The sequence below is a fragment of the Blennius ocellaris genome, assembly GCF_963422515.1.
Source record: "Blennius ocellaris genome assembly, chromosome: 17".
Taxonomy (NCBI): domain Eukaryota; kingdom Metazoa; phylum Chordata; class Actinopteri; order Blenniiformes; family Blenniidae; genus Blennius; species Blennius ocellaris.
The window spans coordinates 17,831,808-17,903,896 of NC_137666.1; the positions used below are offsets into that span (position 1 = coordinate 17,831,808).

At 43.0% G+C, this 72,089-nt stretch overlaps 2 protein-coding genes across 5 annotated transcripts; one reads left to right on the forward strand and one right to left on the reverse strand.

Annotated features, from left to right (window-relative positions):
* Window positions 1–2,802: 2,802 nt before the first annotated feature.
* Window positions 2,803–5,623, forward strand: tmem179ab (transmembrane protein 179a-B; the record flags this gene model as incomplete). The annotated part of the gene is made up of 4 exons (XM_080513531.1): window positions 2,803–3,104; window positions 3,478–3,615; window positions 3,700–3,778; window positions 5,450–5,623. The coding sequence occupies 4 exons, from the start codon at window positions 2,803–2,805 to the stop codon at window positions 5,621–5,623; spliced, it is 693 nt and encodes a 230-aa protein (XP_080369657.1).
* Window positions 5,624–6,483: 860 nt separating this feature from the next.
* Window positions 6,484–28,814, reverse strand: cUnh14orf180 (chromosome Un C14orf180 homolog). 4 transcript variants are annotated; one of them, XM_080512518.1, is made up of 9 exons: window positions 28,470–28,814; window positions 27,705–27,735; window positions 22,667–22,753; window positions 20,518–20,638; window positions 17,394–17,424; window positions 17,168–17,276; window positions 14,211–14,374; window positions 14,003–14,135; window positions 6,484–8,381 (listed from the first exon to the last, which is right to left on the reverse strand). In XM_080512518.1, the coding sequence occupies exons 1-9, from the start codon at window positions 28,620–28,622 to the stop codon at window positions 8,176–8,178; spliced, it is 1,035 nt and encodes a 344-aa protein (XP_080368644.1). In that variant the 5' UTR covers window positions 28,623–28,814; the 3' UTR covers window positions 6,484–8,175. The 4 variants fall into 4 exon arrangements, with proteins under 4 accessions (XP_080368644.1, XP_080368643.1, XP_080368645.1 ...); XM_080512517.1 differs by having other exon boundaries at window positions 22,589–22,753; XM_080512519.1 differs by having other exon boundaries at window positions 22,589–22,753; window positions 27,705–27,908; window positions 28,470–28,586.
* Between the last annotated feature and the right edge of the window lie 43,275 nt (window positions 28,815–72,089).

The window sequence follows — 72,089 nt, forward strand, 5'->3', positions numbered from 1 at the left end:
TTATTCGGCACTTTAGATTCTTTACTGGTTGCCTCCACCTTGAGAATGAAAAAAAATAAATAAATAGATGTTTGCTTTGCTGCCATTGAAGCTCATGAAAAATGGATGACCTCCCAGTGCTTTCCCCTGCCCATCGCGGCCCATATTTGCACAGAGCCCAGGGATTGCATTTGGGCGAGCATCCTCTGCCCCCCCCTCGGTCTTGTTGGAGGAGGCAAGGGGGGTGAATAACTTAACACATATTTCAGTTTGACACACTTCTGCTCGGGGTCTCCCCTGGGCGGCCAGTTCACGAGCCCACACATGCTGTATTATTTAAAAGTGAGGTTTGTAGTTGTGCGCCTGCAGCCTCCTCCCTCTTTGCGTGAGCGAGCGCGTCTTATCAAAGCCTTAGTTTCTCCAGGACCTTCCAGTTGCAGCGGCACCTGCGATGCCAGATGACGTCTCACGTTCAGCCAAACAGGACATAAGCCAGTTAGTGCTGTTAATGTTCGCTGAATATTTCAGTAGACATGCGCTGGTAGAAAATGTTACTTCGGAGCGGCGCGATGGCGCAGCAGTGGAGGAAATAAAGGGCAAAGTGATTCATCAGAGGCAGAGTTGCTCTCCCTTATTTATCATGTTCACAGGAGAAAAAGATGTGCTGTTAAAAATGTAGGAAATGAACATCAAACAGGGGAAACAATGCCTAATGATCCTAACAGCAACCTGCCTCAGACACACACACACACACACACACACACACACACACACACACACACACACACACACACACACACACACACACACACACACACACACACACACACACACACACACACACACACACACACACAGTGATACAATCATGGAAATGTGTGTGTGTGCCGCAGCGCTGTAAAATGACACATAAATCATGAGCCAGGGACACGATGCAGAATACTGCAGTTTGCATGATGGATACAAATAGCCATCTCAAGTCAAGAACATCTCGGAGAAAAAGTGCAGGATTATTAATATTTCCCGAGGCGGCGTGAAGCCTCAGTGATGACGCTTCATCGCCCGGGTTGCACATTTTCAACGCTTATTATAAAAAGCCCCAGTGCTTGTGTGATTATATGCAACAATGTGCTTGAACAGAGTTTCCTGTCAAGGCCTGTGATCACGTGATGAGAATATTGGGTGAAGGTTGAATGAAGAGAGGGGTGCAGGTGCGTGCCTGTCCGCCGGGGGGCGCTGTGAGCAGCAGACAGGAGGTGCAGGGAGTCAGGGACACCTTGGCCGGCTCAGCAGATGGACTCAGTGGAGCGTGTCAGATGCCTATGACGGCTACCTGCCCTTCCTTAAGGACTGTCACCATGTATAAACAAACCATTACTCTAATCTGTGAGCGCACCGTGTGTGTGTGTGAGTGTGTGTGTGTGTGTGTGTGTGTGTGTGGGTGTGTGGGTGTGTGTGTGTTTATACACTAAATAAATCATGAATCAAGTCCCAAATGTTGTTTTAAACGCTCATCACCGATTTCTTTCTTTCTCTCTTTCTTTCTTTAGATATAGATGGATAGATAGATAGATAGATAGATAGATAGATAGATAGATAGATAGATAGATAGATAGATAGATAGTTAGATAGATAGATAGATAGATAGTTAGATAGATAGATAGATAGATAGATAGATAGATAGATAGATAGATAGTTAGATAGATAGATAGATAGATAGATAGATAGATAGTTAGATAGATAGATAGATAGATAGATAGATAGATAGATAGATAGATAGATAGATAGATAGATAGATAGATAGATAGATAGATAGATAGATAGATAGATAGATAGATAGATAGATAGATAGATAGATAGATAGATGCTACACCAACCTAGAAATATAAACACACAAAGGACATTCATCCATACGAATTTAAAGGCACCAATTTAAAGTAATGAATCCACACATTTAAGGTGAAATTGCTTCCTCTTCCAACATGAAAACATTTTGTATAACACGTTCAAAATTAGTTTTTTAGGATAACAATTATTTTCTTCCTCGAGCGTTTCAGAAATAAAAGGACAATGCAGAAAGAACTAAAAAAAAACAGCTGCTGCTTGTTCTGTTCATGTTGGATTTCTCTTTATAGCTGGAAATAATGTGCTTTGAGAAGAATAAAACAAATGAAACAGGCCTAAAATCTGTGAATGTAAGTATTGCAATGAAAATTACAATAATTTCAGTACTTCACTGTGTCCAAATATGACACCTCCAGTAAAATTAGAATGTTGCTGCTTAAAGATTGTACAGGGGGAAGGAGTCTGAGTCTGATTATGTATAAGTTCTCCTTTGAGACTGGTTCTGCAGGTTTTTTTTCCTGTTAAAGGGAAGTTTTCCTTTTCGCTACTTGTTCATGCGGAATTGTTTAGTCTTTCTCTGTAAAAGTGCCTTGAAATGACTGTTGCATTGAAGCTATGGAAATAAAGCTGAATTGAATTGAATTGAATTGAATTGATAGAGAAGTGCGTTGCAAAGCCAGATAGCTTCTGGGTGAAGACTTAAAACGTCCTAATTGGCTGTTAAATATCGAATCTGTTGCAGAAGGGAGCTCCAGCGGGGAGGAACATGTCCAGGGCTCAGAAGGATTTAAGATGGAGATAGTCTCCTGGCCCCGAAGGCCTCAGCATCGCTCACTAACTTGCAGCGCAGCGCGTCGTCGGATGTTGCGCCTCCGCGCCGCTCGGCCTCCACTGCGCACGCGCACTGTCTCCAGGACGCCGCCAGCAGAGCAGAGCGGAGCAGGGCGAGAAGGAATTTTTAAAAAATAAAAATAAAAAATGGCCCTCGACAATTTGATTTTCGCCCAGTGCATCCTGTATTTCTTAGCCTTCGTGTTCGGCTTCATCGCCGTGGTGCCGCTGTCCGAGAACACGGAGGACTTCGGTGGGAAATGCCTCCTGTTCACGCGCGGCATGTGGCAGAACGAGAACATCACGGTGTCGAAGCAGCGCTTCATCGTGGAGGAGTGGGGACCCGAGTCCTCCTGCAGCTTCATCACCTTCGTGGGCATCGCGTCCCTCATCCTGTCCGCAGTGCAGGCGTGGAGGCTGCTCTTCTTCCTCTGCAAAGGACACGACGAGTGAGTGGCATATAATAACGCACGCGCCTACCGGCGGTTTTAATGTAAATGTCTCTTTTTTCTGTGCGTCTCTCCCACACCCCTGATGATGATGATGATGATGATGTACAATCTGGACCATAGCCTGCATGCATCATGTGATATGAACCTCTATTCACTGTCATCCTCCATGATGAAGATAGGAGGAAACACATCAGTCATTTCTCACATCTGCATGGTGATGGAGGTTTTTTACTGTACAGGTCTGCAAGCTGAAGGGAAGACAAGTTCAGAAATGAACGTTGAGCGTAGGCGTCCTGTGCGCTCGGTTTGGCCGTCTCTCAGAGGTCACTGGTTCAATCCTCCCATCTCTCTGTCTGACCCCCCCCTGCAGCTCCATCTTTAACGCCTTCCTCAACCTGCTGATCAGCTCGCTGGTGGTGTTCACAGTCTTCCTCTCCAGCACCATCGTCAGCGTGGGCTTCAACCTGTGGTGCGACGCCGTCACCGAGGGAGGGACGATGCCGAGCAGGTAAAGACAAGAGCACGGAAAGTGAAGATTCACTCCGAGCTGTGGGGCGAGTCCCCCTAAGTTCACTCCTGTTTTTCTGTGCAGCTGCGAGGACCTGCAGGACACCGACCTGGAGCTCGGCGTGAACAACTCTGCCTTCTACGATCAGTTCGCTATAGCCCAGGTAACAACAGTCCCGTTGAGTCTGTGTTATCATGTGCAGGCTTATGCAAAGCAATACACTGTCTTTCTCTGTCTATTTCAGTTCCTCTCCAGGTAGTCCACGACGGAAGGCGTTGATAGTCAGGTCTTCCATCTATCTTCCAGTTTCTTATCGAGTTGTGGGATGATTTAGAGAATTTAGAATCACCAATTAACCTCAAAGGGTTTTGGACTGGTGCAATTAACGCCTCTACCTTTCTTCCCGTTTCTTCCAAAGTAACCAGACTAAATTAATAAACAGCCAAATCATCAGATCATGTGTGATTTGTTAATGCTCAAGTTAACAGATTGCTTGTGTGAGTTTCGCCAGTCATGAAATAAGAATAAGTACTGAATTAAGTATTTTGTGTGATTTAGAGCTTCTTTACATCACAATAATCTATTTAAAATAGTTTTGCTTCCGTACTTGTATGTGGCCCCTGAATTGAAATGCCTGACAGCCCTGCTGTAGATGATCTGTCGCAAAGTTGAAAATCTGTGGAACAACAAGTGGTTGAGGGCCGGCTGAGGAAATGTCTCTCACTGGAATGAATAATCAACACTAATATCTTTAGTGGAATTCGCATTGTGGGTTGTACTGTAATATATTAGCATATTCCCGTCGGTAATTTGCTGGAAAACATTTGCTGATATTTCATATTCCTGAAGGAAAACCTGCTAAATTGATTGTGTGTCATGTTGCGATTCTGTCACACTAAATCCTCAATATGCCACAGAGTACAATCCATCCCAACATTAATTTTCCAGCTGCGAGAAACGATGACATTGACTGCAATGTATCTGTTCAGTTCAGGTGATCAGGATTAGGATCATTTCTAGAATATGAACCTACCTATTATATTTCAGCTACCCGTGGCCAAATTCTGTATTAATTGAAAGATGTAAATAATATAAAAATCTACTATGATCTGTAAACTGAGGCAGAATGTTCTTTTAATTACAGTTTGTTTGGTTTTTTTTTATTTCAGGTTTGTCACGTGTTGTAAAAGGATACTTCATTAAATCTGTTTTTGATTATATTAATACTTTGTTGCACTAAAACAAAGATAGAAATTTAGAGTCCCAGTTATTTATAGAGTAAAATGCTATTATTTACTGGTGTGGCCCACTATGGTGTGTTGCTTTATGTCAGAGCTGGTTTGGGAAAATAATGTTTTAAGGCACGTAGATGATACGATTGTTGTTATTTGATTAACAATGAATGCAGCCAGTGTTGAAAAATGTGTTTTTAAGGTGCGTCGTCCATGTTTACGTCCGTAAACAGCGTGCCTTTGCGTCGTCTTCTGCGCATGCGCTACTGGGAATAAAATCGTCGTGTCCGATCACGTTCACAAAATATACCGTGAATGATCACAGAAAAAAAAATTGGAATTGAGCATCAAGACCTGCAGTGTGAACTTGAGCCTTAGTGTCACCAATGTGGGAGGAAACCTGCATGAAACGCTGCTATGAACCACATATTCTCTGCCTTCAGTTGTTAGCGTCTGTTGGATCTCCTCTCGGTGTGCCAGTCGTCACTATCGGAGCGAGTCAGTGAATGAGCGTGACCTGTTAGACTTTTTTGCCGTCAGTAAAGTATGTGACCGCGACCATTTCCGAGTCTTGACTTCTCAATGTTTCTGCCGAATTCCAGTTCGGCCTGTGGGCTGCCTGGCTCACCTGGCTGGGGATCGCCGTGATGGCCTTCCTGAAGGTCTACCACAACTACAGACAAGAGGACCTGCTGGACACCCTGATCCACGAGAAGGACCTGCTGCTGGGCCGCTCCTCGCGCCGGGACTCCGACATCAAGACTGGCCTGATCTAGAAACCGGGAGATGCAGCGAAGCACACTCGTTCACACTTGACCGTACGGCCCTCCCGCCTGCCATGAAAATCTCCAGTGTTTGTGTCGACAATCGCAATCAATTGGCTTTATCTCCTATTGACGATGGATTGAATGAAATGGACTAATTCACCTTTGTTCTTCAGAGATAATTGATTTCCCCTCAAATCAACCACAACTCCAGCCAAACTGTGATCGTATTGAAACTATTCAATCGAGATGTTTGAGTCTAAACTATATTCAGTGACACAGTATTAATAGTTTGATTTGAACAATGGACCATGTTGTGTTGGTGAAACTCTTGCATGGATCTAATGCATGACAAATCCATAGGGTGATATTTAGATGTAAAGGGATGCTTTTTTTTTTTTTTTAACACCAATAAATGTATTCCTGAGGTAGGCTTTTTTTTTTTTTTATCCAGGCAGAATGCGCACTGCCTTCCAGTGAAGTGGCAATCCTCTGCATGCTGCAGCAAAGTAGACTGACGTGTGCTTTCGCAGTGTAATTCACACATTTAACAACAAGCTACAAAAAGGTGTTTCACAACTGATCAATCGCAGCTGCGAGCGTTCGTGTGTTTGGCGGCCGGTCCAAAAATGCTTTTAGCAATCTGTGAGATTAAATCGCCCGATTCTCTCTCGTGCCATAATAGTATCTCAGGCTTCCTCGACACACTGTATAGGCTACAAACCAATATACTGCATTACTGTGAATAGAGACAACGTACCTGCATGCGTCGCTCCCCCCCCCCCCCCCCCCCCGCACTCAAGAGTTTACAAGAAGGAAGCAGATCGTGGGATTGACTTTGATAGGCAAGGACAGTTTTATTTTTGAACAAGTTGAAATCATAAAAAAAAAAAGTATAGAAACAAAGAAAGAAAAAGAACAAAAAAAAAAAAGAAACACTCTTCCAATAAAGGCACTTCTTTCAAAGTGACCGTACATGTTTGGACAGCCGTGAAATGCAGCTTTAAGCTGGATGTGCACAATGAGTTGACCAGGTATTGTTTTATTGCTGATGACAGTTTAGTTTTGACATACAGAGTCGTTTCTTGCTTCGACTTTCCGTGTGTCGACGTCCACCGGAAAACCTGACGCGTCTCATTTTCTGAGTTCCCTGAAACCTGTTATATAAAGAACTATGTTTGGATGGAAACTATGTGATGTGTGTTATTGCTCACGGTGAGAGGTATGTGGATCTGTGCCCTTTGACCCCTGTCGTCCGCTGGCTCTCAAAGTGTGGAGCGTGTTTTTTGTTTTTTTTTGGTAAAAACAATGATAATAATCTAAAAAAACGAAACTTCAGGAAGTCGAACATTGACCTAAAAAGAGACAGAACGTGCAGCGTGAGAGCAAAATCCACACTTTGAAAACCACGGCTACGTCTCTTGTGTGTGACTTTTAATTGCTTTGTTTCATAAAGGGACTTATACAATAACTGCTTCTGCTCTACTTCTGTTTTTGGCCTCAAAAATAGCAATAAAGTTCTTTTTTTTTTTTTTCTTCTTTTATCTTCCACACTCTCCTTCAAAGACTGAATTTGACATCACAATTAAAACCTGACTGCTGTTTTAAATAGAAATGCTACAGGTAACAAAAGACGTTTTTTTCTTTTTTAGAAAAATTAGAATAAAGAAAAGTTGAATGCTGATGCAGATATACAATATAGAGCGATAAATAGCTTTGAGGGTTGTTGTTTTTTTTGGTTTTTTTTGGTAGATTCAAGCGGGTACAAAGAGGAACAGCGTTCATTCAGTTTGAGTATTACTCTCTTCGGTGATGGATAATATTGTGCTACGGAGTTCCTCCTCGGCGGAACAGGGAATTAGATGCGACTCATCCACGCAGACCAGCTGAGAAAAATGACCACGTGTTCTTCGCCTCCACCTCATTCGTTCCCGGTACTTGTGAAGTGATGCAGCCCTGTGTTCACATCCTCGCCCATCAGTAATGAACAGTCACATCTCTCAAATGTGCAACGTGCCGATCAAAGCCTTTTTAACGAAACATCTCTACATTCATTTATGTGCAATTACAAGGCTAAATACTGTGATAGTCCTTAGTATATTGATCCATATATACACATTCAGTTGTGTTTAGTATCTGATATACACAAATCATGTTCGGTAACAAAATAAAAAAAAAAGAAATAAAAGAAACTTGAGCATTCCATGGAAACATCCACTCACAGACATGAACCGAAGAGTCTGTGGCGATTATGTCAGCGTTATATGTGGGCATCAACAACGCAGATGTGCAAAGTATCAGTACAATTTAAACGTGGTGGCATGCCCGCCACACTGAGTACGTACGTATATACATACAGACATGGAAGCTACATATTTCTGGGATTACACTTTTTCCCGTTCTCGACAGTGGCGCGACACCACACAGCGTACAGAGCCGTGCTGAAGGGCTGAGGTTTTTTTTTTTGGGGGGGGGGTCTTCAGGGTAAAAGAAGAAAGGGGAGGTAGGGGTTTTGAAAGTATGAATAAAAGAGGCTCCGTGTCTCCCCCTGTGGTCAGTCACAGTCACTGCATGGTCAGCCATATCCAGCAGCCCCACAGAAGCTGTTTGACGTGCAGCAGGTAGACAGCCAGAGCGGCCTCCAGTTCCTCGCACACCCGCTGCGGGCGCCGGCGGTCCGTGCAGTACATGGCCACGCCCAGGAATGACATGAGCAGGAAGAGGCAGGTGAAGAGGGCGAGGTGAGGACGGGACGGCGTCGTGTCGTAGGCTGCGAGATAAAGAAAACACTTTTTCCTGATTTTGATTTGTAAATGCTGCGTATTTGAATGAACAAATCTTTTCCAAGAAGGTCGTGGTTCAAATACTGGCCGGGGCCCTGCTGTGTGGAGTTTGCATGTTCTTTCTGCACGTGCAGGGGTTTTCTACCTCCTACAGTCCAGAAACATGCATGTGAGGTTAGTGATCCGAGAAGTGGATGTGAGTGTGTGTGTTTTTCATGGGAAGAACCCTGGACAGGATAAAACAGTATAGAAGATCAATGGATGGATGGAATCTCTCTCCTTCTTATTTTTCTACTGACTGTGGCCTCCTTTTGGCCTGTTACATATATACTATATATACAGTCTAGTTCAGTTGAGAAATCGTCACCCAGTCTTTGATTGTTTTTGTGGGAAACACTGTTAAAAATGGCGTGACAGTTAAAAAGTCATACATCTCTCAAAGCGTCTCTGCAATTAGATCCAACTTAATTTTTATGTTTTTTGCTGCGTAACAGTGCAGTGCTGCAGACACTCCATCATGCATATCAAAGCAGTGATTCCATCAGACGGACTTACCATCTATAAAGTCACAGTAAGGAATATCTGAAGCCGACAGAAAGAGGCCAGTCAGTCAATAGGAGGCAACCTCTGTGATGCTCAGCAGCTACAAAGCAGCCGCGAAGCAGCTGCTGTGGCCTCACACTCCACTATCTCTCTGGAACACACTCCCCGCCTCATTTGCATGCATAATTAATTACAAAGAGTAAATCACCTGCCCGTGTTTGGCCATCTCTTAGCATTACATTATTTTTTAAATAGAGCACAATCCCCAAAGGAAAATAGTTTACGATGCAATTCCTGCTTGTTTTTGGATTTCGTCATAAACAGCTGTTACAAATGAGCTCAGTTGTGGGGAGGAACAACCTCATTAAACATAATGTTAATAAACAATTGAAATGACCTCATTATTTCTAGATAACGATTTCAATCGTTCATGTTTCTGCAAATGCAGAGTTGACGTGGACTGACTCAGCAACAGTTTGCATAAACTTGGATATTTAAGAGGGAAACAAGCCAATATAAACACAACAGATCGAGATCTGCACATCTCTTGACGTCACGCCCACAAAGAAGAAGGATTCCCCCGACTTCGTCGGCTGGAGATTCAAAATTCAAATAACTTTGTTATGCGACAACAGTGGTGGGGCAGAGTCGGAGAAACCTTAGAAGTAGTAGCCCAACGATCGATTTTTGCAAAGTAGTGTTTTACATTTCACTAGGACTTTAATCTCACACTTCTTTTTCGAATTGAGTCTTTCTGGGTGAAGTGGCATCACTGTCCAACTTACTCAGCTAGACGGAGACAAATATTTTATTATATACAATTTATTCTTTTCTTGACATAATCTTGTTCATTCAGAAAAATAGAGCTAATCTTTTTTTTTTTTTTCCAAGTGCAGTCCAACATTTGACCTAGTAATAGCTGTGTGACTACTAATATAATAATTATAATAATAATACAAATCATAAAAATGCTATTTTCTTCAAAACAATGTACAAAATAAAAAAAAATACATAACATGATTCAGAGGGATTCAACTGATAAAATTATATGACTTGCAACTCTGAAAAACATCTGGGCATGAATGGGTTAAGTAAAGTTCAATTCAATTGAACTTTATTCATGCAGCACCCCATACAACACAGTAATTTCTCTGCGCTTTCAACAGAGAGAAACTCAACAAATTGACTCCACTGGAGGAAACAACAGGTTTTGTTTTTTTGTTTGTTTTTATTGCTCTGTCCCGTTTGCCTCATGGCAGCAGGTGACAAGTAAGACATTGAAACCACAATACATACACACTGACTGGAACAACTCAATGGTGTCAATTGAATTCCAACATGGCGGCTATTGCATTGTTTTCTTGGTCTCTTCTTCCGTCTCTCTCGTCTTCTTCTTCTTCTCTCTGTTGCCATTGGTCTTGAAGAGCCGCCTCCAGAAGCTTCTTTTCTTGGCACGGATTTCTTCCTCGAAGCCGTTCGTGTCCTTGTCTCGCCGGGTCTTCTCAGACTGGAGGGTCTCCTTCTCAGCCTGGAGGGTCTCCTTCTCAGACTGGAGGGTCTCCTTCTCAGCCTGGAGGGTCTCCTTCTCAGCCTGGAGGGTCTCCTTCTCAGACTGGAGGGTCTCTTTCTCAGACTGGAGCGCCTCCTTCTCACACTGGAGCGTCTCCTTCTCAGACTGGAGCGTCTCCTTCTCAGCCTGGAGGGTCTCCTTCTCAGACTGGAGGGTCTCCTTCTCAGACTGGAGGGTCTCCTTCTCAGACTGGAGCGTCTCCTTCTCAGACTGGAGCATCTCCTTCTCAGCAAACAGGCTCTTGTTCTCAGACTTTCGCGTCTCCTTCTCAGCCCGGAGCGTCTCCTTCTCACTCTGGAGCGTCTCCTTTTCTGACTGGAGCGTCTCCTTCCCAGACTGGAGCATCTCCTTCTCAACAAACAAGATCTTGTTCAGAGACTGGAGCATCTCCTTCTCAACAAACAGGCTCTTGTTCAGAGACTGGAGCGTCTCCTTTTCTGACTGGAGCGTCTCCTTCTCATTCTGGAGCGTCTCCTTCTCAGACTTGAGCATCTCCTTCTCAGACTGGAGCGTCTCCTTCTCAGACTGGAGTGTCTCCTTCTCAACAAACAGGCTCTTGTTCTCATTCTGGAGTGTCTCCTTCTCAGACTGGAGCGTCTCCTTCTCAGCCTGCAGCCTCTTTCTCTCGTTCACCTCCTGCTGGAGCTTCTCCTCCAGAGCTCTGAACTTCACCGTCATGTCCTCTTCTTCCTGGAGGTCTTCCATTATTATGTCACCAAACGGTCCATCAGACCTCACAAGGAGACTCTCATTTTTCTTCTGAAGTTCCGCAATGTTCTGCATTAAGCCGACGAGCCGCGTCTTCAGCTCCGCCTCTTCTTGTTTGCGGTCCCTCTCGGTTGTTTGAGGTGCCGGGCAACCTGAGGAGGCTTCTGACAGTCCAGCCATGCTCCGGAGAAACTCCTGGTGTGAGCGGTCTTTCATCATTTGCGTCTCCTCCTCTTTCCTCTTGTCTTCCTCCAGGCCAGCTTTCTGGTGGACAATCTCCTGGTCACGTTGTTTGAATGTGTTCACCAGACGGCGATTCTCCATGACCATTTGTTGCATGCTTGGCTGAGCAGCACGGCATATACCCTGGGGTAATCCCCCTTTTGCTCTGGTGCGGCGCTGTTGAGGCATGTCTCAAATCTGTTTGTTTTTTAAAAAAAACCAAAGAACAACCTAAATGTAGTTGCGACTGTGTCAGCGGGTGCTGAGTTCTCTCAGTTGTACACTTGAGATATTTGTGCTTTAAATGGGCACAAACAGAATCAAGCTGATGTGACGTGTTCACTGGATGTGAAGCTGCAGTAGAAGCTGTCCGACGTGTTCACTGGATATGAAGCTCTAGTAGATGCTGTCTCTCTCGGTGTGAGTGAGTGACAGAGTCTGTGCTGCTATTTATCTGTTTTCACATCAAAGGCACAAGATGTGACTTCATAACACCTTTCATTCATCTTGGGATCTAAGCCATAAGATCTAAGCCAAATCAAGCCACGCCCATGATGTGACTTCATAATACCTTTCATTCATCTTGGGATCAAAGCCATAAGATCTAAGCCAAATCCAGCCACGCCCATTAACCACACACTCAACCAAGCCACGCCCCCAATCACATCAAAGCCTACTTAAGCCACGCCCCCCCCCCCCCCCCCCCAAAATTTTTTTTTCCAAGAAACAGTGCTGGCCTCTTTTTCAGCCTCTTTGCATACATAATTGTGTGAATGCTGGATGAATTAATACAATTACACTCAAACAAATCCACTGAGAAGTCGTATCCGAAATATGTTTGAATAATTTGACCATTTTGAGTTTCTCTTTGTCAAATGGAAGAGTGACATAAGAGACGCATCGCTGACTAACTATCTATCAATCTGTAATAAAAAACACTGTTTTAAGTCAGACATATTCAGTCGCTCATCTTCTGAACTGCTTTGGGTTCTGTACACCACCGTTACCTCGGTACGCCTTATTCTTCATCCTCAGTGAACCTCTTCATCCTGGAACCCTTACTGGAGGCCCAAAGCTCCAAACTTTCCCAATTGAACTGAGTATATGTCGATAGCTTCTTGGACTTTATAACCAATCATGGTGTGGAAATAAATGTACCCCTGTGTAACTGTAACAACTATCCTCAACACTGGTATGATGTTTGTAGCAACCTTAAAGTCCTAGTGAAATGAAAATTCGACCTCCAAAACACTCTGGCTGTCGCTTCTAGGGACATTTTTTATGCTAACTGGCCCAAGGGTAAAATGTTAAAACACGGCAATCTGAGAGAAAATAGCCGATAAACGGCGCTATTTCCTCTGCTGGGCGGAGCTTCTGACAATAATAGAGTGACGTCACGAGTTGTGCACACGCCCAAGTTGTGTTTACATTATGGAGGATCAGAGTTTTGACCACGAAGAGGCTGAATTTAACGATATTTCATCATCATCGTCATTTCAAATCCAGTGATTGATGAAGAAGACACAGAAGGGTCGTTCTGCCATCAGTGACCCCGTCTGGAACATGTTTGAGGAAGCAGAAGACGCTTCGTCCTCCATTTGTCCTCGTCTCCTTAGCCTCAGCAGCCGCCAGTTTTCACCTTTGAGGCATCCTGACTTTTGGCAGAACGACCGGCTTCCTGGATCGAAGCACTTTTCTGACTGTGGAATCACCGAAGATGAGTCCAGGTATTACTTGATCGTCTACTAGCCGCCCGAGCTAGCGCTCCTGTTAGCCACGCGAGCTAGTGGCTACTGCTAGCCGCGCAAGCTAGTGGCTCCCGCGAGCTAGCGGCTATGACAGTTTTGTTTCAAGTTTTACAAGATTTTCTCTGCAGTGTGCATGAGTTGTTGTTTTTTTATTTGTTGTTTATACAAGTACAGGTACTACAAAGTCCAAATATATGAATTTGAGGGTGAGCTGTAAAACGAAACACCAGAGGGCAACATTTTGTTTTCATTTGAGAAGAAAACCTGGAATCTAATTTTTCAGTGTTGGAGATGCAAAATTATTCCATTTTAAATTTATTTTCATGTAAATAACAATATCCAGACTTCAAAATTAATCAGTTCAGCCTTATTTAGTAAAGGCTCATCTGCTTCATTTAGACTTTATAATACATCTATTTAAGGTCTTTTAACCAGTTTGCTGGTAAAGTAGCAGAAAGCAGCCACATTTCATCTTTACATGCAGTCAAAATGTCTTTGCGGAAGAGAGGAGGGCATTTTATCAACACATCCGTCAGAACAAATAGCCCCCCGGATAAACCAGAGGGTCAAACCAAACCGCCATTTGATCCATCACGATGTCTTTCACATTGATTTAACGCCCAGCTAAACCACAATTCATTTTCAGTGTTTTTCAGAGCTGTTTTAATAATTTCTTGTCACTCATAAGCTGCTCATAAATTGTAAAATGTGGGCATGTTATGTGATTAAAACTTTGATTTTAATGAATTGATTTTATGATTGATTACATATACAACATCTTTATCCATCTAACGTGGCTACTGGCACGTCTTCTTACCATGTACTGTGGTCTCTGGCTCCCTGAATCGAACCCTCCGCTCGCCTTTCCGTCTGTTTATGGGCTCTGTGTCGGACCCGTAGTTGGGACTTGGCCTCTTGAGGATGGAGGTGGGAACTTTGCCGTTGGTCACCTACGTCAGACACAAATCAGAGTGAGCACTCCCATCCTGTCCAGCTGGAGGCAAACAGCAGATCTGTGGCTCTACCTTCGGCCTCAGCGTGTCCTCCTGTTGGTGGTGGCCGTCCTTCCTGTGGCGTACCTCCGAGTGCTTCTCCCGGTGGGAATGAGGACGACAGTTGACGGTGTCTCTGAGGGACTCTGCAGCAGCGAAGCGTTTGGACAGTGCAGACACACACTGACCCAGAGAGTCTGACGAGAGAGACGAGAACATGAGGACGCGTCCAGAGCCGTTTCTCTTTGTTTCAATCCATGCAGGGTAAAGGCCAGGTGAGCCCACCCACCCATCTAGTTTGCTTATCTTCGACATATATCTGGAATAGGCGCGTTCTGGAACAGGACCTTGGTTGCAAACGTCTTGAGTGCTGCAAAACTTTACCGCCATTTACCACAGTGTGAGTTTTATTTAATATTCCTCAATATGAAAACCAAGCAGAAACATCCTCAAGGTGAAATCAAAGTGAAACATTGATTTCTTCACACTACTTCCAGGTTTTATTTTCTTTCTGTAATACAGTGAGAGTTTGCATCTTAACACAATGATCAATATCACTTAGAACCAAAGATAATTTAGGTGTAATCTGATTACACAGGGCTGTCCCACAATGCTCCTGAAGGTCTGCCCCTCCAGAGCAGCAGGATGAAGTGACCCATCTTCTTTTTTCCCCCCAGAGTCTTTGCCCTCAATATGGATTCTAAATCATTCTATTGATACTCATGAAATGTAACTTCCAGCTGATCCCAACGCAGCGCTATAGACGAGGACTGCTCCTCGGAGGTAAACACACACCGCAGCCTGCACACATTGTTTGCTGTGTCAGAAGTTGCCCTTTTGCCTACTGAATGTTTCCCCTGTCAACAGAGCCTGAGGGCCGGCTCTGCCACATGACTAACAAATGAAGGGTTCAGACTTTGGTATTTACAGCTCATGAGGCTGTAGAGGGAAAATACAGTGTGAGTGTGTCTTATGAATACAAATATATAGAGAATTAGAGTAAAAACTATTTAGAATTTAAGAGTTAATTGAAGTGATGTGTTGCCTACAGGCAATGACGTTATCAAGCTGACCATTTATGAATAACATGTCTAGTGTTATCATACGAAAAATGTCACATTGAATAGTAAATACAGAGACGGGAGTGCTTAGTAAACACTAACTAGAAAACAAACAACCAAAACTGAGATGGAAACTCAAAAGGTAAAGAACAGTGACGCACTAAAAGGTGGTATTAGTTAACTTCTCGACAGTGCTTACTCCAGAAAAGTTATACATCATTAAGTTCCACTTAAAAGATCGAGAAACATAAATAGTTACCAATATAGAGACATTCTCAACCAAAACCAGAGCAAAACAAACCAACCTCAAAAACCCAACAAAAACAAGAATACCCTGGAGCCTTGTATAAAATCAAAATAGATGCAACTGGATTTCTCTATTGCTTATAGACATAAATGCTGAAAACTGCTTTCTTCAATTTTCTTTTCAGAACAGCGATGCACAACTGTTTTCTTCACTGCACATTTAATATCACGACCAATCAAAACACATTCATCAACAAAGCCTCAGTTTATTTGATCTACAGCTATTATTCTTGAACTCACTTAACTAAATATGACCACATACTTTCACTTTAATTTATTGCCATACAACTACAGGTGAACTTCTCGACACGCAGTGATCAATCAGCAGAGGAAAGGTGGCAGAGCCTTTTCAAAGTGGAAGATATTTGGCGGCATAGCAGCTTTAAACACTGAAGAATTGCCTTTGTTGAAACATCTTTGGCAGACTTGATTCCTCTGTGTACACTGAAAAATTAAGGATTGCATAAGAAGTATGCACAGACTGTTCAACCCAAACAATGGCACCGGTCCATTTTTCAGTGTTTCCAGAAACACATTTCAGATCAGGCCTGGGCAGCAAGTAGTGAGGAAACAGAGACTGATTTATTAGGAGAAGATAAATTTACAAAATTAATGAATTTTTCTGATCTTCCTGATTTTTCTGGATCTGTTTATTGCCATTATTTCACATCAGTGCATTGTTACTTTCTCTAGTTTTATCTTTTTCTGTATTTCTTTATATTTCTGTACTATTTTGTTTTTAAAAAATCATTCAGCTTAAACAAGTTTCACTCAAATATCAACATGAAGATAAAGGTATCTCCTATCTTCTATCTAAGGCATCTTACAGGGTTCTGAGGAGCTACTTTTTCAGTTTCCAGTCAGTAAAGATGGATTAATGTACACCACAAGCAAAATATAAGGACACAATAACAATAGAAGTAATCTGTTGAATTGCATATATGTATTTTCATGTGAATTATCATTTCTCTTATGTCCTGGTGTGTTTGAGGCCATCTGAGCCGAGCAGGGAACTTTATATTAGTTGTAAAGTTATTTCTTTCTGTGGTCTGTGCTTCTGTATCAGTGGTACAGCTTGTGTTCAGCATCATTGCCTCTGGAAGCTGACTCAACAGCAAAGCTGATTTTCACGTTAGAGCAGCTCCAGCAAAATAAACCAAACAAATAAAATAAAATAAAAATGCAGAGTTCACAATTGGGCAGAGAGCAACTAAGTGCAAGCGAAGCACACGCAGTGTGCAACAAAACGCCGGCCTCAAACTGTCACAGAGAGACTTTCCTCCTTTTATTGCTCCGCGTGACGCCGTCGCTGTGTCCAACACGACTGCCAGTGTTTACTAATTTAACATTTTCATGGGCTGACATGGCTGTGCAGGCGAACTGAAGTGCTTTGAAGCACACCCTTGCGGTGCAGAGGCGGGGTAACTTCTCCTGAGATCAGCATCACGAGGCCTCCGCCCTCCGCCCTCACGCTTCATGTGAACAGCAGTGGATGACAGACTGCAGAGAGGCAGCCGACACTGGCCTTTGTTTTCCTCCCGCTAATGAGCCGCACGCACTCAGCCTCCATTTCACGTCGTTGCATCAGAGCGACTGAGTGGGGTTTTCCAGGTGATTGTTTACCTGAGTATTCAGTCTTGCCAATCTCCGCGTAGACTGTTGCCATGAGCTCCAGGCTTCTGGCTGTGATTGGATGGTCGTTACCGAAGGCCCTCTGGTGAATCTTTGTTGCCTGAAAAATGTCAGTCATGTGATTTAATTTGCAGCCTTGTCATATCGTGAGTCGTAACGTTGTACATGCTTCTAAAGTCTGCATAGGGAATCCCAGCAGAGATGGGAACATACATACCTTACCACTGTATTCTAGGGCAAGATGAGGTCTGGGGAGGAAGAGAGAGAGAGAGATAAGGATGAAGCTGCTATGCTAAAATAGACAGTACATTTGAAATGTGAATGAACAAGAAGGAAGGAACACAAATATGGGTGCAATCATTGCCTACATCATGATCAACAGACTTTCCATTGTTCAATTTGTAGAAACCAAAGCGAGAAAGGTTTCCCACAAAGGATTTATAAATAACCCGTGATACCGTGGTGTTGCTTCTCAGAGTCTCGAGATCTTGTGATGTGCATATTTGATCAGGCAGAAGTTTTCATGTCCTTCCTGACTCAACCAGAGCAGTGGAAATTTAAGAGCATTGCTCAAGGAGCCACAGTTGTGACACGTCAGCTGCAGGATTTAAATCTGCTTTCATAACTGCTAGATTTGTGTTTCTCAGCTGGTCTGGCAACCAAAAATTAAGAACCATGTTTCAAATGTACAAATTCATAGGATAAATTCTGATTCTGATGCAGGAAACAAATAGAAAAAAAAAGGTTGTCAATAATTGACAAAATGACCATATAAAAGAAAATATTACGTTAGTAGCATTTTAATTAAAACTCTGCACTTCGCTGCACAAAACATTTTCATCCTACAATCCATATCTGATATTCTGAATAGCGTTTACTCAATTAGCACATATAAACAAACTTTGGGGCCTTTTTTTTTTAATGTGAAATGGTCACCAACTCTCATTACAGGAGAGTATTATGTAAACTGCAACCTGCTACTGTTAAGCAGTGTGATCAGATGCAATACATTGATTTACATCTTAACTTTCACACAAAAAAGTTTTACCCGGGAAATGGACCACGACCCACTTTTGGGTCTCGACCAACCAGTTGAGAATCTCGACGACTGCAGTAAAGATACTGTCGTAAAAAACAATGACTTGCTAGGATATAATAAACCGCAGAAAATAAACCTCTGTTTCAGAAAAGTTTTGCATTTAACTGTTTTTAAAAATGCCTGCAAACACGGAAATGGCATAAACACTGAAAATAAGGTTGTTTTCATATTGGACCATGAGTCGTTAGCTTTTGTAATAATACGGTATAAACATTAACAATGGGAGTACATGGACGTTCATATACAAATGACACTCTGGAGGCAAAGATTGTCTTTATTGTTCATCTATTCGCACATGTGCAGAAGAATTATTTACAACTGCCATGTTGTTAATGAGCAAAAGCAGCATTTTATGCATCTACATTTTAAAGAAAGTTGCATTTTCTACCATTCCCATGGCGACGGAGGCGGGGCATGTGCAAAACGATCTGCTTTGGGGGCCGTTTTAGAATATTTCCAGCGGCTTCAAGCACCTTTGTCATGTAAACGGACACCCGAAACACAACAGCATTTTTTGTGTTTTCACTTGAAAACATTGTAACGTCAACTTGATCGCATTTATTTTGTAAAGACGAGCCATCCAGAAGGTGTCCATCCTCCCCATCCCTCCCAGCAAATCCACTGGAGTTACAAAGACGATAACAAAGCTTAATCCTCAATATGAGGTGAAAGTATTTCATTGTTTGGACAATTGCAGCGGCACAAGTCTAAACATTTGCTGCGATTGGACAGCCGGACGTCGGGCGCCTCTTGGTGGAAGTGGAAACCTTCTATTTCTGCCAGCCCCGCCGGCCCCTTGTGAATCCTCCGGGGCCAGTTCCAGAGGGCACGGTGCTTCCAGCTTGGCTTACTGTCTCGTGCCACCCGGCCGCTCTCGTATTTAGCGCTAAGCAGGGCGAATGTGTTTCGTTCGAGACCCGCCAGCTGTTTCTGTCATATCTTCCGTGAAAAGCCCGGCAAGGACATTCATCCCCTTCACACCCTCACGTGTGCATATAGATGTAGAGCAAGTCCTGTTTAGTGTGACAGATGTCAACTTCGCTCGTCCAAAGCCACACTTCCTTTCAATTAGTAATGGCCAGGTGTCAGTTTGCTCTGCTTGAGAAGGTCCTTCGCAGAGGACATTTGATCGGCACAGAAAAGCCCAAAAGACTTCCCACGACATTGCTGAAAGATTTAGGAAGCGTTCTGACTTCCTGCCCTGAGAGACTGCGGCTCTGCGGCTGAACTATTTCGAAGACAAATGTTCAGATTCTCTTCCTTTTCTTCAGCCTTTGTAGTCTTTGCAGGCTCCATTCCTGCGGTCTGTATAGGAAAAGCTCAAAGATCAGAATCAGATTCCTGCTCGTACTTATTTAGCCAGGAACCCAAGCCTCCGGGTGCAGACATGCGCAATCAGCACTGGCTCATTTAAGTTTAACTACTGTATGCAACAGGCATCCATGAAGCAGCCCTTCATTGCACACCTTCCACCCTCCGTCACCCTCCCTGGCAATCAGGTTAAATGGCCTAATCCCAACAATGACAACAGAGGCACGGTGAATGGTTGCATGCTGTGGCCTAACAAAGTACCCCTGCAACAGGAGACAGCAGATCCAGTTAAGGCGTTCTTCCTGTGATACTCAGATAGAGTGTGGTGTCTCTTTTCTCCGCTTCTAAGGGGAAATTCAACTCGGGCTAAAAAGCCTTGCAGTTTGGGTTTATATGGTGCAGGAACATTTCCACTGCAGGACTGTGAGTGTGTGTGCCTGTAGGAGGACAGGAGGCTCGGCCAAATACACATATTTCATAGAGAGTGTTTATGGAAACGTCTGAAAACAGAGCGAAATGTTCGCACAGGCAGAGATAAAAGTTAATATTTTCTTTAAATGGGAATCAAAATGGCAAAACATCAATTTAACTGTCAGCAAAACATTCATTCTACGAAGGGTTTGACTTGATACACAGGTGAATCTGCTGCTGCTTTAATAAGCTGCTAAAAGAAACAAATTTCAGATTTGCTGTTTACTCTGTTTCATCTCAACCAGCATCAATTTATGGTCATGTGAGAGTCACAATGCAACAGAAACATACATTTACATGCCTACGGTATGGTGTGGGCGATAAAGCAAGCTGGCGAAGTGGATTTATTTAACCATAAATCCTCTGATGATGGTCCCACTGAGCCTTTAAACTGGCAGAACATGAAACAGCCCATTAATTACTGCACAGTGGAAGCTTCACGGGACACAGTTTTACCTACTGTTTGCTCATGATGCAGAGCTGAGCCAGCCGCTCGAGGTGCTGTGCCTGGGAGGCCTGCTCCGAGAGCTCCTCTGGGGTCGTCCATCCCACCGAGCCCAGCGTGGCCTCCTCTTGGGGCCCTGTCACGCACACACAGGGCATATGGGATCACAGTCAGTGATGCTCTCCGCCCTATTCGCTGTCCCCCCCTCTGTCCGTCTCGTCTGGTGTTTGAGAAGAAAAACGAAGCAGAGTCTCTGACTCTCCACCTGTCTGCCACTGCTGCCGAGTCTCCGCCTGAACGCTACAGAGTAGCCGAGTGAGGACGGGAGGACGAGAGAGCAGAGATAAGGGCAGGAGAGGGCGGATAAGGGAGTCAAACAACACGCTCGCCACACCCACCGGAGCACTGAGACTGTAACAAAACCACAAACAGTACGCACTGTGCAAGCGCACTGTACGCGCACGCGCGCACACACACACACACGCGCGCGTGCACACACACACACACACACACACACACACACACACACACACACACACACACGCACACACACACTGTGTACTCTTCAGATGAGAAAGCCTTTGGCTCATGATGCAAAGCAAATGCAAATACGCACAACTGCAAAAAAGTAAAGACTCGTGTTTGCAGGACAAATCCCACAAAATGACAATTATGTCATCTGCCCGGGGAGGAAAGAGACGGGAAAGAAGGAAAGCATGTGAGCTTGTAGCTCCAGTGGCAGCAGCTCGAGCAGCCCCCCCTCCCGGAGGAGACCGCCGTTCAATCTGAGCGAGTGCTGAGTCGGGGGGCCCGGCCGTTCACCGGTAACACTCCTAATGAGAACTGGTGGCCATTTGTCTTGGACCGTGTCCGTTCCCCGATTCCCTCCACGGAGCGCGGGCCCCACCGCAGTGCTGCCTCAGCAGCAGACGGAGAGGAAGCGGCAGACGTCTGGAGCGGCGGGTGATGGATGGGAGGCCGTGCCGCATGAGGCTCCAAGCAGGTACGTAGTAAACAAAGATGGAGTCCAGCAGAATGAGGAGTCAGCTCATATTAGCCCAACGACTGAAAGGAGCCGAGTCCTGGACAGGCAGTTTTGTCGCCAACAAGCTTTTTTCTTTTAGCAGAAAAAAAGCCAAAGTGTGAGTGTGACATCCTTTATTGCTTTGTATACTGAGCCAAACTGCAATTCACAATCCAATAAAGCATCCGATGGTGAAAAAGCAGCTAAAAGAGTATTTGAGTAACCATAGTGGTATACTGTATGCACAGAAATTCAGAATGTGGTTCATGTGATTTATTTTTAATAACTTAATTTCAATTGGGATCAGTTATTGTTAAATTTTTCCACAGATCTGTTTTTTTGTATTAATATTTTTCATCTACTTTTAAAGCCTTTTCTGTTTTAATATTGAACTGATGTATTTTTTTTTTCTTCCTCCATTGTTATGAAACGTTGTTGAATGAATATGTATTTCACTGGACTAAATACTTACATGTCTTGACTGGAACATGTTTAATTGATCTGTTGAGCCAAAGTCTACTATAAAGTGGAAAAAATACCCCAAATATAAGTACAACTACGGTACATTTTCTGTATTTTACTCAGCTGAAATTAATTTTATGAGTAGCAACGGATGAGGAAAATATTTTTACTGCATTCAACTGCATTATCAAACACAGTTTCAACTGAACACTTAAACTTACTTCTGTTCAAAACATGCTTCCAACACAAAATATATAAAATGACATATTTAGGATGGGACAGCAAGATGGTGAAAGCTTTTTTTTTCAAAATCTCAAAATTCCTTTATCAATATAAAGCTATTCAATGGACGCCCTACGAAGGGTTAATTTGAATTGTGGGGAAACTTGTAAATTGTGCTTCGCAATGAAAAAAAAAGGTAACGTGAGACTTTGTAATCTCTCGCTTTTACTGAAAATTATACATTTCATGCCGACTAATAACTTTAACATTATTAAAAACATCCATGCTGAGTTTTGACAGACATTCAACACTAAAAATCACTGGACTTAAAGACACCACACTCCCTTATAAAGAAGACAAAACCACAAGCAGACTCACAGTCGGAGTACCAGATGTTCATTCGCCCTTTTGTCCCCCGGAGGTACAGACAGGCAATGTGATGTGAGCAGAACTTGCCTGTGCTCCCCTGAAGAGCCGTGAGCTCGATCAACGCCACCTCGTAGAACATCTTCTCAGCCTGGATGAACTGGAGGGCCTTCCCATCTGTTTATATATCGGTGAAGGATCAGGCTCAGTTGTCAGGGGGATTAGTCAGTTGCTGTGTTGCTCACGTTTTACTTGCATGCCATCTGAGTACGCAAACAGAAAGTGGAGCAACTCTCTCTCGTATGGATTGTGAAATCGTTATAGTGTGTGTGTGTCACTGTTTTTCTAGTATGCGTGTGCTTCAGATACTTTGCTTCACGGCAGATTGATCAGATTACACGTCATATCTCTCTCAAATCATATTCCTGCTCCAATGTCTGGTTCTTTCTGTGTTTTCTCCTTCTGATTATTCCAAGCGCCACTATGTTTTGTTTCCATGAAAAGGGCCTCTATTTAGAACGCCCTATAAATAGCCTCCTTTGTGAAAGCCTTCTGATCACTTTAGTGTTGGGCCCACTGTAAACTGACACCACTGATCCTTGTCAGGTGCATTTAAAGACCAATGAGATGGAGGATGCTTAAAATAAACACAGCTGGGCCTGTTTCGATGTCCTACTTAACTGAGATTCCATCCTGGGTATTTCATCTCAGCTCTGACAATTAACATTTAATATAAGTAACACACAGTATCTGGAACATTTATGTTGGTGATAAAAAGTTTTGTGACCTGGGGAATTCAACTTTATACGTGAGTCTTAACAAAAGGAACGTCAATTAACAGAAATATAAACTTGATCAACATGTATTAGCCTGATTATCACTGCAGTCCACAGAGGAGAGTTAGAACCAACTACTCCTGGATTTTAAGGCCTGTTTACAAAAGAATCATGTTTGCACTGCAACGCTTACAGAGAAATTACCAAAATGCTGAAAACAATGTCATTTTCATGTTGGGCCCCTAGTGGGTGCTGTTGTTTGTTTTGTAATCAAACTACACACACGTGCATGTATAGAAAAATACACCATAGCCATTAACAATGGGGGTACATGGACATTCATATGGACAGACGATGAAGTTGGATTGACTCACAACTCTAAACTACCAAGTCTCAGGAGAATATCCACTGGGAGTCACGACACTCTGGAGGAAAACACTTCTCTTATTGTCCATCTACTCACACATGTGAAGAAGAACTATTTACTACGGCGTGTGCATACCACAATAGCAGCGTTTCCCCCGTTTCCACTGAAATGGAGGATTTTTTGAATTTTCACTTGTGAAAATGTTTTTGAGTAAACTGGGAACTCAGGACCTGATTCACTATAAGTTTACAAACTGATTTACTATCCAGGATTACAAAATAGTTCGTACTATTTGTTTCATTGTATTAATATGGAATATCAGGCACATCTACAACATTGATTCACGAACATTGACTCGAACACAAAGACTTGGGACTCGACTTTGACTTGCAAAACAAGGACTTGGTCCCACCTCTGCTTCATTGTACATAATGAACTGTCCGTGAAAGATTCTTTGGTGCTTCGTGGTACAAGCCTGATTGTGTCTGTCTCACTGCATGCTACTCTTGTGGCCCTGGCACATGAATCATACCAAGGTGTTGTGGGTATAAAGCAACGCCTGAGAGTATTACTGGTGGCCAAAGATGGATGATGCAAGACGATGAAGTTGTTCTGAACAGCCACAATATAAAAATACAAATAGTTCTTTAGAAATGCTACTTTTTCACCCTGTTTACAAGTGTCATTTGAGGGTTTTGTCACTTATTGTTTCAAGCGAAATTGCAATTTGCAATGACACCACACACATACGCAGCAGAGAACAATCCGCTATAAACATAAATAATGGGAGAATACAGACATTCACTGGGAAAAATAACGATCAACTAAAGTCCCAGGAGAATATAGGCTTGGAGGGATGACACTCTGGAGGCAACCATTGTTGTTATTGTCCATCTACTCGAAGAACTATTTACTATGGCCACGGTGCAATCGATATGGAGCGTGAGCTTGAGGTTTTTCAGAAAGTTAAGATGATGTTATCAAAACTGACTGTCCTTGTCTTTAAGACTGTAACTTTAGAATGTGCTTACAGAATGTACAATTCTGAAAGTAGCAACAGAATAAACGAGATTGCCTCTACATTTTTATTATATTCTTTTGAAGCAGTCTTGTTCAGTGGGCCTGGATGTATTGTTCCTGCCTCGGCTCCTGGGAGCCACCGGCCCGACCGCTGGGAATAACAGTATGAGCCATCTGTGAAGCAGCGATCACTAAAGGTCACAGAACTACTTCTACCTGCTATTTTTAGTCAGCCTGGACCACAACAATGCCACAAGAACCCCATGCAACCCCCTCCTGGGAACGGCTGCGCACGCACACACACACACACACCCACACACACACACACACACACACGCACGCACGCACGCACGCGCACACACACAGCTGGTAATCGGGACTTCAATGAAAAAGTCGACAACATCTCGCACTGACTCCCTGAACGATCCATCTGCTCTCACGTGCCTCATGACTGCAGAACGCACTGAGATGACCTCCAGAAGGTGTAAACAAAAATCTCTGGCTGGAAGGAAACTGGGCTCCACTGCAGAAGCATCCAAATATAAACCATGCGATACCACTACGTCACTGTAATCAGGTTTTTTTTTCTTTCTTTCTTCACATTACAGGGAAACGTGAAGACAATGCAGAACTTCCTTTATACTCCACATTAAAGTCTGCATGTGTGGGTTGTTATTCTTTCCAAGAAACGCATATCAGCGAGCACTCAGAAGCCAGAAGAGCTTTTGGCTATGAGTAAAGGTCACTCAGATACTGCCAGCTCTGATAACGATACATCAGCCCTTAAGTGGCCATTGCGCTGCCAATATCACTATCAACTTCACTTAATACAACATATCCGCGTGGACTACTTTGTATACTTTGCTTTGAATGGGCAAATGTCGCTCTGCCGGTTCAAGGCACACTAGGTTAGACTACGAGCCGACCAGTGCAGGGATCCTGCCAATTCTTCTCAAAGTGTGTGTGAAACTCTCGAGTTCCCACATCCTGCTCCCAGCATGGCTGACCTCTCGCCTCGGTCCCTGGAGGAGAGCTGCTAATGCACCGCAACACCGCCGCTTCAGCTCCATGATGCAAATGGGAAATATTGTTTGCATAGTTTAAGAGTCTTGGAAGAGGAAATGGAGCGTTTCTCTCAGCGTTTAAGTTGCTCTGATCTAATGCCGACCTGCTTAAGCCTCTTTAGAGGAGGGTTGTGGCTTTCCATCTTCCAAACTCAAGGTTGCCTAAAAATAAGTCAACATGTCTTTGTGCAGGAACCCAGAATTGATCTCAGTGGAGAAGTCACTGTTTGTGTGTGACTGGGTGAATGTGACAGTGTAAAACACGGTAGAGAAAAATACATGTGGAGGATTTCTGACAGTGGAACTGGAAGTTTGTGGTCTGAACCTCCCACAACTGTATTGTATTTGGTGCTTTAGAATTAAAATTGAACTGAACTGAGTCTCTTTATTCTGTATTTCACCAATCTGTTTGAACTTGGCACTAACCCAAAATACAAAAAATGTGATAAAAGTGTGGATTGGTGACAATTTTCACCTTGAATCACCTTGAATCAGTTCTCAGTAAGTTGCACTGACTTTATGTGAAATTGAGTTTTTCCTGTCAAGTGTACAGTTGAACGCATTTGCACGATATTTGCTAGAGCAGGGGCGTCAAACTCATTTCAGTTCAGGGGCCACGTACTTACACCTTGCACAACTGTGCAAGTGACGTGCATTGACGTGCTCCCTCCCTGCTCTTGCCTCTCCCTCCCCACGTTTTCAGAAAAACGTGGCTCCTGTGGCCTCCCCCAAAAAATGTATGGACTAAAAACACACAGGGTGGGTTGTGACCGTCGCTTTAGCTTTCATGGCAGCAGCACCGATATCTCAGCTCTGGTCTCAGTGTTGCATTTTGTCTGATATTTTTTTAACCATACAGTGTTTTTTTTTTTAAAGAGGCCTGCAATAATTTGGTAGAAAGGAGTTCATAAAGAAGTGCAGAATCTGCTGGATGAGGACAGCAACCTGGAAAAAGCCCAGCCAGACAAAATGAAAGCTCATGCTGTTTTTTGCTTTTTTTACACACTTTATAATTGGCAGAAACTAGGCAGAGAAGGATCTGGGATCACTGAAGACTATTATGGAAAATAGTGGAATATCTTTTAACTTGAACAGTAAAAGTAAGCCAATGTAACTCTACAGCAGCTCAAAAACCACAATTTGACATGACGCGACCGCGTTACTATTAATGAGCTTATGTAACAGGGTCGGCCATGTCAAACGATTTGGCCCCGTTATGGTCGGGAGCCCTCTTAAGTAGATAAGTTTTCATGCTGAGGACAGCAGACGGCCGTGGCTATTGATGAAGTGAAGCTCAGCAAATCGACCTATTTTGGAAAAAGGACAGTGAGAGGCAGATCTTTGCTGAGGTGGATAACCTGAGCTGGCAAGTTAAGTGTTGGAGTGTCTCAGTGGCGGGGCAGAGGAGCCGTGGAGGTAATATATCTCGAAACGCAACACCTCTCCATTATCTCTATGTCCTATAGAGCCGTAGTTTATTGGAGCAGTGAAGTGGCGATGCACTGGTGAGTCGCTGCAGATACAGGTTAATTAGTGCTCTTCCGCTCTGTTGTGCAGAGATAAGAGCCTACAAATCCTCTTAAGAGACAGACACACAGCCTGGGCTGCACACGGAACATGTGGCACTCGGGGGACAAACGTGTTATTATGAACTCGGCCAAAAGACATCTTCTCATCCCCTTCAGTTTACACTGCTTTCTATAAACGAGCCCCATCCTCCTTTGTGCTGGAATTCGCTAAGCCTGCCTCCTCTCGCAATCCCTCACACAATTCCGCTCACACAGCTAAACGCTAGCTTCAGAGTTAGTGAAAAGAAAAAGCTTCCACGAAAAAGGGAACACTGTCTCAAGTGAGATCTAAGGTGGCCTTTTATTTATCCTGATTTTGTAGGTGAAGGATACAATTCTTTTCAGTGATGAAGAGTTCTGCAATCTGTGGAGCAGAGAGAAAACAAACCAAGGGACATGGTTAGGCATTAAATAATACATTACCAGCATCATCCCCCGGTGTGTTTAGGCATGATGTCACGAGCTGTCAAAACAAGCAATGCTGCTCTCCTCCCAGCTCATCGGTCTGGTCAGCGTCATGCCGTACGCTCCAAACTTCTGGAGTAACAGCAGTGTGTTGACATCAGGGACATTCCTTTAGGTACTACAACAGACCTTCAAAATTATCTGGCTTTGTCGATGGGGCTATGTAATCCCGGCGACCACACTGCCAAAACATAAAGCCCTCGGAAATCGCCAGGCGCAGCTTGCACACAATAGAGCCGTCATACGCTGGATACTACTCTGTGAGTAACACTGTTACTGTATATTAGTGCGGCATCCGGAACCTCACTCAGCAGCGTGCGCACCGTCGCTCCCACAGAGTCAACACAGCTCCACATGATGGACTGGGCTGTTAGATTTGACATTGGTGTTGAAGCTATCAAGGTTGAACATGTCCTGTGGGTTGATTTATGACACTCCAAAAGAGCGTGTGAAGTCAATGTGTCTGCATTGGTGTGCAAATACATCAGACTGCAGATTTTATGGATGTATGTGCTGAATTTGTGTGTGAAATAAAAAGAAATGGAGCAACAAAGTATGTGTGACAATGTGCGTTGATGAGTGTGTGTGTTTGTTTGTTTGTGTGTGTGTGAGCCCAATCCCCATGTGGCTCACCTGGTGTAAGCAGTTGGGCAGAGAGGTGAAGCTCTGCACATGGGTCAGTCCCAGCAGGCAGCTGAGGAAGCAGTGGAGGGCGGCCTGGTACTCCCCCTGCTGCTGGAGCTGCCGTCCCAGCTCAAACAGGCCCTCCCTCCCTCCGTTCAGCATCCCCAGTCCCAGCCCGAGCCCATCAGAGCCCCACCGGCCGAGGACGATCCTTCCCCCCGTCACCACTCCTCTGAAGCACCACAGGTAGAGAGAAGCAGCCACAGTGTGAAAGACTCTGCTCACGTGAACGCGGCCAGGAGAGCCGAGCTGCAGAGCCTCCTCTCAGCCTCGTCTGTGCTCATCGAGTCAAGGACAGGTGGTAAGGAGCAGGCTGAGGGAGCGCCGGCGGCTCACACAGAACAGATCCATTCCCCTCCCTCCTCCTGGGCTGCGCCAAGAAAGGAGGACAGAGGAAGTCAGCGTGTGTTTCCTCTGTGAGTGGCAGAGCCGCGGACCAATCCCTGCTCCGATCACATACAGTAGCTGTGCCGGAGCGTGCTCGGCACACTGGCTCTCCCTCCAATCCCCAAGCAGGGAATTTGCAAAGATGCATGTTGTGACGATGGGAGGCAAATACAGTGGCACATGCTCTGTCAAGTTTACCCAAACAAGCCAAACAAGAGTCACAATTCATCTTGCAATTGAACCTTTCGTCTCTGCGACTGTTCATCACAGTGCAGTGCATAATGTTGATTTATACATCGGCCCTGAAGTGCAAACCACAACAACAAATCGCTAAACACAACAATAAATCAGTAAACACAACAGCAAATTAAAAAACACAACTGCAAATCAAAAAACACATTAACAAATTGGAAAACAAAACTGCAAGTTAAGAAAAACATATCGAAAAAACAACAGCAAATCACAAAACTCAACAACAAACTGAAAAAAACGACATTAACTTTAACGGAAGAGGTAGATACCTGTCAGCAGCAAGAGATATCGCTGATTGGACGACTGCTTGGCGCTGTGTATCGCTGATTAGACGAGAGCGAACTACACCTTTTGAACCTGAAGTTATTCTGCCTGTGGCTGCTTTGGATCAGTGCACCGCACGTCGCCCCGGCTAGCTGTGTGGCTAACTCTGTCTGTCTGGCTGGCTGTGTGTGTTGATGCTCTGTGGTTTACCGCGGCTAGCTCAATGTAGCATTACATGCTACCTGTACATGTCTCACTGTGTAAGCTCATGGTTGTAATAAAGAAATTCAAGTTTGAAAGGATTTCAAATTTCATATAATGAGAACCTTCCACAATATTGAAGCTGCAGGAACAAGCTGGTTGATCTGCTTCACCCACTCCAAGTGGTTAGCATGGTGGCTAGCGCTAGCTGACGGCAGAATAACTTCCAGCTCAAAAGCCATACTGCTCTCGTCCAATCAGCGATATCTCTTGCTGCCGACAGGTACCTACCTCTTCCGTTACAGTTAATGTCGTTGCCTTTTTCAATTTGTTAATGTGTTTTTTTGATTTGCAGTTGTGTTTTTTAATTTGTTGTTGTGTTTAGTGATTTGTTGTCGTGGTTTGCACTTCAGGGCCACCGTAGATTTATAGTCTCTGACAAAATCCTTTGGAATCTGACTGCTCACTTGTGCTCAATGGATGAGGAGTACACAAGAAGTTTAAATGCAGAGTAAGCATACTTCACTTTGCCACATTCATTGTACACAAGCTTTTCAAAGTCTTGTACAGGCCGATGGACATCGTGCGATTTTCGGCTGTCCCAGACAAAAAATAAAAATGATTAGAGAATCGTGGCGTAATCTTAGGTCTTGCCTCTAAATCAGTTGTTGTACGTTTCATCGTGAGAGCAGTTTGAGGACGGCTGTTGTTGCGACAACCTGCAATAAAACTCAGACAGTGTCAGCACACTGAGAAAAATAAATCTGAGAAATAAATTTAACTTGCTTAAATCGGTAAAATCAACAACAACAACAAAAAAGTAAGTTTACACTAAATTACACTAATATATCTAATACTGAAGTCAAAAATAGCGAACATGAATAGTATATGTAATGTAAGCACATCTTTTTAAATTCATCAACAAAACAACAAACAATCACATCATCTTTACTGTGTTTCATTTGGTATTTCAAAACACAGAATACTACAAAACCCATAAGCCATCAGGGATCCCAAGCATCACAAACAAATAGAATGAAGACATATAACTTACAAGCAATCTTTGAACCATGCATTGTAGTTTATACCAATGATCTGAGCATCCTTAGACAGGAAAATCACTCAGTTCACTTTAAATTGATTAAATATTTCCTGTGAAAAAAAACCCAAGTAGTTAAAACTAAGAACAATCTTGCTTGAGCAACATAGATTAAAAAGTTACCTTATTTAATTAAGTGGATCTCATACAATATCTTTATCAATGCAGATGCCTTACATTTTTAGAGAATTCTCTCCAAACTTAAAAGGGCTCCGTTCATGCATTGCTATTTTCTTTTTCGTGAATGGAATGGTGCACGCTTATGACGTTTTATTCTTGTGCAATCACATTGACTGCCGTAACATCCATTGACTCATGTTCATCGTAGGCTGAGATTCAGCCTGCGTTTTCATCGTGCGACGTGCACACAGCAAACGTCATGTCATGCCCAAAGCTATTAGATTTACGCCATACAGTGCAGCTGGCTGTGAACTTATAAGATGGTTAAAATCGCAGCGGTCCTAAGAAAGCCAGACGGCATATGCAACACAGTCATCTCAAGTGTGTGTGTGTGTTTGTGTGCATGCGTGCGTGTGTGTGTGCGTGTGCGTGTGTGTGGGTGTGTGAGCCCTTACTATCCAAGCGAGGACAACAAATATTTATTCAAGAAGTGTACCTCTGGATGTTTGCTCACTTGCCTTCACTCTGCTAATCAACATTAATGTGAGGCCGTTCGGTGCCTGGGGACAGTGTGTGGGGGGGTCAGGGGGGGAGGAGGGGGGAGGGGGGGATAGGACCACAGCACTTGATCCAGGGATGATCCAGAGGATCAGGAATGAGTCTTGACTCTGAGAGCTGCACTCTCAGCCACCCGCACTGCTCTTGGACACAGGCCCGGTAGGTGTAATGAATGGGATAACACAAAGCAAATGGGCAGAGTCAGTCTGCATTAGTGTCCGATGCACCGAGCAAAGCGAGAAGGGATTTTAATGGTGGATGCCAGTGGATGGGAGATCAGAGGGCAATAAAGTTGCACTTGCAGGTTAGACTCGGGGAGCTGTGAAGAGCACTCATTCTGGACGAACAGCGTCCCACTGCGAGACTTGATTATGCTGATGCGAGCCACCTTATCCCCTTCATCCAAAGACTGGCGCAAAACAGACAGGTAATTGTGCTCACTTTAACCCGCTGTCAATAGAATGGCGTCGGTATGCGGCGGGGCAGTGAGCAAAGCTTGTGATGTGATTGAGTTGGAGAGCCACCGGCTCAGACTCAGCGCTCAACCTTAATTGAAAAAGTGCGAGCTCCGTCTCCTCATTACGGCCAGTGGAGCTGAAGAGACACACTCAGCTGTGAGGAGATGGCACCGCACGTCGTCGTCGTCGTCCTCCTCCTCCTCCTCCTCATGGTAACGACATGTGACAACTGTGCAACAGGAAACCTGCAGAGGCAGGAATGTGGAAAACTCACCGATAAATAAGAAGAGCTGGTTTCACACCGGCATCGAAAATAACCCAACAACTTTGAGGTCTAAAGTTTAAAATTTATTCTCAACTGAAACATCTTCTACTATTGTGAGAAACCAATGTAGTTGGTGTGTGAGGGAAACTCACACATGCACGGCGAGAACATATAAACTCCTGGAGATCATGATTTGAGATGAAAGCTGAGCACTTCACCACATTGAACATTATCCGGGAGAATGACCGCAGTGAACATTTCAAAACACTGATAACAATTCATCTATACTTCTTTATCCAATCAGGTCTGCAGATCTGAAGTCAGTCATGACATGAAATCAAGTAATTTTTACATTTTCCGTTGAAGAAAGGTTTTGCATTTACATAGCAATGTTCTGAAAACGATGCTCATTTACATAGCAACAGCAGAAACACTAAATATGATATACTTAGTATATTTGCCCACGAGTGGTTGATGAACAATGGTGAGTAGGCAGACATTCGTATGGACAGACCACAAACTTGGTTTGCTATTCCAGGTGACTGTCAACTATAAAACTACCAACTCCCAGGAGAAAATTGTCTGAGAGTCATGAGGCTCTGGAGGCGAACGGTATTCATATATATATATATATATATATATATATATATATATATATATATATATATATACATATATATATATATATATATATATACAACTTTTCCTCACATATGCTGGCGGTCATTTTGACAAAGACATTGACTGAGGCTCGATATTCTGCAGAGCAGGAATGAAAATCTACCTGTAATTGGAATATTGATCGCCTGTCCCGTAGAGTTGCTAGACAAATACATCAGTGTGATCAGTAAACACACATTCCCAGGGACGCCGATGCGCCGCACTAATACAAATGAATGTTGAACATTGCCTGCAACTGAAAGCAGAGTGAAATAGAACGATGGTGCTTACAGATATAAATCCAACTTCGGCAGGTTATTACGGGGCAGTAAACCTCAATATGCTGAATTAGTGGTACCGCTTTGTGTAATGCACATTTACAGTGTTCTGGAGCTGGTCTAAATATCACAGGGGCCCTCAGTTCATAAATAAACTCAAGATAATTGTAAAATGTAGTTGTGAATTATCAGCGGCGTATTTCTCCTCTACTGTACTTCACTTATGGGCGCATCATATCTTAAGAACTGCGTGAACTCGGTGCACCCGGTTTGCAAAGGAACATTGCTGCTCTTGTGTCATTTCTCAACACTGCGCATGGCCCTACATCAGCATATACTATTTATATTTCCTGCATTGTGCACATACAGCCATTCAGATTTGTGATGGCCTAGAGGTCTCTGGTACGCAACATTTTTTCTCACTGTGAGCGACAGCCCGGCTACAGAACGCCACTTCTAATGATATGAGGACAAGATGAAGCAGCAGAGGTTCACAAAAACGTTTAAAAAAACCCAACAAAAAACGTTGTACTGCACACGCAGTCTGTCCAGACGCGAGACGTTTGTGGCTGCGTGCTCAGACCTCCGTCTCTCCTGCTGGTGCAGCTCCAGCCCTCAAAGATTCAGGCTCTGGCAGTTTAATAGGCCTGGTCCTGACACCCCCAGCTACTGAAAGGCACTTTATGACCTCCATGTAATCAGCAGTAAATGCTGCCACCATCTGTCTCTTTTTACTCAATTATCTGACCCAGTGACTTTTACCGACAAACACCGTCCAGGTAAACACAGTAACGCAAATCTCCCGGCTAAGATTATGACACGTCCATACATCATCTCACGCCGCATCATTTCTTTTCGATCAGCTCTCATTCCAGCAGTGTTTTGTTGTAAAAAATTCATCCTTCAGGTAGGAGCAGGCATTTCTTGGGGATGTTATCAACAAACGCTCTGTCCAATTACAGCACTGGAGGCATTATTACTCCAAACCTCATCACATAGTGTTGTGCAAAGGTCACGTGGGACAGGCAGCGTGAAACTGCAAAGTTTTATTTAACACCTCTTCGTGAAAACATGACGTTTGCTGGCCTATAGTGCTGTTTGCATCTGTACAAATCAATTCACTGGGAATTATTCATTAAAAGAAACGTCTTAGATCTGACTCACTCTGCTGAGCTCATCTCTTGTTCTACTCTTGCTCCCCCTAGTGGATAGTCTTGGTGTCTGAAGTGTCTGGGTTTAGTGTTATAATAAAAGCTTTCATGAACAGAGGAAACAGGTGAATGAGGGCTTAAGGGAAGGAAAGACCAAACTTTCAATATACATTTTCAATGTTAATCATCGCTCATGTGTTCAATTAGAATAACACTTCCAATTATTTAGGCGACACATAATGATTGTAATGTTACAATCAGTCCTATGTTTGGTTTGCTATCTATAGAGAGCAGCATCATGTTCTGTATCTTACTCATTTAGGGAGTCACCAGTTAACTTTAAATGCATGGTTTTGGATTGGCGGTGGTAAACCACACATGCAAACTGTACTGAAAGACCCCAAAGCCCAGCCTGGACTCAAACCGGAGACCTTTCACTATGAGATGAGAGTTCTATCTACTAGCCACTGTGCACCATTCATATGTTTGTGAAGCTACTTTCCCCACATTCTGTGTGTATGTAAGATTTGGTTTCTGATAAATGAACACAAATATACACCACAATTTAAACACAATTTTAGTTCTTTGAGGTCCATGTCATGTTAAAAACGCATTCCAGAAAAATTTCTTTTTTAAAAACATACATGTGGTTCAAACATGCCAACAAACACGATGACACCGAGTACGTATACGACACACACTGCAAGTAAATTGATTCCCACAAATGAACTACATATATTTCTACGAACCGCATCAATAAAAACTGCACTTCATGCATCATGGATGCTGATTTTCTTTGCTCTGCTAATTTACATTCATGATTTCTTGTTGACCTTCAGCGGGCCGGTCAGGGACAAGCACAGAGCCGCATGTGGCTGAACAGCTCAGGTCTGCCCTGCAGCATGATACTACATGTATACATGATGAATGAAGTGTCAGTCAGTGTAGCAAGACATGAAAACATGGTGCAACGCACAACAAAATGTCAACAATAATTATCAAAAAAAATCTCTAAATGGGGACAACAGTCTCAAAAAGTACACATTTCTATCACTGAGAAAGTATAAATGAATGAATGAATGAATGAATGAATGAATGAATGAATGAATGAATGAATGAATACAATTTATTAATCTCAAGGGTTGTTTGTTTTAAGTTGCAAAAGTACAATAAAAGTAAATATAAATAATAATGAATTAACAATGAAATGTCACTAATTCAATAAAGAATAACATATAATAAATAAAAATAGAATATTTATGATAAAATGAAATAGAATAAAATAACATTTTGTTAAATTTAATCAAATTATATGTGACTTATCAAATTTAATCAAATTTAATCAAATTATATGTGACTTATGTCACATAAGTTATTCAACTTAAACAGTGTGTCCAAATGTTAAATATTTTTGATTATGTTCCTTCAAGATTTTTTTTCTCGAATTTGTGTTCTCATATCTGTTGATGTGTCATAATGTAATGTGTTAGGAGACATATTTTAGGGGGGGGGGGGGTCACAACACATTGATCCTTTTAGTTCTTAGCAGATTAACTTGTACACCTGCTGGGAATAAGATACGTTGTAACATATGTTGTTGTTTGTCTTCTGCAACGGTCATGAACACATCAAGGTTCGGGTACGTTTACACTGTTCCCAGCAGCCACAGTAACCACGTTTTCAGGCCCCAAAACAGGATGGACGTCAGACGGGATGGGAAAACATAACCAGTCGTGATTGCTGTGGGTGCTGTGCCAGATTTTGAAACAATCAAAACTTTGCCACAGTGCAGATGAGGATCTTAGTAGCCCGTAGCAAAATGGGATGAACGTCACAACATGTGGCAGCACGTTATTGGTCGTGATAGAACTTGGAGGTGGCGTGCAGTGGAACGTGAAGGTAAACAGGAAGTGACATTTAGTGAACGTTCTATCATGGTTGTTTCACGGTTGCTTCACGTTTTATCACGCCGCACCGCACATCATCACGGTTCTCACGGCAAAGCTACGGTGTATGGAAGCCGTTCCACCACGTTCAATCGCGTCTTGCCACAGCATGTGACGGTTTGTGGACCTGACGCGTTGCGTTCTACTCCGGTCTGCCGCGGCGCGGTCTGGGAGGAAACTGGACCCAGTAGAGGAGTTTCATTCGAGTCTGAGCAAGCAACGACAGAACACCTTCTACAAGCTATGCCACTGAAAAAGAAATCAAGAGGTACAGTATGTACGCACCCAGCAAAAGTCTCAGGATACTATGATTACCTTCACTTTTGGTGGCCCTTTGTGGTACGAACGTGCTTCAAACGTCCACATTTCATTCGTAGAAAGTCTTGACAGAACGTGAAAAATGTGCCAGACATTCCTCGCAATTCCCTAAAATACCATGGCGCACTACGTTTTGGGCAAACGGGGCTGCCGTGAACATAGTGTAGACCTACCCTTAGTTTGGAAGAAACAGGAAGAAAGTACCAGATGTGGTCACTTTCCCATCAGTGGGTTAAATTGGGGAGGTAAATTAGTCCTGACCTGAAAGAATTGTTTGATGGAAATCCATTCAGCCTTCCTCGCTCGCAGGTAGAGGGCACACAGAAGAAGAGAGGGGCTTTGTTGTTCCTGTGTGGGAGGTAAACGAAGACACAACAGCAAGTGTCAGAGAAGTGAATTTATTTCTTAATAAAGTAATCTGACATTTCTACGGTGAAAACCACATGTGACAGTCACTCAGCCGTGACTGCTGGCTCTTTGAGATTGTCACCAACTCCCACTCTACCTGTCAGCTCAAAGTCTGCAATCTATCACAGATATGAGTATGAATCTCATCTCCTCAAAGCACAAAGTGTTTCTCTCTCTCTCTCTCTCTCTCTCTCTCTCTCTCTCTCTCTCTCTCTCTCTCTCTCTCTCGTCTTCCTGCATTTTGTCTCTGCTCATTTAAATGCAACATGATGCCAGAGGAGTGAGACGGCAGCGCTAACACCCACTGCTTACTCATGTTAACTGAGATATCATGATGCAGACGATCTGGGTCGTTCATGATCATGAACGCCTCTCCTCTGTGTGGTCATAAGTTGAACCTGTGTTGATGAGACAACAAAGCCTCGCAGGCACTCATTTCTTGTCATTTCATCATTTCCATTCTCCTGCATTTCATCTCCTTCTGTGTAATCACACAGGTGTGGGTCAGTCCTTCCGAGTGGCTGCATTTGCATGATTTCCCTCCTTCAGAGTGACTGACTGGGAAAACAACGATGAGATCTGAGAGGCTTTCATAACAACAGGATCTTCAGGATGAGCTGAAAATTAGGATACATGCATGCAGGCTCTATCTTTAACTAACTCAGCGGACTCAAATATACAGTATTTTAGTTTCATCTCAATTCCATCTTGAGTGGGCCAAACCAGTAAAATAGTGCGAGAATAGAGGGAAATGAGACTGTGACAGAAAAAGCTTGCATTAACAACAAGGAGCCAGTGAGCTTTGGTCATGTGTGTTTCTTGCATTTGGATTGCCATGAGCTGTTGTTAGTCACATGTTTAAAAGGCCATTAAAATGTTAACATGTTGGTGGGAAGGACATTTAAAAGACGTGTATCTTTCAAGAATGAGGTTAAAGGGAATTTAACATGAGTTCATAGGAGTTAAATTGTGCTAAAAGTTAACATCAATATTGAGGAGTGACTTAAAATATATTTAATTTAATTGGGGTATTTTAAGTATGGAAAATGTCTACTTATTACCAATTTTCTACTTAATTTAAAGGTTATTTTTTATTAGTTTATAAAAAAATCAAGTATTTGTTTCCTGAGTTACATTTAAGTCTCTATTTATGTTTGTATGTAAAGGTTTTTCCACCTGTTTGGATGAGAACACTTTCAAAATAAAAGAAAGAAAAGAAACTAAGTGGTCATTGAGTGAATTCCAGTCAGTGTCTTCTGAAGCAAGCTTCCCTTTCAAGTGGGGAAATTGTAGAATAAAACCTCACAAAAGTGAAAAGCACTTGACAGCATGTTTGTACTCGTCTGATAGTACCGGTAACTGTCTCTGTGTTGTATAGCATCACTACTCCAGAAAAATGTGTTAAAAAACAAAAAAAAATCAATGTTTTCTGTAAAATTGTTACCATTTTCTTGGTGCTTTATCCAGATTAGAGCCTTCCTCATTCTAACACTCTATTAATTACCATAACTCTAACTGGAGCACACGTCTCCACAGCTTTTACATAAAGAGAGTGATTTTTAACTCTAAAGATCAAATTTAACTTTTCTGGAGGTGAAAAACATATTCAAGCTTTGAAATTAAGATAATCCCAATCATAAACTTGCATTATGTAGGAATGCGATGTGAGTCAAAAGTGCAGCTTATGTTGCACATTATGTTGACATGATGCCCTCCAAAGTCCCTCGGCCAACTTTATCCTGAATGCACCACCCTAATCATGACCTGTCCCTAACTTTAGAAACATTATTGATGTAAATGTTTACGACACCCCCTAAAGGGACCTCCGTGTTTGTCCCCTCGCTGTTATGAGTCCCTGGTGTGTTTCCTCTATTAATCCACTGAAAAGTCACAACAAGGACACGGCTGCCTTTGACATTCATGTCTATAGGAGTCACTTCCTTCAGCTGCACCATACACTTTGATTGAAGTTTAAATTCTATAGCTATTTTGACACTATTTTACTGGTCCGACCCGCTCAGGATGGAATCAGACTGTATGTGGGCCCAGAACTAAAATGTGTTTGATGCCGCTGCAAAAGACCAACGCAAACTGTGCTGCTTTCTCTGCAAATGAGCTACATTGATGAAACTATCATTATATTGTTAAGGCACCATAATAATAGAAAGAAATAAAGGATTTCCTGTTCTAAGTTATTTATGCAACAAGTACAAATCTTTTGTAGGACCAGCTATTCATACTGTTATTCATGCACCATTGTACCGAAACAAATAACAAGTAGTTATGAAACCAGCTGGCAAATTAATCCAGTTCTGATTATGGTTCTCTGCAGAAAACTAGTTCTGATCTGTGACTTTTCCCCGAGTGGAAAAAATCTCAGCTACTCCACGACAATTGGAACACTCCCATTAACTTCAGCTGTATACTTTTCATTGTGTGAGACTTTCCCCGCCTGTTAACACCGGTACGTAACGTGATCAGATTAGCAGAATATCCTCAGTCCTGCCAATCATTACAGCTCTAAAAACTCAGTCCAGTTGGAGGAAGGCGGAGGAAACGTAGATCAGTTTGCTCCTGCATGATTGATCCCATGATGATAAACAGAGACGAGTCAGTGCTAAAATAAAGGGTTAAGCACATTTCCTGACCAACAAATACGACCACGTCACGGTCAATCAACCACTGATTCAGACTTCCGAGTCACACGCCTCCCTTTATGATAACTGGATTGAGTGTGTGACTGTGTGTGTGTGCGCATATTTGTGTGTGTGTGTGTGTGAGAGAGTTATTATAATGGAGGGGCAGAGAAGGCCAGTGACCAGGGAGTGACCACACACAGTAAATGTTTATGTGTCATTATTCGTCCTCCAAGAGAAGCGCTCCACTTTTATTCTCAAACTCAATTTTATGGCGGTCCATTCAAACCCGGGATAAGAGGCATTTAAATTTAATTGGTTGGAAAATTTGGTCATTTTGTTTTTGGTGGCAAACTGCTGCTACTGTACACACTTCATCCCGGGGAATTTTATTTTGGGAGCAGTTTTTACATGCGAGCGGTTCGGAGAGACTCGGGGAAAATTGGCTCATCACTCAGGAGAGCCGTGAGATTTCTGCTGATGACATTTCCATTAACAACAGGCTATAATATGTTTATAGATCCGTGTTTTCTTGGCCCTTTAATTTCTCCCGCTGCAACACAGTTTCTAACAGCTGCATGGGCGTGACGACGGAGGCCTTTATAGATTGTCCATCCTGTGGATCTATAGGCAGTAAATTGTGCTGACAAAGCGCGGTGAGGTGGCCGATGTAGAAAGTGTCGACTTACAGAAACGCGCGGCGCTTAATTAAGACGGCAACGTGTGAGGAGTGGTACCACGGCTATGAGATAAATCCTGCGGAATCCATCATTTGATGTACTAATTAAGAGATTTCCATATAACAGGGCCGGCATGAGGTCATGCTGGAAACTAATTTCCTCAATATATGGAGAAACAAGATGGAAATCGCTAATTGCAGCTTTGGATGCCAGACTTCCTCTTTTTCAGCTGCTGTGGGATTAACAGGCCGACTCCGCCACATGTCTGCCATTCACTGTAAACATTTGATTTAATTCTCCGAGAGCAGGTCTGCTTATGGAGACTAATCCAGTTTGTGAGGCACTAATGATGTGTTGTTTTCATGACACACAGTGAAAAGACTTTCTGCTGTTCTTGAGTGTATGAACAGTCGATAGGAATCACAAGTGTGTTTATGGTCATTGTGGAAAAACAAGGAAATTGTGAATACAGTGCAACATTATCAATGTAAAAAGAGGTAGAACATTTCTAAGAGAACAATAAGATGCATAAAAACTGTTCATGTGCCACAGTGTATATATATATATAAATTACGTTATATTAAATGATCTATATAGCATTTAAAAGAGAACAATAAGGGCTCATTTACACATGGCAAAAGTGGTGATATTTCGATGTGTTTATTCACACAATAACCTTGAGGAAGGTTTCACACAAAAACACTGTCAATGTCGCAATGAAATATTATCTTATCAAAAAACTCTACTTAATACACTATACTGTAGGGAAGCATGTGTTGCAACCAACAATGTAGCACCCACTGATGGTATAGTTCTGGCTATTTTTCATGTAATAACTTGTTAATTACATAGTTGAATCAATGTGGATTCATTGTTAGTAATGATTCACAATTCAATGTTATTTTAATGTTGATCATAAAAAAAGTGCTTTTAAAGTTATTTCCAATGTCAAACTATGATACCACATTAACAGGGATGCACTGATAATGATACCAGTATTGCACCCGATACTCATACTCGTAAAAGTTCCCTGATACATCACCTGAGATGTTTAGTTTAACTGCTCGGTGAATCAAGGTGGATTTTACTCCAAGCCGAGCAACATGCTACATGCTACATATTAATTGCTAAATACTACATGCTAAAGAATTTCGGGACTCACTCATCAGCTCACCACTCATTAAAGTGCTTTGTTTCAATGTATAGCCTCCATGTATTATTTGCAAATGGAATATGAATTAGGCTTAATGGCATTTAATAAGTACTCGTACCGGCACTTGGTATTGGCAATTGGCTTAAGGTTTGCATTCATACTTGTACTTGTCATTTAAAAAAGCTGTATTGGTGCTTTCCAAAATATATAACCCAACTTTAAAGGAAAACAGTTAGAAAAAGAACCCTGCGATGAAGCTGTAATAAAGACATTAATCTTTGAATGGAGACAGGTTGGATTCTCCAGCTCTCTTCTGCTGGAGCAGCAGCGTTCTGCCGATGATGATTACACACAGTCATAATTGTGTTGGTCACCAGGAGCCGAGAGCTGCAGCTCCATGAACTGTTTATTTACGGAGTCATCAACCTCTGGACAATTTCATCATGGGAAATAAACAACCAGGGTCACGTCCTTCACTGGTGAAATATGTCAACTCGTCCGCGAGGCCCCGCGTTAATAAAACACTCTGCCACCGAGACATAAAACTCAAATATTGGGTGCACACTCACACACAAACACAGTCTAACAAGGTTCGGAGTGTTTGGCTCCACTTTGACTCAAATCAGGAAAAATAACAAGATGTTGATGCTTGTTTTTCTGCGCCTGGCTCACAAAAGATGGCTGAAATGACACATTTCATGTTTTGTAAAGACGGATTTAAATGGAAATTCTCACAGACAATAATCAAGGTTCTTTACATATAAATTCATGCGTCCATCTTCTATACAGGTCGTCAGTCCAACACACGAGAGGCAAACACACATATTCACACCTCCGGACAATTTAGAGTCACAAAATGCTCAGATGCATGTTTTTGGAGGAAAACGCTGGAGTTAACTCTTTGGGTTTTTCTCTGTAAAAGTGCCTTGAGATGCCATATAAATAAAAAAAATTATTGAATTGAACTCTACACAGGTAGTCTGAGGCCCTGTTTACACGACAATGTTTCACGTGACACCTAATTCGTTAAAATAAAGGAGTGTGTTTACGCTGCCGCAGCGGACACAGAGACGACGGTGTAGTTTGTCTGCCGGGCCATGCGAGGGCGGTGTTGCTCATTTTTGTAATGAAACCACACAGACGTGTGCAGAGAATAACACGCTATACGCAAACATCTCACATGCAAAACGCACGGCTGGTGCATCACATTATCCCCGCAAAGTGTTTCCAGTGAGAAGCAGCGTGCTGAATAAACATTGTGTGAATGTTATTCAAGCTGTAATAGCAGGTGAGACTATTTCCACACTACAGTGGCTCCCACTCCCCCGCCACCTGCAGCACTGCAGGTTCCAATGCATGAATAAGGAGATGGATTAAAATAAAATTTGAGCATAATTGCTCGTCGTCCAAATGAATCGGGGCGTTTATTCAAAAGGGAGCGGCAGGAATGATCGGCACGCCGATTTATGGCACATCTTCTGGTTTTGTAGGGATAACTGAGTTGAATCGAAGCCTCTCTCCCTCCTCCTCCCCGTACAAACGAACCTTGGTGTTTTAACAGTCTTCATTTGGCCGCGAGGCCCCGTAAACTACGGGCCCGATGAGGACGCCGCGTGGGGGTCGTTCGCTCTCCAGGGAAATCTTGTAGTTTGTTTGGCAGGAAACAGGAGGCATAAACAAATGGATGGCATGCGGAGGATTTACGGCTTCCCGGCGCACATGTCTCAGAGGTGGGACGATCCCACCTGCTCAGTCGTGGCTCATTCTGACAGTCAGAGAAGTGACCTGGGTGTCGGTGTGTATCGCTGCTCCGGTGTCACACAATACTGAGCTGCAATCGACTCAGTACATTCAGAAAACGTGTGGAAGGCTGAACAGTGAAGAGCTCCATCTGTTAGAGTTTGTTTCATGGGACTTCTCTCAGAATGGAAGTTGAGGTCTCGCCTTCCCCTTTAATGCCACATGGGGCAGCAAAGAGCTTCAGGTGCAGCAGGGGAAATCTGGCCCTCTTTTTAGAATTTAATGTATTGGAAGTACAATAAAAAATGCATTCAAATGGAAACAAGGAGTGTAAGTCTGTAAGTGTACCAGTAACAGCAGAGTTTGTGTCGGTTATATTAGTTATATTAACCAGATATTTCCAATTAAAAGCTGGAGAATTAAGCTTTTTACTGCATCTATCGCACAGCTATTAACAAGATCATCTTATTAAGAAGTCTGCCACTTTACCAAAAATCATTATCTGAGGGTTAAAATTCAGTCTTATTGATTGCAAGTGTTTATCCCCAACAAACACTGTGAAGACACTTAACTCATTATTGGACAAGTTACAATATATGGTCAGTTATAACTTTTTCTTGTTTATCCATCCATCCATCCATCCATTGGCTACCGCTTTATCCGGGGCCGGGTCGCGGAGGCAGCAGTCTGAGTAGAGTTGCCCAGACTTCCCTCGCCCCAGACACTTCCTCCAGCTCCTCCGGTGGCACCCCAAGGCGTTCCCAGGCCAGCCGAGAGACATAGTCCCTCCAGCGTGTCCTGGGTCTGCCCCGAGGCCTCCTACCGGAGGGACATGCCCGAAACACCTCCCTCGGGAGGCGTCCGGGGGGCATCCGAAATAGATGCCCGAGCCACCTCAGCTGGCTCCTCTCGATGTGGAGGAGCAGCGGCTCTACTCCGAGCTCCTCCCTGGTGACTGAGCTCCTCACCCTATCTCTAAGGGTACGCCCAGCCACCCTACGGAGGAAGCTCATTTCAGCCGCTTGTATCCGAGATCTCGTTCTTTCGGTCATGACCCATAGTTCATGACCATAGGTGAGGGTAGGAACGAAGATCGACCGGTAAATCGAGAGCTTCGCTTTTTGGCTCAGCTCCTTCTTCACCACGACGGACCGATACAACGTCCGCATGACTGCAGACGCTGCACCGATCCGCCTGTCGATCTCACGCTCCATCTTTCTCCCACTCGTGAACAAGACCCCAAGATACTTAAACTCCTCCACTTGGGACAAGGGCACTCCACCGACCTGGAGGGGGCAAGCCACCTTTTTCCGGTCGAGAACCATGGCCTCGGATTTAGAGGTGCTGATCCTCATCCCAGCTGCTTCACACTCGGCTGCGAACCGTGTCAGTGCACGCTGGAGATCCAGGCTTGATGGGGCCAACAGAACCACATCATCCGCAAATAGCAGAGATGAGATTCTGTGGTCCCCAAACCGGACCCCCTCTGGCCCCCGGCTGTGCCTAGAAATTCTGTCCATATATATGATGAACAGAACCGGTGACAAAGGACACCCCTGCCGGAGGCCAACGTGCACAGGAAACAGGTCCGACTTACTGCCGGCAATGCGAACCAGACTCCTGCTCCGGGAATACAAGGACCGAACAGCCCTCAACAAGGGACCCCGGACTCCGTACTCCCGGAGCACCCCCCACAGGACATCTCGGGGGACGCGGTCGAACGCCTTCTCCAGATCCACAAAACACATGTGGACTGGTTGGGCGAACTCCCACGAACCCTCAAGCACCTGGTGGAGGGTATAGAGCTGGTCCAGTGTTCCACGACCAGGACGAAAACCGCATTGTTCCTCTTGGATCCGAGGTTCGACTAACGGCCGGACCCTCCTCTCCAGTACCCTGGAATAGACTTTCCCGGGGAGGCTGAGGAGTGTGATCCCTCTGTAGTTGTAACACACCCTCCGATCCCCCTTCTTAAAGAGAGGGACCACCACCCCGGTCTGCCAGTCCAGAGGTACTGTCCCCGCCCGCCACGCGATGTTGCAGAGACGAGTCAGCCACGACAGTCCCTGCACATCCAGAGACTTAAGGAACTCTGGGCGAATCTCATCCACTCCCGGTGCCTTGCCACCGAGGATCTTCACAACAACCTCGGTGACTTCAGCTTGGGAAATGGACGAGTCCACCTCTGAGAACCCAGTCTCTGCTTCCTCAATGGAAGACGTGGTGGTGGGATTGAGGAGGTCCTCAAAGTATTCCTTCCACCGCCCAACAATGTCCCCAGTTGAGGTCAACAGCTCCCCACTTCCACTGTAAACAGTGTTGGTGGAGAACTGCTTCCCCCGCCTGAGGCGCCGGACGGTTTGCCAGAATTTCCTCGAGGCCGACCGAAAGTCCTCCTCCATGGCCTCTCCGAACTCCTCCCAGACCCGAGTTTTTGCCTCCACCACAGCCCGGGCTGCGGCTCGCTTGGCCTGCCGGTACCTGTCGATTGCCTCGGGAGTCCTATGAGCTAACAGTGCCCGGTAGGACTCCTTCTTCAGCTTGACGGCATCCCTTACTTCCGGTGTCCACCACCGGGTTCGGGGATTGCCGCCACGACAGGCGCCAGAGACCCTGCGGCCACAGCTCCGAGCAGCAGCTTCGACAATGGAAGTTGAGAACATGGTCCACTCGGACTCAATGTCTCCAACCTCCCTCGGGATCTGTGAGAAGCTCTCCCGGAGGTGGGAGTTGAAGGCTGCGCGGACGGAAGGCTCGGCCAGATGTTCCCAGCAGACCCTCACAACACGTTTGGGCCTGCCGAGTCTATCCGGCCTCCTCCCAGTCCAGCGCATCCAACTCACCACCAGGTGGTGATCAGTTGACAGCTCTGCCCCTCTCTTTACCCGAGTGTCCAAGACACTCGGGTAAAGTGATCTCTGATGGCCAGAGATCAGATGACACGACCACAAAGTCTATCATTGACCTCCGGCCTAGGGTGTCCTGGTGCCATGTGCACTTATGGACACCCCTGTGCTCGAACATGGTGTTCGTTATGGACAAGCTGTGACTGGCACAGAAGTCCAATAACAGAACACCACTCGGGTTCAGATCGGGGAGGCCGTTCCTCCCAATCACCCCCTTCCAAGTCTCGCTGTCATTGCCCACGTGGGCGTTGAAGTCCCCCAGGAGAACAATGGAGTCCCCAGTTGGGGCACTATCCAGCACCCCTCCCAGGGACTCCAAGAAGGTTGGGTACTCTGAACTGCTGTTCGGTGCATAGGCCGAAACAACAGTCAGAGACCTGTCCCCTACTTGTAGGCGTAGGGACGCAACCCTCTCGTTCACCGGGGTGAACTCCAACACATGGCGGCTGAGCTGTGGGGCAATAAGCAAGCCCACTCCAGCCCGCCGCCTTACACCGCGGGCAACTCCAGAGAAGTGGAGTATCCAGCCCCTGTCGAGGAGCTGGGTTCCAGAGTCCAAGCTGTGAGTGGAGGTGAGCCCGACTATATCTAGACGGTATCTCTCAACCTCCCTCACAAGCTCGGGCTCCTTCCCCCCCAGCGAGGTCACATTCCATGTCCCAAAAGCCAGAGTCCGTGTCCGGGGATCGGGTCGTCGAGGCCCCTGCCGTCGACTGCCACCCAATCCACATTGCACCCGACCCCTACGGCAGCCTCTGTGGGTGGTGGGTCCACAGGAGGATGAGGAAGAGGGGCCCGCGTCGTCCCTTCGGGCTGAGCCCGGCCGAGTCCCGCGGGCAAGAACGCGGCCACCAGGCGCTCGCGTGCGAGCCTCCACCCCGGGCCTGGCTCCAGGGTGTGGCCCCGGCTGCGCCAAACCGGGCGACATCACCTTTTTCCTCGTGAGTGTGTCCATGGGGTCTTGTGAACTGCTTTTAGTCTGACCCGTCGCCTCGGACCTGTTTGCCTTGGGAGACCCTACTGGGGGGGCAAGCCCCCCGGCAACATAGCTCCGAGGGTCATTCGGGTGCTCAAACTCCCCCACCACGATAAGGTTGCAGTTCAAGGGGGAGTTTTTTTTTTTTTCTTGTTTATTTAAAACAATAATAATCAGGTAACAGTGACAGAACTCAGCACTTTTCTGATTAAAACAGATTTTTTTTTACAGGGCCTTAGCACTACTATTATCTTATTTAGTTCACGCGACAAGGTTTCAAGTGAAAACACATCATTTTTGTTTCAGAAATGTTTTGTGTTCACATAGCAACATTTTGAAAACAACGTCCTTTTCCTCATGTAGGGCCACTAGTAGGTGCCGTTGCTTGTTTTTGTAATGAAACCACACACGTGCAGAGAACAACATGCTATTAAAATAGTTTGATTGTCATTACAGTTGTGTTTTCAGTCAGAATGTAATATTTGCATTTTCACTTGAAAATGTGGCCGCAAGTTGTGAAATGCAATGTTTTCCATTTCACACCTTCCAGCATATTTTGTTATGGATGAATAACATATATTTCTGTTTTATGAGTTATTTATTAGTTAGCTATAGTTATTAGTTTTTATTTATGGAATAATTTTCCAACATCTAATGAGTGCCATTCAAACAGTGTAAAAAAAATGGTAAATGTAAAGATTTGAAAAGATTTGTGTTTACCAAAGACCAATTTATGCTGGCTGAAGGAGTGGGTAAGATAGTGTTGAAAACGCAGCTCCTGTGGGGCGCTGACGTTAAGTTATGTTTTGTTGTCGAAAATGTTCTGAAACATGTTCAAGGTGGTTCACTTTGTTCCTCTTGTAGGCTGAAAATCAGCACGTCTTTGTTTTTGCCTTATTTCTGGTGTCAGTGCTGCCAATCACTCACTCTTGATATTGATCCACGGTTTAACACTTCACACAAAGTGAGCTCATTGCAGAGCGAGTACAGACCGTCTTTATTTTCAGCATTGATCCTCTCAAGTCCGGTTATATTTCCCATATGGTGCGAAACATCCAAACAACACGACTGCAGACTGTAAGAAATGCATTATGTTGCAGATTACATTAGTATGCAACCACTGATGCATTTACTCTTTTATTGCACCTTCCCTTGACAATAAAGTGAGGTTATTGTGATAGTAAGGCAGTGTTTTACTGTGAGCTAATAAAAAGCAAAATTCATCTGCAAACGCTTGACAGTTTTTCCCTCCAGGAGAAGAGCGCTGGGCATACTGTAAAATAAAAAAAAAAAAAACCATGATAATTATCTTGCAATATTGGTTTTATTACTGGAGGATGTATCACAACCACATGCTGCTTTCTAGTTTAATTCCAGTGCCTCGGTGCAGTATCACAGAGGGGGGAGTGTAGTGAGAACGGACTGAACTAACAAAGTATCGGCCTGAACAATGAACTGAAGGAAGCCATGAGCTCATACCAACAATGTTCTGTTATTTCTCCCACTTTCACATTTCTGAATCACCAAACTACTGCGAGTGGAGAAAGGCTTTCTAAAGTAACGCGTTGCGGTAGCACCACTACTTTCTGCAGTAATGCAATTACTATACGTATATGTAACCATGGGGAAATGTCATCAATCAGGGAATAATGCAACGTTAGGGTTACAGTTAGCCTCTTCTTGATGTGTTGGACAAGGAAGTGCAAATGAGATACTGCTGTTAATTGTAGTGAGACTGAAATCTAAAGCAGAATCTCTTTATTTTAACTTATTTGTTCAGTATGTTTCATCCAGGATCTTAGTCAAGCACTGTTTTTACTACCGGTATATATTTTATGTTGCACTGTATATCTAAATCCTGTACTTTCTAACTCTCATAAATGTTAAAAATGTTTGTAAATTGTTTTTTTTTTTTACATTTCTAATTTTTATCTTTGTCGTTTGTGTACATGCATTCAATTAGTTGTTGTGTTTCATGAGTTCAAGCAAATAAAAACATCCAAATGTTAACAACTGATGCTACCTCCTGCCTCACACTGATCCACTAGCAGAGGACGCGCCTCCTCCACCTCCTCACACAAGATTAAGAGGCTTTAGAAAAAAGAAAAAAAACCAACACTGGGCTATTGTCTGTGTCTCACACTGAGTTTATTTAGTGTCAGGAGACACCGGTGAGTCACAGAGGGAATCGTATCTGAGGCCACATGTGGTTCACTAGAGGCAAACATCCATCTGTCAACTCACTTCCTGCTCACTACCCACTGTTAACATTCGCTTGATTTCTGGCTTGGAAGTTTAAAAAAAAAAAAAGGGAGGGTGGGTGGGTGTCGACCTCGGTGGAGAGCAATAAAGTGTCTGATCCAAGCTTCCATCCTCTTCCAGCTGAAAGATACTGGTTCATATTCTCAGACATTTCTCAGCTAACACATTGTAATTTCTGTATAATTCAATAATTTTTCTTATTCTGATTTAACCCTTACTAAAAAGAAAAAAAACTACATCATTTTCAAGAATCAATATGCATGCAATGTATTGTATTTCTGATTTTCACAGCCAAAAATGTCCCTCTGACATATGATGATGCCATTTTAGAATTCAATTTGCCGAGGCTGGAGAGCTTTAACTCCACAGAGCAACGTGCGGCGCAGCACAGAGCTCTGCCTTGCTAAAAGCCGTCTGGCAGTGCTGTTCAGCGGGGCAGTGTCATAATTGCATCCCCCCATCTGAGGTCAGAGGAGGCCGGCAACTATTGCTCTGAATGTGTGTCGCTGATGAAACCGTGCGGAGTGAGAGGAGCCCATTACCACAAAGTCCCAGACAGGAGTGAGGAATGAAATGGCTTTTCAAAAAACTGGGCCGCGGTAACGTTCGTCTGGCATGTGGTGGGAGGAAGTATGTCAGCTGTGTGTGTGTGTGTGTGGGGGGGGGGGGGGGGGGGGGGGGGGCTCAAGAGGAAGTGGGCAGCTCAACTGGCTCGGGGAAGATGGAATGATATGAGAGCAAGGTGTAATTTCCAAGGACTCCCCCAGAGAATCCCAGCCTGTGGATGGGAATTGTCACAAATTGTAGTTGCCGCACGTGTGCGTGCACACACACACACACACACACACACACACACACACACACACACACACACACACACACACACACACACACACACGCACACGCACACGCACACGCACACGCACACACACACGCACACGCACACGCACACGCACACACATGCACGCACGCACTGTATTGTTGATCCTCATTGAAGACACACAGCAAAAAATAGATCTTTTCCTCTTTAAAAAAAAAAAAGAAATGAGTAATTGGCTCCTACAGCAGCTACGGAGGCTGGTGGGCTAAAATGGGGCAAATAAAACAATCTAATTGCAAATAAGTTGAGTTATTCTCCTTCGGGGTATCAGAAATTAGAAAAAAGAAAAGTATACCTGCTGTGCAACACCCAGTTCTGCACCTGCCACACCTGTTGGGTTAATAGCATTTTCTGACATTTAGGCAACGAACGCAGTGGTGCATCTGATCATCGACAGTAAAACCAGTATTATTAAATTAAATGTTCAAAGGATTTTCCAGGCCTGAAGAGGGCAGACAAGTCTACTCTTACACATGCAGAATCTTTATCAAACCCACAGTGTGCCGTTCTGGGACACAGTAGAAAAACCTGCTCATTTAGAGCGTATTTATGCAACAGTAACACTAATACAATCTGTTTCCACCCATTACGACGCACTCATCTCCATTCTTCATTCACTTTAATCACCTACTTTATGACGGACCCTGAATGCAGCATCTGCCCTGCAATTTGTCAACATTTATTTAGAGAATTGAACATGTAGCTCGACACTGTAGCCATATTGCATTACAATAACAGCATTTTATCTAAATGTATAGAGGTTGGAAAACACACTCTTATCAGATCCATTAGTTCCACCAATGTAACGGTGACAATAGCGCGACAACTGCCCGGCAGGCAACAGCAATCAGGCGAAATAGAAGTGTATTTCTCTGTGACGTGAGCCATAAAAAGCATCCATCCAAAGAAGTGTGTGTGTGTGTGTGTGTGTGTGTGTGTGTGTGTGTGTGTGTGTGTGCGTGTGTGTTCACACTGTGGCACATGGCTGGAGAGCAGAGAAAACACCTGTCTCCTTATCTTTATGATGCTGCGGCGCTGGAGCTGAGACGTTTACTACTGCAGGAGTTCCCCTCACACACATCCTTTGTTTAGTTTTGTTTCAGCCAACACATACAGGAATAGCCATAGTGTTACTTTTAAATGTGCTGTGAAACATATCCACTGTGTGTGATTATGTTAAAAGAACGCTAAAATCTGATGTATAGGTCATTTCGGGATTATTTTCACTCAATGGAATCAGAATATTTCTTTTTTTATTGTGAGGCCGCAGCCGTCGTCTGCACCAATGGGAGCAATGAACTGCAAGAATCCTCTGCTCATAAAGTACAAATTCTGCTGATGACAAAGAATCTAATAAGGCAATTGGACATCTCAGGAAATCCAACAGACTCTTTCATTAGGGAACTTGCTGGAAGCAGCAAAAACAAGAAACGGCCCATCAGTGGGAAAGGAATCCACTCTTAAATTGAGGGAGACAAGCTCCTTAACTTAACTTATGGAATGGTGCTTTCAGAGAAAATGTATTGTTAAGATTAAACAAGTGAAACGTAATCTCAGCCACACTTTTTCTTACTGTAATCACATTTCTGTATTGTTAAATGCAGTGGCGAGGGCCAGATGGATGTCGGGACGCTGTGGTCACCCGCTCTATCGCTCTTACTATAATAGTCCATAAAAATCTAGTGTAATCATCTCTCTTAGTGCTGTGATGTTGCAATGTCTTTGATAAACAATGGCGTGACTCACACAAGATAATCTGTCTTAGGATTCTGCGGCGAGATCGCCTTATCCCCGGCAAAATAATGGCAGCGGATGCTGCTTCGTCCTCCCCTTCGTTGTGGAAATGAAAATGAATCAGGGCAAAAGATAAAAGCCTGACAAGCACCACAGTCAATCCTTCAGTTTAACAGCCACAGAATTCACTGCTGAACAAATGAAAGTGGGCTGCTGGGAGGAGGGGAATAGCATTATTGTCAAAAACAAAACAAAACAACAACCCCAAAACAACCAAGCCGAGCAGTTTAATGTGTGTCTTTGTTGCCGCTCTGCACTTTCTCTCTAACGGAGAGAAAACGGAGGCGTGCATGCGGCTTCGAAAACAGAGGCGTCCTCCTCAGGCCTTCCTCGGAGAGGGCACATTTGACTGAATAAACTGCTGTGGCTCAAGGAAGTTAGCTGCCTTTCCCTCCGAGGGGGCACGGTGGTATTACTCAGTGTGTGCTGCTCCGCCTGGCAGTGATGCAGTGACTTACAATCAGTAAGTAAGTCGAGCATCAGCATTTCACAGCGGACGTGTTGCTGTCTCCTGGGCTGCTGACCTCATCGCTGGAGCGAGCAATGAGAGGACTAATCCATCAATGTGACAGCAGCAGTCCCCCCCCCCCACCTGTGTCCACCGCCCCCAGCACACACCTTTACACACCTCTCTGAGAACAGATTCACCAAAAGGCGAAATCCAAGCACCGGGTGAGTCGGTTCCTTTGAATCGGCTTCTCGCAAGTATTGTAATGTCATGTGTGAAAACAGCTCCTCATGCTCAAGATGTATGCTGTGTGAATGTTCATTTTCTATCTGGCTTGATATACAGTATTCATCATTAAGTCTTTGATCCAACATTTCCATGGCTTCACAGTGAATCAACACTGAAATAACATTAGCGTTAAGAGCCAACTCCACCAAAATTCTATGCTGATTTTTACTACCTGGTAATGTGATGAACTGAAGCACAGATGACACTTTTTTAAAGGGCAAGTTCACCACTTAAGCTACTTGCTGATACACAGTACCTAAGTACCTATACACGTTCTGATTAAATGCCATAAAGCCTTATTTCTACATAATATGCATTGCATTGCCACGTATATCTCTTGTTTATACACAGGGTCACTGTAAATTGTATCACTGACCAATAACAAGTTGCTTAAACAGCAAAAAGGAAAACAAAATCAGTGGTGACATACAGATGGAGGTCGGCTCTCATCATTCTCTTCAAAGATCTTTCTCAAAAGAGTCGACTTGTTGCTGACCGACGCTTCACTGCTATAAAGACATTGTTAAAAACAAGTTCCAGCGCTTCACACCTATTCACCAGTGTGGATCATTTATATTACTGTGATGCCACTTTTCCTCCTGCAAGACTGTGGAAAGTCTTTCCACAAGTTGCAGTTTCTTTCCCCTTTCATGAATTCCTCTTCACAGATCTTCTGACAGGTCTCCATGTGGAGGAGGTGCAGATTGAGCACTGTGGACGCAGGCTGCACACTGATGTCACCGACTGACACGCCCATCATTGATTTTCAGCTCTGGAACTTTGGCTGGGATTGGAGTGGAATGAGGTGAGTCGATGAGAGAATAAACGAGGCCATAATGTGCTTGACAGTGCAGAAATCCACAAGTAATCTTGGGGAATTTTGTTTAAATTTCAGTTCAGTCGTACTCATATTGTGCCAATCCATCCAGAAATAACCTTCAGCAGCTCATTGCTCAGAGGGAGCGCATCAGCAGGGATGATCTTCGTTTTGACCAGAAGTCATGATAAAACTGTGTTCAATATTTTACAACACACTTCAACAAGAAGTGAACGTCTTGTCGAGCCTCGCAGTGGTGAGCAGACATAGCAAGAATTCCTCTGCTTAGATTCTAGCCTCGGAGGCTTTTTGTGACGAGCTTGCATGTTCTCCCTGCGTGGATGTTCTCCACCACAGACATGCATTGGAGGTTAATTTGTGTAATCACCTTGTGACACCATACAGAAAGGCCTTAAGAATAGCTTCACATCCTCAGAGATTTTAAATATGCGTAACGGCACATGGAGGAACGATAAGCACTGATTACATTGTTAGTGAGACTCTCTCGTCGCACAGCTCATTAATGGGCCTCACTGTCGCCGGCCTTGTGCTGATGATCGGTGGGGACGACACAGAGCTCTGGGACAACGGGAGGATTAATAGGAAGTCGGCCGGGCTGCTGATATGAAGTTCAAACGGACAGATGACTGGATTCCTCCCCCACCGGACCCCCTAATGAGAGACATTAAAAATAATTAAGAAAGAATAAACCGTCCAGCTGAAATCAGCCCTCCTTAAATCCAGGACATCCCGATTACTTTAAACATCATTTAATCATGTTATTTTATGTTACAGAGTGTGGATTCTGCATTGACCAGTAAAAGTGTTTAATTAAACTTTATACTCTTCAGACTTAAATCATCAAGTGGATTTATAGTTTATAGGTTCTGCAAATCCTCAAACTCAACATACCACAAATTAATGGTTGACTCTATAACGTGGCTTCATAACTTTTATTGAGAAGAACAAATGTAATAAAGACTAAAGAAAGATATTTCAGAATAAACATGCACAGCATCACTTAATTGCTCATCTTAAATTGCTGCATTAATGAGGCTTTACTTTGCTTAAGGGACTTTTAACATTAAGTACAGTGTTTTGTGTTTTGCATACATATTTGTTTTTCCAGAAGGTGGTTAAAGAAGAAACTGCTGACCAGTGCGAGTACCGAGTTTTATGTTTAATTTCATTAGGCACATCTTGTTAGCAAAGATTTAATGGTTCCCCCCAATGCAATAAACCATATATTACATTGAGATTGCATGACACTTGAGCAGTGAATTATGGGAATGATGTTTGAAACCAGTCACTTGTTGCGTCCTTATCCAATTAACTCTGAGAATTAGGAGCAGTGTTAGGGCACTAATAGGATTTTCAAATCCTGCACACACCCATGGATGAAAACTGAATACTAAATGAGTCAAGGAAAATCTATGGCCTGTTGCAGAAATGAGACCTGCCTATTGTAATTTCACAGTGGAGGACTACTTTAAAAAAAGAAGAAGAAGTGGAGAGTAACTGTAGAAGATGGGATTACGGAGGTGATTTGTGGGGCTCCCGCGGCCATAGAATTCACAGGCCGTTGGGGAGTGTTAGCTAGAGTTACATGTCCAGTGGACAGTAGATCCCACACTGGGTATGAATGTCACCGGCATCTGTCTGCAGGCTCTGGGGAGGAGAGGTGCCAGAAGTGCAGCCGATCCCGGTTTAAGACTGAATGGGTGGGACGGAAACCAGAGATCACTCCTCCCCCCCGACACCCCCCACCCGGTCCCAAAAGAGAGGATGCATTGGCACCAGCAAGCTGCAGACCCCCTCAGATAATTAAAAGTGAGGTATAAATCAACGTGTAAGCAGTAATCACACAGGCTCCTGCCAACTCCCCACAACCATCATAAATCTAGACGAAAACAAAGCTGCGGCTCAAACAAAAGGCTCTGCAGCTCCCATTGATTCCAGCTTGGATATGCATTTCATAGAAACCACATCTGGAAGATCGGGGCTCTGGTTTTACTCTGAGATGCATTGGGGGACAAGAAAGATGGTCTCCGTTGCCCAGTAAAACCTTCTGTATAAGACTACAAGAACAATATCAGATTGAACACAATTGTTATCGTCCTGGCCTGTACTACTTTCTATCTTTATTGTTGAGGGGAAAAAAAAAACTAAAGACGCCATTTGACATTTTGACAGGAAGGAGTATAACCTCAATGAAGACTGTTCGTCTCGAACACGGAATGGGAAGGTGGTAACAGAACAATACACCAACTGCTGTATTGATTTGCAAGAAGGAAAAAAAAAGTGAATAGAGCGAGACATGAAAGGAAGTTATTGATCCTTACTGAAATCATGCTGATTAAAGTGTGAGTGGAGTGCGAGGTCAATAATGGCCCACCAATGACTGCATCCTGATAAGGTCAGAGTGACGTGGAACAATACATTCCTATTGGCCTGATTTACTAAGATCCTGCGTTTTGATGCTAACTTACTAAGAATAACTCCATGAGTCACATCAAACAGGAACATTTAATTCAGCGTTTGCATGTTTTAGACTAGGTGTGTCATTCCAAAATCTTTGAGCAAAACTGGCTCAAAGAGGTTCCATGCTGTCAGGGTCAGTTAGTAAAATCATGAATAATGCCACAACTACAGGACACGTTATTTTGGACATTTCATCATATTCTGCAGCCGAAGATTTCATCAAAATTGGCTTTATGTTGAGATTGGAGTTATTGTCTTTAGTAATATTTTGGTTTTGTAAAAATAAGGAAATATAGACATTTTCGTCATGTATACTCTGTGCCACTACAACAACAAAAACCCTTTAAAGTTCAAAGCTTTTTCTTTTTATGGGCCTATTCTACCGGCCTGGTGTGTGGTCCCTGAACTAAAATCAGTTTGACAACACTGTAATGTGATGCAATCATATGCAATGCAAGTGTTTTCAGAAGTAGTAAATCACGTTGCAGGCTGTACATTAATCAATTTGCAAAAAACCTGATGTTCCATATTCATTAAGGTAAATGCACGAAACGTATTGTGTCTTATTTTGCTGATTCAGTTAGTAGGTCAGCTTCCACACTGTGTGCACTCATTATCATAGTTGCAACCATTTTTTTTGATAAGTAGATCAATATTACAAAAAGAAGTGACTACAACCTCTCATTTGTTTGACTATGCATGTGTACCATTCAGGAGAAAGAACACTCTTCTCTTCACACGCTCACTAGCACATGATCTCTTTAAGTCACCACCCCAAGACATGCAGACAACATGAAAGATCATATAAGATGAGTGCAACATTCCTTTGTTCTTCACCATTACCTTGTTACTGAAGGAGAGCCAGGCACACGGACCTCCAGGGTCAGGATCAAAGCCGGTCTCATGTGTTGAGCCGTCAACTGTAAAACACTGCACCCGAGGACTTACACAGTGAAGAAAGGAAACCCCACCAGTGCCCCCATGCCCCTTTCTGCACTGCAATCAAGTCAAGATTGGAAGCTCAGTACGGAATCTTATGAAATGAAAGTTAAGGGCTGGAAATGAAGCACAGTATTTAAGCAGGTAACTTTAAAACAGGCGGTATTAACAGGATACAAATCGCCTAATTGGACCTGTTACTTCATAAACCACATAATCTCCGCGTAAGCATTAAGCGAAGCTGGGTTTTATTGCATCTAAATAGCGAAAATTACACAAAAACTTGCCATCTAAGACCACTGGGCGAGCAAGCAGAGACGGATTATAGCATGTGTAGGCTATCAGAACAAACATGTTGTGCACTTATCCTCCCACTAATCTGCAGGGATCAGAGCTTGTTACTGAGATTACCTGCTAATCAGCACAAAAAGCACAAGTGGATCCAGCAGACAATGATATTTCTCTGTGGTGTGTGTGTGTGTGTTCGAGCCCCCCTGTGATCAATAATGCTGTAAGCATGAGCTTAAATCACGGCGCCCTCTGTTCCTGGGTAAACATCCACGTGAATGGGAAAGACAGATATAGTATAGTCAGTGTTTTTCCAGTCAGGCCTATGATTTTAAACAATAATGACTTTTTAATGTGGACCTGTGATTACATTGTCATGGTGAAATACGATTCCTCTTGACTGCATTGGAAATGAGGGCCTAAACGTGAATTACTACAGAAGCATAGATTACAGCAGTGTGCCAGGTGAGGCAATCTTCATAAATTCAAATCTAATCTTAACAGAGCCGGCAGTGTTGGCCAGCGGAGACGGACTTTAGTGAGGAGAGGTTGGCGGAGGAGGAAATGTCCACATTCAGGCTTGTCAGATAAGTTGAGCCAGAGTCAGAGCATAAAAGGAGGTTTGATTTCTTAGCAAAGGGTAGATAAGAAGTTTAGTTTGATGCTGGTTTTCTCCTGTTTGGCTGCGGTGGTCTCCATGAGGGGGTTTAACTTTGTGACCTCCTCGTTCTTCTGGCTCACTTCTATGTGGAGATGGAGAAACTGCTCTTTGAGGTTGTTGAAGGCGATGCGAGCCGGTTCAACTTCATCCTGCTGAGACTGGACACAGCTTCTCAGTTCCTGGAGCTCCTCCTGCATCTCTCTCAGGTCGGCCATGGTGGTCTCCATCAGGGTGTTGAACTCATCACTCTTCCTCACGCTTCTGGCTCACTTCGACTCAGAGGTTTTCACAGTCGTTGTGTTTCAGGTTGAAGACCATCCGCCATGTTGGAGAAACTGCTCTTTGAGGTTGTTGAAGGTAATGCGTGGTAATGTGTGACTCATCTAGATTTAATCAATCTCCTAGACTGGCTGTAGCGCTCCACTCTGGCACATCCAAATTGCTCAAATACAAGACAAAATGATTTCCAGAAAATCAAAACCAGATTTTATTAGACGAATTTGGTCATTAAATCTTCATTTACTCTATTGATTTACAATTTTTTTTTCTTCATTTGATTACTTGAAACCTTGAAACCGGCACCTCACACAAGCTTTCAGTTCATCCTCCTGTTGGTTGACATGTGAGATGAGGAGCTTGTTCATTTCTTCTCTGGACTCTGACAGCAGCAATAAAACAGCTCTGCATGTTTGTCGATGTAAACTGGGAAATGGGACCTTCCCAACTGGGAACTACCCCAATTTCTAGTCACAAGGAAATGAGGCTGCATCAGTTTTGTAGATAATGTAATAATGAGAATACTTTCAACTAATATCATTTGAGTTTGTCTATATTGTACCTACATTTCTATTCTTTGTTGTTTATTTTATATGTTGGAATGAATATTGTTTAAAAATGAGCAAAGACGACCGTTTTCATTGCCTTAATGATGAAGACCAAAAACTATAAAGTAGCCTGACTGAGAGTAAACGCTACATTTTAATAGCTCTGCTGGTTTTTATCTCTTTCTTGGCCCTGCCAACACCCTGGTGACTCCTCAGCTTGATGACTGCAACGCAGTCCTCACTTCACACTGTCCGGTTCACTCTGAACTCAGCAGCACGGATCGATACACAAACAAAGTCCACCGAACATGTCTCCTCTCCCCTCTGCCTTTCAATTACACAGGCTCACGGTCACACAGGGAACACACTCCAGGAGTGTTTTTAACTTTTAAAGCTCTCCATGGCCTCCAATAAGTCCAGCGGTCAGCGACCTCCCCCACTGTGTCCTGAGCGGTCGAAGTTCAAACCATCACTGACGGTCCCTCAGTCTTCAGGCTGCACCCGGTCTTCTCCATAAACTATATCATGACAACTCTCATCATTCCTTAAAGGCTTTGACTTAGAGGTTTTGATTTAATGATTTAAACATCATGCATTTAAGCTGTAATTGGTTGTTGTGTTGCACCACAGTACAATTTCAAAAGGTCTTACGGTCATTTTCATCACATCATGTTCTCACTTTAGACCAGAGCTGCGTGGGAGGACACACACATGCATACTTTTAAATGCTTTTGACATTATAGGATATTAAATGTTTAATTTATGGGCGGAAAAAATTATTCTTCTCTATCTAATGAGAGGCTTTTTGTGATATATCTGCGACATCTATATTAATAAACTACTTATGTAATGGTTTTTCCACGGAATCTCTTCTTATAATAATAGATTTTTATTACATTTACTGAACGTCTATTCAATTAAGTGTTAAAAAAGTGTTTTATAAATAATTCATACTTACCTTGTCCTACTTTTATTTTTAATCAAATCTCTTCCCATAAATGAAGAGGCGATAAAAATTTTGGGAGATGTTCCCATTATTATTATTATTATTATTATTATTATTATTATTATCATTATTATTATTATACAGATATAGGATTCTCATCTATATCACTTTTTTCAAACTTATTTCTGTATACTGTTTAATTCCATAGTAGTATATCAGTAATTTCATCATAAATGTACGCTCTACTCTACTCTACTTGACTTTTGAAAATGTATCATTATCAGTATTCATTTCTACCTGCTCACAAAGAAGCAAAAAACAAGAGAAAAGAAAAGAAAAAGGAAAGCTGCTTCATTCCTGCCAATCATTATATTTCTGTCTTCAGCTGGAAGGAACAGAGGAAGGAAAAAGAGACAGCATAATGAGCAATGGGCGGTCAGAGGATCCTCAGGTGAGGTCCTTGTTTCTTTGTCCGGGACGTGTGTCAATCATATTTCGTCCCCCCGTTAAGCCGTGACACAATGGTGTCAGCGAGGTGACAAATCACAGGGATGAAGTGCCGGGCCGAAGCACGGTATCTGTCAGCAGCTTGTCAGAAGCCGCTGCCCTGCTTTATCTTTCCTCTGCCTGCAACTAGAAGTGATCACAGTTTGATGGCTGGAGCCTCGCCCCGCACAGGGACATTTCTTATTCAAGTCACAATGCTGCCATTGACGTTTTAGAGCCTGCGGGGCGCCGCGGTGATGATAGCACAGCTCCCATTAGCAGCCGGCTTCCTGACATACTGACAGAATTCTGATCATTAACTCCACAGCATCAATATCTCACATCTGCAATACAAATCATGTGTGAGGAACCTCGCCGCACGGTGGGAATACATGCTGCCGTCCACAGTTTCACTCACAACACACTCTTCACATTCAATACTGCCAGAACGATACACTTTCACAACACTGTGTCATGTAAGTGTATGTTTTTCTGTGAATCTGATAACTTAACGCTGAGGTTTTTATTTACAGAGAAAGTGTTGCACATGCTGGGATATTTCTGGCTGTGGAAAGAGTACAAGTAAAATTACTCTTAAAGCGGGATTGTTTTCTCAGTTAAAGAAACAATCTTATTCACCACAAAAATGTTTGGCACTTTCTCTATGCATTCGGTAAGCTTTGTTTTTACGCACCAAAAAAATAAAAATAAAACATCACATCACTCCCCGCATGCACTTGTCAGCCAGGAAGAGAAAATCCAAGATGGCGGACGCGGGGAAGACAGACATTGAAACGTGTAGTATTTTGTCCATTTTAGTATCAGGTTAGCTTGAAATTTGACAGGAAAATCTGTTTGTTGTCCATATTTGTCACATTTTGCACTCATTTGGGTGTGTTAACAGTTAAAATCCTGTCTGTGCAGGTGAAATTCATCCACTCAGTACAGGATGTGCGCTCTTATCGGGCCACTTCGCCAGAGGCTCTACTGTATTCTCAAAACTGCCTGCAACTACTTGTCTTCAAGTGTCCACATATGCAGATAATTCGTTTTATACTGACAGATGGAAGTGAGGTTCAGTATCTCATATTTTATCTATGAGGTACTGTATGTAAAAAGAAAAGCCAGCAACAGCTGTGAAACAAGGCTGTTATAAGTAAAGCTGAGAGAAGTATTAAAACTGGGAAGAGGTATAAAATGCTGACTTGGTTCATTCTGACACTCATGAAATTAAATTAAACCTTATGGAGCTTTTATAACTGAAAGGAAATTAAATTATGAAGCTCTATAAGGAACAGTTGGATTGTTTTGATGTGCCAGAGCCGTATTTCACCCCCGCCTTTGTTCATGTGTGAGTGATCATGAGCTCATTCGTCTCTTTTCTGCAGCGAGCACTGCTGGGGGCGGCCATGTTGCTTGTTTGTTATCTTTATAACAATGTACACAACCAGATCTGCACCAGCTGCATGAATACATCATTATTTTGTACATAATCAGCTATAATTTTGACATAAAGGTGTTCACAGGTTGGTTTTGACAGAATAAGACGGGCGCAAGCAAAAACTCCACATATTGAAGCGTTATGCGAGCGCTTTAAAGTTTTCCTCTGGTCATTAATACAAACACCTCGGTCATGTTTCACACATCGAAGGAGCACTCGAATAAATTATTAAATTATTATCTGTGAAACTGTCTTACTTCTTGGATCATGAAAGAGAAAGAAATCTATTGTTGTTGTCTTTGGCGTCACAATGTATCACATTTAGAATCCATCTTTTTTTTTTTTTTTTATAAATTAAAGGAGGACACATTTCCCAGATTAGTGCACACAGCTGTTGTCCCAGATAACTCTTGATGGGGACGAAAGACGGATGACAAGAGTGATTAGCGTGAGGAAAAACACGGTAAGAGGGAACGTTTTTAATTGTCTGCAGGATTTCTCCTCTGTGTATTTGATTCCCTGTGCAATCAGGATGCCACGAAGGAGCCTCATTGTGCTTACACCCGGAGACTTGCTAACCTTCTTGGAGCAATTTCCACCTCGACAGCGCTGCTAATCGAATATGAAACCTAAGCATGCCTTTCCCCAAAGAAGGTATATCTATTATAAATTACCCTTTGCTCCACTGATACATCATACATTAACCTTTGCCAGCTGACAAGTCATTAACTGCTCTTGCTAACTGAGATGCATCGGCGGTCAGAGGAGCGTTTACCAACCTTTACATTTCAATATACTTTGAGCTCCTTAAGGGTCCGATTCGTTAGCTCAACCGGGGGCACGACATGCAAGGAAAGGAAAATAGTTAGTCGAATTTGGCTTTTTGGTTGAAAAAAAAGCATGTAATACTGTATTCTAAATCCACTCACTCCATGACACCGACACGGTGAAAGGTCAAAGCTCCTGAACGGACCACCGGGTGGGACAGAAATTAGAGGCCTGCTGAAAACCCGCAGCAGCGACTTTCATGGCTCAACACTTTGCTTATGCGCCCTAAGCCATTTGCATGTCATCCTGGCCCTGCTGGAGAGAACACGAATCAAACAATAGACAGAGGTGTTGTGAGCCTTTGAACTGTTCAGATTAAAAAAATAAAATTAAAAAAACATGAAAATAAGTCAGGTAATGGGTAAATCTGGGTTGTTTTTGTTGCATATCTTCTGCAGAATTTCACCATAAGTGCTCCCTTTCTCCATGTTAAGGTATATTGGAGGATGCCATTGTGAGAATAGAGAAGAGGGAATAAAGAGCAGCTGAGTGAAAATGCATCGCATTCGAATCCCTTAAGTCCTCACATGCAGCCATTATCCTTCTTGTGTATGATTCTCTGATGCCTCATACGCTCTGGTAAAGTGCTTCTCTCATTAAAAAACAATGTGATATCTCCAATTTCTAATTAAATAGGACATTATCTCAAAGACAAGCCAGAGTGGAATGAGGCCCTTAAACGAGTTATGAAAAAGACTAGCTGCTCATTGCCTAATCATGCTTATGTTGATCTCATTGGCGTCTATGCACTCAGCTGATACTCGGGGATAAAGCTGGGTTATTACACAGCTTATCTATCCAAGACAATGGTTTTGTTTTTTCCCCCACTAATTTATTGGTAATTTCAAGAAGTGCTACTTTGCACGAGATAAAACCCAAGTGGTTTGCAGCATTTGATGTAAAATTGGCCTTTGTTTGCTCTCTGATCTTCACATTCACGCTTTTCATCAATGCATTTCATCTCCACACAGTATCATCACCCGGTAAGAGCATCTTTCACACACAAACCTGTATATAGAGTGTATACTTCACTGTCTTCAGCAGTCTTTAGTCAGGGGCAGATAAAGAAAATACAACACTGTCATGCCAACAAAATCTGAACAATAACAAGCGCCATTCACGACAATAGCAAGAAAAACCTGTAACAGTGGAAGATTTCACTCCTACAGTCTCATTCAACAGCTGAAAAATCAAACACATTAAACGTCACTGCAGGTTTCCTGCATAATCGTATGTTATTCTGTTCTGTTTAGTGTTTAATTAAGTGTCTCTGTATGTGACTCATATGAAAGAGCTTGCAGACAAAAAAATACAGCATTTAAAAACAGTGTTCTGACAATAACATGAACATCATAAAGATCAAGTCACTGAAAACTTGTTACTTTGCATGCATCATGAGAAGGTACGAAGTGAATAGAGCTTCAATTGTCTTGGTGTCCACCTTCCACTCTGTTGGCCTCACTGGACTAAAAACACCATCTATGAGGTGAAGAAGGACCTGCAGCGGGTGGTGACACACGATCGTCTCTGTATGGTGGCGACACTGATCGCCGTGGGATTTCTCAGGAATACGACAGAAAGCAATGAAGGACATGTGCTTCTCCTTCCCCAACCCATTGAACTTACAACACACACGCTAAATACAACATATTTAGTGATATTTGGGGGACCAAGCCTTCGGCGGCACCTATTCCAACCCCCTGGAACTCTCTGCCACAACCCATCAGGAACATGGACTCCTGGCAAAACTTCAGACACACCCATTCAAATGCTCTTAATTAAAATTCTTCTTCTTCTTCTTCTATCAAATTAGGTACCTCGTGACTGCGCTATCAGGTGATATCCACACCATCTCACACACACACACACACACACACACACACACACACACACACACACACACACACACACACACACACACACACACACACACACACACACACACACACACACACACACACACACACACACACACACACACACACACACACACACACCAAGATCAATAATAATAATAAGGAATTTTAAAAAGATTTCAACATCAATGATGTCATTTGTTTCCACAAACGCAACCTGCTGTTCTTAAGGAGCAGGTGGCATTTCCCCGTCTTCCAGGATGGTGCACTAACGCACTGTTCCGTTGCCCCACTGACAGCCAGAGAGGCTCACTGGCCTGAATATTCCTGCCATCACTAAGTGTTTCGCTGTCAGCTCACATCACATGCTTCCTGGGTGATGACTGCTTCCTTTGCGCCTGTGACTGGGCACAAAAGCCGAGTGGTAATGGGTTTAATCAGCTGCAATACCCTTTTTGGGAGGACAGCGGCTCCATTAGGGATCGCAGGTACAGCACAAATATCTCCATGTTTATGTCTGAGTGCCCTGCAGCTCACAGACAGCACTGCACAAGATAATGCCCACATAAGTGTTTTAAAATACATCTCTCAGCATCTTTCGGGATAAAATTTTATTTATCGTCATTGAAATGCTGTTTCCTTTTGTGGAAATTTATAATGCACAATGTGCAATAAAACCGATGCTTTAGAGATGTGAAGAAAGCTGGTGTAACCTCTGGAAGCCGGTGCCCCATCCAGCGTGCATCAGTGATTTAATGCCCAATAAAAAGAGAAACTACCCTAAAAGGCACCTTTCTTGTCGTACTGCCACGGGGGCCATGCTGGGCAAGCGCTTCCCAGCCAACGTGCCATTCATGAGAAGATGACAAGGACACCGACCAAATGACTTCCTCCAGCACCGGGGCTGCCTGGACCTGATAAAGACACATAATTACGCTGCACCATTTATCTCTGCGGGTCAATCCCATCTCCACCTGACGATAGCAGGAACTTTCATGCACTGAACCTGAGTTCAATTTCAGATAACATTGTCTCCGCCATTACATTCGGCAGCTCGCTTACTGAAGATGTGCATTGCAAAGAACCTGAAAATAATGTGCAAAAAATAAGGAGGTTTAAAACTGTTTTCCTCCTGAAAGAAGAAGCTTGTGCCCATGCTATAGTTTGTCTTTGTTACTGGTGTAAAACCCAGTAACTTTGGTAGTTACATTTTTCTAATATACATACATAAGTAAGTACAGTTGCGAGTATTTGCATTTTTTTTTGTTTTCCTAAAAATCAAGTCCTACTGCACAGGAAATAAGGAGTGAATCTACAATGTTTTGCATGAAAACACAAGAAAAACAATGTCCTCAAAAAAAGGTTGGAACATCAACATGTGTTTCTGCCATTTCCCTGTAAATGACAGGCTGGTTAGCATTGATATGAGCCAATGGCTAACATGTAACATGATAGCTATGCTATATTAGAAATGTGGCAGTGGCCAAGGTATGCGCTCTATCCAGTGTACATTCTAGTTTTTTGAGTTTTTGTTTGAGAAAGTTTCATGTTTACACGGTAATAGTTTGAAAACGATGTCCTTTTCCACAGAAATGGCATGAAGGCTGAAAATGATGCCGTTTTCATGATGGGCCACTTGTAGGCGCTGTTGTTCATCTTTGTAATGAAACCACACACACGTGCACACAGAGAGCAATACGCTATAAACATTAACGATGGTGAGTACATATTATTCCTAATAAGAAGCAACCAGAAGCCAGCAGTCAAACATTTATACACACAAAACACTGAGTGCAACGAAAACGAATGAGTCAACAGCACACCGAGGGGAGTTGTCATCCCGCCATGCTCTTCCATTCAGAACCTCAAGCAATCAAATTTCTCCTCATGTCCCCAGATGTCTGCAGTTGTTTCACTGTTTGTCTCTGGAGGAAACACTTTATTAAGGTCTGCGGGGAAGCGGCAGAAGGGAACCACACATAACCTCGCCCAGATGGGCCTCAGCGGCTCTTTTAAATGTCACAGGCGAAGACGAGCCACCTTCTTCTTTAGCGGTGAACTGAAAAACTCGAGAAGAGGAACCAGTGTTTGATTTGAAGCTGATAATTGTCACTTTTTGTAATGGGGGAATCTTTAAAATAATGTACAGCGTGGATGAAACACTTTGCCGTCATGTTTTACATGCGTGAGATCCGATAACTTTCACAACCGTGACCTGCATTGTAAATTTCATCAAAGCTGCAATTTATATTCATAGACCTTTAAAAAGCCTGTTACGCCCCAGGAGGCAGGTATTTAAGACTTATGAACTCATCGGGTTCAAGATCCCCTCACAGATTTGATTTAACCAAGAGATTTCTGTAGAAATATGTCAAAGCAGGAACAGCTGTTTAAAAGTAAAGTTTACACATCATTTCTAAAGCACACACTTTTTTTATCGCTGAAAATGTATCATGAAAAGCCTCAATCGTAGCATTTTTTCAACTTTTATATTTAACACATCTTAGAATTCGATCAGAATGATTGCTTTAATAAACAGGAAGAGTAACAATAAGAGAGGAAAGATAATTTCTCTCCAATATTAGTTTCTCTTCATTGGCTATCTGTGAAATCTATAATAGAATAGAACAGAATTATTATAAACATGTTAAATTAAATGAGAAATACTCATGGTGTTAACAAGAAATATACTTCCAGTCCAGTGGTGTTTAGTTTTTGCTCATGTGGCTGAACACTTGTTGTAAAATTATCAAGCAGGTTTCTTTTCAATTCATGAGATAAAACTGGAACAATTACCACATTAACAGTGAAATACTTCTCTCGTCAAATCTACACATGAGACTGTGCTCCAGGTGAGAAGTGGTAGGAGTATGAATGAGCTTTGTGAATATTAATATTCGGATCGTTTACTCTGGGATACAGCTACACAGCAACCAGACCATTATCTTCATTTGCATTTTCTGCAACAACAACATAAATTCCCCAACTTGTTTTCCCTTCATGGGGAAATACAATTCAGGGTTTTATTAGGACAATCAAATGTTTATCAGACAAAGTTGATATTCGACTTCATTAAATCACACTGAGCGCGTTGTCCTCCGCACACAAGGTCAGGAGGGTGGATGCCTTCGAGTTCTTTGACATTTACATGTCAGCTGACCTCTCCCAAAGTTTGAACATCCAGAGAGCCTTGTGACCTTCTTCTGAACAGGAGTGACCTGCAGCAGGTGGTGAGGGAGGCAGAGTGCATCATAAATACACTACTACCCCCATCAGAGACATTCACACACTCCCTTCCAGCTGTCCCCTCCTCATGGTACATTTGTGTTTGTATTCATCTGGATTCTATTATGGATCTCGATTTAGCATCTAGAATACGATCTGAATCGCCCAAAATTCAATCTCTTCTGTTTTTGCTTAAAACCAATTAGACTCTTAATATTCATTCATAATATTCATGTTATATTAAAAATGAAAGATTTTAATTGCATTCTGGAGCCAGAATATGATCCAACAATAAATCACATCTTTCTTTGCACATTATCTGTTAGTGTGCCAGATTTTTTTTTTATCACAATCTGTCCACAAGTTTTCCAGTTCTCCTGTTAAAAGATAAAACAACAGAAATGAAACCACATGCCAAACAGGGAGGTGAACTGTAAAAGGTCAGCCATGTTTTAAAGGACCCCACCCACCATCATCTGTTCAAACCCCAAACCCCCCCACCACCACCACCACCATTACACCACCCACACACACACACACTCAGCTGAAGTGCAGGAACCTCATAATAGCTCCGATTTGTACTGCTGCTGGAATGTTTATGTTGGAGAGAATCACAGCTCACTATTGTGTGGCTAAAAGCAGAGCAGACACTTACAGGCATTATTAGAGTTGGACAACTCTGGTAATGCCTGTCGATGTTCCACATCTTCTGGAATGTGAGTGGAAACTGGAGAACGTGAAGAATTGCACAGGAAGAACATGCAGACTGCACAGCAACATCTCAAAGCAAGGGTGTCAAATGTCAGGCCCGTGGGCCAAAACCGGCCCACAAGAGGCTCCAATCCCACCAAACAAAACAAAAAAACAGAACCAAAAAAAATATTGATGTATTTTTAAACACATTTCCTAAGAGGAGCAGACTGAGCAACAATGAGACCTGAGCTGAGATGTCAGTGATGCTGCCAAGAAAGCGAACTCCCTCGTTACTATCTAACTATCCTTAAAATCGTGCTGTTAGGACAATATTGTAAAAACACCCATAATGCAACAGCCACAGGACAACGTTTTTTGGCGATTTCATTGTATTTTGCACTAGAATGTTTCATTAAAACTGTAGTCATGTTCGGTAGTAATTGCTTGGTTTTGTGAAACTATAGACATTTTCATCACATATAGTCTGTGACAACAACAAAAAAAGTTTAGTTTAAGGGTTATTATATCATTGCAGCAATTAATTTCACAACTGCCAGAGCTGTTGTTTTATATCTATTTAAAAAAGACTTATAATAATTTGTATTCTACTTCTGATTAATTTGATTAAATATATTGGTGTAGAGACTGTCGTTTCCATACCAATTGACAATGTTCCACATTTACAAGGTAAAACACTTGAAAAGTTCTGAAAAAACGTTCTGATTGATTTTTATTCAGCAGCTGTCGAACACTGACGGCACTATACGCAGCGGTGGATATGCTTTAGGTCCTCTTGCGGTGAATACCTCATTCATTAACTTTATTTCAGGTCTGGAGAAGGAGTTCCGTGATATAAAGTCTGATTCGACAGGCAGGGCTCACCAACCTCACACATCACTGTACCTGAGCTCTCGAAATAAAAGTGATGCACTGCCCGTCCGCCTCCTGACACTCCATTTTCAGATCCCAGACACACGGTTGTTTCAGCAGTTCCTGTAATGGGTGTTTTTACAGGAGGTCATGGATGAATCAGATGGGACTGACAGGGTGAGATCTCACTGTACGTGTGAAATGAAACGGAGGCGCTGGATTACGCTGCTGTCTACGATAGATTAACAGAAAGTGGAGGCAGGCAGCTACACCGGCGCCTGAGACAGTCAGGTGTGAAATTAAACGGGAAGCAGACATGGCCAAGAATCGTGCAATGCAAAAATGGATGGGCCGCCCCACATGTATAATTGATGGGAACATCTCAAGTGTGTGAATTCTAAATAATATTGTCTGTAGTAACTGGCGGCATTATGAAAGTTTAAATACATGGGTGCATTGCTTTCTCCAGCTTCAATCAATTAGCGTTGCTTTCCTTAGAACAACCCTGTCGTTCATTATGTGGAAATTTTAAATCAAAGCATGTGCAGTAAATTCAAACCAATATGATAAATATGCCAATTACAGTAAAGTATGCACACGAGTGGCCAAGGTTCATAATACTGTCGGAATACAAATTTGACTTGTCATGAAGAGAAAACACAAATGGAGAACGTGTTCCCACATTGAGTCAATTAGATCAAGTCCCTGATCCCCGCCCTGGGAAATAACAGAAACAGGGAAATGGAGGTCACGTGGTTATACGAGATGCAGCGGTAGCACAAAAAAGAAGATATGATAGGAAAAAGAAAAATCATGGGAAGGTGAATGAATGCAATCCAAAACAAAATGTGAGGGAAGATACAAGTCAGCTGTCAGTTGGAAAACACATTCCCCAGAAACAACAATCACAATCTATACATCACACTTTGTGTGTGTGTGTATGTGTGTGTGTGTGTGTGTGTGTGTGTGTGTGTGGCATGCATGTTTGCCTATACAGTGTGTGTGTGTGTGTCTAAAGGGAGGGAGGGAATCAGAGCGTACTGAATTATTGAGTTGAATTTTCACGGGCTGAAGGTCAGTGAGCGAAGGGGGGGGGGGGCATGCCTAATGAAAAATAGATGTTTTATTATTGTCTGCCAGGGTGAGGGCTGGAATATAAAAAAAAAAAATAGCAAGTGATTTAACAAATGAGAGCAAACATGATTGTCAAGCAGAGGTGGAGCTTCAGGACTTGTTTACGCAACGTTTCAATAAAGTTTTGTGTTTTGTGCACGGCAAAGTTCTTAAAACGACACTGAAAACAATGTAGGTTTCATGTCGGGCCACTAGTCGGCATTTGTTGTTGTAATGAGAACAAGTTAAGAGAACAAATTTGAGACTGACAAGTTTTTGCAAAAATGTTACTTCTTAATTAAAATAACACTTAAAATGTGTAAAAATTAGCTAGATAATTAACTCACTATAATTTGAACATACTATGTTAGATAAAATGGGAGGATAACTTTTGTTGTGATTTCTTTTATGTGTGTGTTTTGTGGTTTTCTGTGCATAAATTGATGACTATATAAACAATACCAAATGTATAGGTGCATGTATGCAGTTTTGCATTCAATTAACTAAGCCATTTTTCTAGCAGATATTGTATTTTCCTTGATCTGATTCAAGTATGACAAAAAATTTCACAAATGTGTTTCTTTCCCTCTTACGTTTAGTAAAGTTGACTTTCACCCTTTTTCAAGTGAAAAGATTCACGTTAACGCTGCAATATTTTGAAAATGATGTCTGTTCATGGAGAAAGGGTAGATGTAGTTTTCATGTTGGGCCACTAGTAGGTAATAGTGTTTGTTTCCGCCATGTACACCGGAAATGGAGCGTTTTCAGTTGAGCACCATTGTGTAAACGGACACCCAAAACCTTGATGAAAGTTTTCCATTTCCACGTTGCCGTGTCAACGGACACATTGATCCTCCATCGCAGCAACACAGGACTAGCTCCTGTCAGTCACTAAACTCTGTGATCATTGAGTAATAATTGCAGTTACAGTCTCCATTAGCTCGTCATAATTGAGCCTCTGAATTTTTTACGCCCTCCAATGCAGTGAAACTTTACTCCGATAACAAAGACTTCTCAAGCAGGAGAAATCTATTGTGGCCTAATTGGATTATCAGTGGAGAATTACAAAATGATGTCCTTGCTTTGCCGGTGGTCTCCTTAATGAGCTCTGTCCTCGTAAACGCAGCGCTGGCCTTCTCTTATGGCCTAATTGATATTTCATTAGAACCTTTCTATTTATGATTTTAATAGCTTGTCCTATCGCAGTAGAAGACGGGACCAGGGAGAGCTTCCTATTGGATATATTGTCACTTTTAGTGTGGTTAGGATGTGATCTCATAAAAAAAAAAGTGGGATTTATGCTTTTACCCTTTAGATACAGGTTTACAAGAGCATGGAGTCATTAAACAAATCTAGATGAACATGTATTTTAAGCACATACACGGATAGATACTGTGCATCTCTACAGTGTGTTAAATGTTCTCAGTAAGAACACAGCATGTGTCCTTTTACTCTCACAGCGTTTATAATTTGCTTTAATCTTTTTGGGGTGTTGTTTGAGGCGGATGACACTTCAGTGGTTCGCTCTGTCTCAACACACCAAGAAGACTCAGGTTTGATTCTGGGATGTAACCATTCTGTGTCGGATTCAATAAAAAAAAAACTTGATATGTACAAACAGGATGTACTGAGGAAAATATTGAACATTTATTAGACATTTAGCATATTTACCTTTAGTATTATGTCAATAGCTGAATGTACAACACGCAGTGTTAAGTGGTGAGAGGCTTTTCTTCAGCTCTTCACCCACAACTTTTCTTTGTCAGCTTCCTTATAAGGTGTTTTATCTCTTTTTCTTTTACTTATTCCGTGAAATCTTTCCTGATTTCCTTCTTTTTTCATTTCTCCCACAGATTTAACGCCATAGATCATCTACTTAAAGCAACAGCTTGACGAGGTTCTTTTTGTTGTATTTTTTGACATTCCACTGTATTTCACACCAGGTTTCTTAAAATTAGCTTTATGTTGAGATT

Bases quoted from the DNA above. Each gene is read 5' to 3' on its own strand.
- cUnh14orf180 (XM_080512517.1), bottom strand. From the start codon at position 28,622: ATGCTGAACGGAGGGAGGGAGGGCCTGTTTGAGCTGGGACGGCAGCTC. The intron at 14,375-17,167 runs GTAAACAATCAC...CTCTCTCGTCAG, and splicing joins TGGCAAGACTGAATACTCAG to ACTCTCTGGGTCAGTGTGTG. The intron at 8,382-14,002 runs GTAAGAAGACGT...TTTATCTCGCAG, and splicing joins GCCAGAGACCACAGTACATG to CCTACGACACGACGCCGTCC.